At 41.6% G+C, this 72089-nt stretch overlaps 2 non-coding genes across 2 annotated transcripts; both read left to right on the top strand.

Moving 5' to 3' along the window:
• Positions 1-26995: 26995 nt before the first annotated feature.
• LOC120257701 lies at positions 26996-27102 on the top strand. Its single transcript, XR_005535791.1, has one exon. It is a non-coding gene; the product is annotated as a small nucleolar RNA R71 (small nucleolar RNA).
• A 7232-nt stretch (positions 27103-34334) lies between these two features.
• Positions 34335-34441, top strand: LOC120257742. Its single transcript, XR_005535831.1, has one exon. It is a non-coding gene; the product is annotated as a small nucleolar RNA R71 (small nucleolar RNA).
• The last annotated feature ends 37648 nt before the right edge of the window (positions 34442-72089 follow it).

Raw genomic sequence — 72089 nt, forward strand, 5'->3', positions numbered from 1 at the left:
AAGTAACATAAAAAACACATATTAATGTAAAAACCCCGAGAAAAAGTAATGCTCAACATAAGGAATGAACGCTTCGCATTCATATCGCACAAGCACTTATCAAACTCCGCCACACTTAAGCTTTTTCTTGTCCTCAAGAAAACATTAAAACATTATGTGCATTGATGAAGAAAATATTGAAAGTGCTTGGCCTTAGGTTCACCAAGCTATACAAAGAAAGTATTCTACAAGTAAGGAAAAATTTCAACACTAAATACGAAAAAAATCAATGCTCTAGCTAAAAAAACTTGAATCAAAAAAAGGACAACAAACCCGAATTTCGTGTATGTGTGTGAACTCACTCAAAACAACCCAAGGTATACTCCTCAAAGTTCTAAGTACAATGGGACTTATTTATCTACAAAAAGTGACAAAAATTTAAAAAGATGGTAGTAGCTTCACACATACTCTAAGGTAGCCCTTTCCAAAGCGGCCGCTAAGGTGGCTTTCACACTTTCGAGTGGTAGCTCTTTCTATCCCGAGTGGTAGCTTTCACTCATCCTATGAGATAGCTCTTTCTCTCATTAGGGGCATAACTAGTATCCGACTTGTGAGAGTAGCTTCATACTTCATAGGTGGTAGCTCTTTCCACCCAACAAACACAAATAAACAATAAAACTATTTTGTTCCTTCTTTTCATTTTCAAAAAATATATATATATATATATATATTTTTGAGTTTAGCACAAGAAAATAAACCTAACTAGTCCCTTTAACATCGAACATGAGTTTCCAATAGAGTTTCAAAGAGTGAGTAGTGCACTAAGTGTAAATCGGGCAAAAATTCCTAAAAATTCAAGCAAGAACTAGAGTATGAAAACATTCAATGTTAACATTGGGAGTAGTGTTCCAACGGGTTGTGATGCTCGCACGGCCAAGTGCCAAAGCACCTTGGCCGTACCCATGACTAAGTCTCAATTTCCAAGAAGAAAAGACCATCTGCACGCACACACGAGGGGATTCAGTGAAGCTCAAGAAAAACAAAAATAACTCGAGTGTATAAAAGATGAAGCAATGAATACAACTCGATAATGCAAAAATAACATAAACTCATAAGGAAAAAAATCCTTTACGAGTGAACAAGTCTAAAAAAACAAGAAAAATAAGATAAAAGTAAAATGCATGAAAGTAAAAGGAAGGTCAAGTGTCGAAGTCGCTCTAGGTCTCCGCTAACTGTCTTTGAAGTGGAATATAGTGGGTCCTCCGTGCTTTGGGGTCGAGGGATGGAGGTCTTTGGAGGTGACTGGGCGGTGCATCGAAGAGTCCCCTCAGCTGCAGGATGAATGATGAGGCAATGTCTCGCTCTAGGATCTGCTGTAATATGTCAAAACGCGCCATGAACTCTTTGTACTGAGTGGCCTTCGTAGCCCTAATCTCAGCAATCTTTGCTCGAGCTTCACCACCTCTCGTCCGTACCACTCCCCACGGCTCTCGAGCCTTTCAAAAATGATCATGGGCCCCGAGATGGTGGGCCCGACGCACGGGGGTGCTTCCCACTCTGCGGGAGGTTTCCGATCTCCATCGGTGTGGGTTGTAGCTCGGGGCCCCGAGATCCCCGCTAATCTTGAATGGTATGTTCGAACATAGACACCATTTGAATATTTTTGGGTCAACCCCATGAGCCTCATGGTCTCTAACCCAAGTGGTGCTTTGGGATTATCGCTTTCTCGGTTCCACGATTTTTGTCTCGCAAACCCATTCCCACAATGAGTCTGGTAATATATGGACCTGAGAAAATGACACCCAATCGAGGATATTGTCCTTGATGCTTCAAATACTACTGCTAAAATGTGTCCCGAGATGGACCGGTTTGTTCGAACCATGGAGTACAAAGTACGAAACTCTTGCTTGTTGTTGACTCCCGTGCTATCACCACGCCCATTTACTGACCTGCTTATGATGGCGTGAAGATATCTGTAACTAGGTCGAGATAAACATGAAGCCTTAGACACTCCACGGTTCATAATGCCCCTTTCCACATAATAAAGAATACGCCTTAATGGGAGATAAACCCGTCATGTCAATTGGAAGGTTCTCATACTCCTCAGTTTCAATATATTCGTCATCATATAGACCAAGTCTAGTGGAAAACTGTGTGACACTCATACTATGATGCGTCCCAAAAGCTCTAAACTGAATCGCGTCAACACTATCAAAGTGAGCATAAGAGCGGTCGAACTCAAATGAGCATAGCAGGGTCACGAATGTTCAGTAACCTGTGCCAATTTAATACCAATAGTAATTTCTCGACCTCGTCAGCCATATCATCTGCTAGTTGTACCTTCCTGAGTAACTCAATATCTGGAATTCGCGTTTGACCAAACTTAAGCTTCTCTAACCGCTCAAATCGAGCTTGATGCGCCGGTAGTGTGAATCCCACAACTTCCGGTTCAGGGGCAGGCTTTCGAGGCCGCTTAGTAACTGGTTTCTTTGATTTGGTAGCCATGCCTGCATGTATTAGAAAAGGAAAATCCATTAGTTAAATTCAATCTGTAGGAAAAATGTGAAAACACAGTCGTGCGAAAATTTCGCACGCCCGTGCGCTTCCACGGGGCATGGAAACCACACGCTCTTTGTAGCCAATCTCCACGCCACCTCTCTGTTTCACTTCCACATCGTCTTAGAAACAAATTATAATTAGTTTAGCAAGAAAACGATGCGTATTAACCATTTCAATCGCAGATAATGAGTTAGAATCCAAAAAAATCGAAGAAAAGAGGAAATCAATGTTTACGAATGAACTGCACGTAAACACTTCTACAATCCACACAATGCTCTATCAATCGACGCGAAGACGACAGTAGCAAGGGAACAAGAATGTCAGAAAAATGCTCTTTGATTGGTTTAGGGTTATTTGAGGAGAAGGGTGTGACTCTTGTATTAGGAGAGCGGATGGTCTTTTAAAACCTGAGGAGCCACACGGGCCTGCGGGAGTCCTACACGCCCGTGCGCTTGCAAATAACGGGTTCACAGGGGTGGACGCACGCCCCTGTGGCCTTACTAAATGTCCAAGAAAAATTATACACGCCCGTGTGGAATTCCCACACGGGCGTGTACCTTCACAAGCCGAACTCACAGGGGTCAGCCGCACGCCCCTGTGTTTTCTCGGGATGGAGAGAACAACCTGCAGAGTTTCGCACGGGCGTGCGGAAATTACCCACGCCCGTGCGTGGTTCACAAGGTCGCCCACAGGGGTGAGTCCACGCCCTTGTGTATTCTCGGGAAAATCTACCCAACTCTGCAGGAATTCACACGCCCGTGCGGAAATTACCCACGGGCGTGCATCAGTCGCATGGTCGTCCACAGGGGCAGCCGCACGCCCCTGTGCCTTCTCTGGATGAGTTTGCAGTACACATCCATGGGCGTGTGGAATTGCCACACGCCCGTGTGTTTTCTCTGAATGACTTAGACAAACCTGCAGGCTCTGCAAAACTAGTCTGAACATGTTTACACACTCAGAGCCTGCCCTATTGTGCAAGATATACCTGAAAAAAAACACAAAATAGAAGTCAAATGACCAAACTTCGTCAATTCTCAACAAAATATATAAAGAATTCTTTTGAAAAAGACAATAGGATCACAGCACAAGCACTCAAAAATTGAAACACCAACACTTAACAATTTATTCATGCAAACAAACTAAACTAAATGGTACGAGAATAGTAAACACTTGGGTTGCCTCCCAAGAAGCGCTTGTTTAACGTCACTAAGCTTGACGTATCTTTCTTACATCACGGGGGTTCATGGAGGAAAAATACTTCTCTATTATCACTACAAATCTCTCCGCCATGGTATGGTTTCAGCCTATGTCCATTCACCTTGAATGTGCCCTTCTCTGAATGATTAATCTCAATGGCTCCATGAGGTGAAACTTCGGTTACAGTATACGGACCATACCATCTTGATTTAAGTTTCCCCGGGAATAAACGTAGATGGGAATTAAATAGTAGCACCTGATCGCCGACTTTGAAATCTTTTGGGATTTTAATATGCTTGTCATGCCACTTCCGAATTCTTTCCTTATATATCCTCGCATTCTCATATGCCTTCATCCTCCATTCATCTAGCTCATTGAGATGTAGTATTCGTTGCTCTCCAGATTTGCACAAGTCGAAATTCATCAATTTAATTGCCCAATATGCTTTGTGCTCTAACTCCACCGGTAAATGGCAAGATTTTCCATACACCAAATTATAAGGAGTGGTCCCTATTGGTGTTTTGTATGCTATTCTATGAGCCTAAAGCGTGTCGTCCAACCTTTTAGACTAATCTCGTTTACCTTGATCCACTGTTTTGGTCAAGATTCTCTTGAGCTCTCTGTTTGTAACTCCACTTGCCAACTCGTTTGTGGATGGTAAGGTGTCGCGAGGCGATGATGAACTCCATAACGCTTTAACACTTTCTCTAATTGTGTGTTACAAAAGTGTGTTCCCCGATCGCTAATGATAATTCTTGGAGTTCCGAATCGAGCGAATAGCTTCTTAAGAAATTTTACCACAGTTCTTAAATCATTAGTTGGAAGAGCCTGGGCTTCCACCCACTTGGAAACATAATCAACTGCTACCAAAATGTATTGATTGCCATTGGACTTTGGAAATGGTCCCATGAAATCAATTCCCCATACATCAAATACCTCGTAAAATTGCATAGGATTTTGACGCATCTCATCCCTTCGTGACAAGTTTCCAGCTCTTTGACAACTATCACATCGTAAAACGAATTCATGAACATCTTGGAATAAAGTCGGCCAGTAGAACCCAGCAGCTAAAACCTTCTCTGCAGTTTGACTTGACGCATAGTGCGCCCCCACTGGGCCTGAGTGACAATGTGCAATGATGTTCCACCGTTCCTTCCTAGAAACACACCTTCGCACCACCTGATCTGCGCAAATACGGACCATCTACGGATCTTCCCAGAAGAAATTCTTTAGATCATTGAAAAATTTCTTCTTCTGTTGTAAGCATAAGCCCTGCTTCAATACCTTTCCTGACAGATAATTTGCAAAATCCGCAAACCAGGGAGTATCTTCCGATTCTGATTCCTGTACCACATACAAGTATTCTTCAGGGAAGAAATCATTAATTTCCTTGCTTGCCGGTTCTTGCCCCTCACAACCTTCTAATCTCGATAAATGATCGGCAACCACATTCTCCGTCCCCTTTTTATCTTTGATTTCCATATCGAATTCTTGCAATAATAATATCCACCGAATCAATCTCGGCTTTGCATCTGCCTTGTTCATGAGATAACGGAGTGCAGAATGATCTGTGAACACGGTGACATTAGATAGGATGAGATATGACCTGAATTTATCACAAGCAAATACTACTGCTAATAATTCTTTTTCAGTAGTGGTGTAATTCTGTTGTGCACTTGTGAGGGTTTTGCTAGCATAATAAATCAGTTGAAATTGCTTATTTCTTCTCTGCCCCAAAACCGCTCACACTGCATAATCACTCGCATCACACATGACTTCGAATGGCTCATCCCACTTCAGTGTTGTCAGGATTGGTGCTTGCACTAACTTCTCTTTCAATACATTGAATGCATTCAAACAGTCATTCCCGAAGTCAAAAAGGGTATCCTTTTCCAGAAGTTCAGTCAACGATTGAGAGATTTTCAAAAAGTCCTTAATAAACCTTCTGTAAAAACCCGCATGACCCAAGAAACTGCGGATCCCTTTTACATTCGTAGGTGGTGGAAGCTTGTCAATTATCTCAATCTTCGCCTTATCCACCTCCATACCTGCCTGAGATATCTTATGTCCAAGAACGATGCCTTCTTGTACCATAAAGTGACACTTCTCCCAGTTAAGGACGAGATTCGTTTCTTCACATATCACTAATACTCTTTCTAAATTGTTTAAGCAAGCATCAAAAGAGTCCCCAAACACTAAAAAGTCATCCATGAAAACTTCCATAATATCTTCGAGAAAATCATCAAAAATGGTTGTCATGCAACGCTGAAATGTTGCAGGGGCGTTACACAACCCGAAAGGCATTCATCTATAAGCAAAGGTACCATAAGGGCAAGTAAATGTGGTTTTCTCCTGATCTTCTGGGGCTATCGGAATTTGAAAGTATCCAGACATGCCATCAAGGAAACAATAGAAATGATGTCCTGCTAATCTCTCCAACAATTGGTCAATGAAGGGCAAAGGGAAGTGATCTTTCCGAGTGACATCATTTAGTCTTCTATAATCAATTCATACTCGCCAACCAGTCACTGTCCTCGTGGGGATTAACTCATTCTTCTCATTCCTCATTACTGTTATTCCTCCTTTCTTCGGGACAAGTTGGGTCGGACTCACCCACTTGCTGTCGGATATGGGGTAGACGATCCCTGCATCCAAAAGTTTTATTACTTCCGCCTTAACAACCTCCTTCATATTCGGGTTTAATCTTCGCTGAGGTTGGATTACAGATTTATAATCATCCTCCATTAGGATCTTATGAGTGCAAAATGATGGATTTATACCCTTAATGTCAGAAATCTTCCATGCGATAGCCGATTTGTGCTTTTTCAACATGCTAACAAGCTTATCCTTTTGCTCCGCAGATAAGTTCGACGCCACAATTACGGGGAGTTTAGAGTCTTCCTTTAGGAATGCATATTCCAAATGTGCTGGAAGAGTTTTAAGCTCCAGTTCTGGTGGTTCGACAATTGATGGCCACAAGCTACCCTCTTTCAATTTATCAATCTCCTCAAAATCATTCGCCTCATGTTCACATTTACTTTCTTCCTTATCCGCCTTGACATCTATCTCTTTACAGTCTGCAATGGATGTCAACTTGTCTATTCCACCGAATTCCAAATTTGAGATAGTAACGCCAACTGAAAAGAGTTCTTGCCTCTGATCTTGAAAAGAAGACTCAAACCTAGCAAGGATTGCCTCTATACTGTCATCAAATTGGTCATTCATTGACACTGACATGGATTCCTCAAACTGCTTTATCACCCTATCCAACTCGCAGTCTTGCCCTTGAATCCTGGCGATGTACTCTTCAACCGACTCTTCCAAGGGATGTTGAGCTGTACATTGTCCATGATAGGAACAACATGATGTATCATTCCATGCTATTGTTTGAACTTTCTGCTCTACGTGTTCGACCAATCTCATGATCGTGTTAAACTATTCAAACATGTTAATCATTTTCTACAGCAAGAAGAAATATGGAAAGATTAGAGTAATGATGGAATAAGAAGATATGAAATAGAATGTGTAGTGGAATAGCTAAGAAAACAAAGTGCAAAGTATCTCTAAATGCCTAACTCGCCGGCAACGGCGCCAAAAACTTGACAAGTTCCCCTTGCTTATATCCGCAAGTGCACGGGCTTATCGAAGTAATAATCCCGGGTGAGCGGGGTCGAATCCACAGGTAGTAGGGAGTGAAAATACTTAATTTGATTCTTAGCTATGTGGAAGATCAATTGTGATAGGTGTGAAATTGATTCAATTCTCAACAATAAAATAAACAAGTGAAAGAGGAAAAGTAAGAAGATGGTAAGGCAATCGATAAAGATGGGGTACTCGGATAATGCTTCACCTAGGATAATCGCTTCAAGTGCAAGAACTCTCTATTATGCTTCCTAATCAATGCAATGGCGAGTCGTGGAAATCCTTACATACATAGTCCCAAATCTAAGGTCAACTATGTCTAACTCTATACATGTCCCGGAGGAGAAATCGAACAATCTCAACACCTCACACTCGCATAGAGTTGCAATGAACTCTAGGGATTCCAAGTGATAAATCTCTTCCTAAATATAGACCTAACCCTTTGGTCCAGGCTGAAGGTCCCTAGCCACAATTAAGCCCTAGATACTAAGATCCTCTCAACGCTTCACTCCATTGCACGCGCAACTAGGCCCCAGCGGAGGTTTATCCCTTAGACCACTCACTCTATTATGGCCGCAAAGAACTCAAGGAACGAGGTAGAATCTATCACACCGGAGGGGAAAGGGACGCTCCTATACCTCTCGACTCACCCTCTCAACCCTCTCCAACCTAGCTTTGTTTAACGCTCATGGTGTGTCACTCACTCACAAGGTGCATTATGATCCACATTGGCCTATTTCCTTCATACTCGGCCTCACAACCCTACCTGCATAAAAGTAACATAAAAACACACATATTAATGTAAAAACCTGAGAAAAGTAATGCTCAACATAAGGAATGAACACTTCGCATTCATATCGCACAAAGCACTTATCAGCAGGCACTCGTAGCTATGGTTTGGAGAGGGCTTTGGCTAGGTCTTTGGAGTAGTTGTACGGCGTTCCACACCGCATTCCTTCGAAGATAATTATTGGGGGAGCTTCCATTGGCATGTGCCCTAGGCTTGATGAGGTAACCCTTTGAGAAGATGAGACAACTCTATAAGACCATCAATACGGACTATGAAGGGGTTTTACTTATGGATTGCATGATTTTAAATTCGATTTCATTATTGATTGTATCTTGCTCCAGGAGAGCTAAACCCTAGTGGGTGCTTGGGCTTGTAAACCCTAGGATGATTTTGTTTCAATGATCTTTCATTATGTTTCTTTAATTGATGTTTTTAATTGAGTTCCAACAATGAATGCTTGTTGAATTAATTTTCCCTTAGAGTGACACTTGGGTTGAGAATCTATTTTCATAATCATTGTGGATGAGTGATACACCATGAGGGTTAGACAAAGCTAGGTTGGAGAGGATTGAGAGGGTGAGTCGAGAGATAGCAGAATGTCAGATTTCCCTTCCGATGTGATTTATCCTACCTCTACGTTCCAAGAGTTCTTTGTAGTCACAATAGAGTGGAGTGCTAAGAGACAAACTCCATGACACACCTTTTTGCGTGTGTACCGCAAGTGCAGGATTTTGTTTAAGTAATAATACCCCGGTGAGTGGGTAGTCGAATCCACATGGAATAGTGATTAGAAACACAAAGCTTGTTATTTAACTAGACCGAAAATGAATTAATAGTGATGTGAATAAGAATCAATGCAAATAGAAATATGGAAAGAAGGAGGAGGCGCAAATAAAAAATAGGAGAGGCAATCAATGATAAATGGCCTACCCGGACATTCCTCACCCTAGGACTATTGTTTCAAGTGCAAAACCAATCATTATGTTTTCTAACTAATGTATAAAGAGTCATGGAGATCATTGACACAACCGAATATTCGTGTAAACCGCAAGTGCACGGGTGTCGAAGTAATAAATCCCAGGTGAGTGGGTATCGAATGCACAGGTAATAATGAATAGAAACATAACGATTGCTATCTAACTATGATGAGAATAAATCGATGGTATGATGAATGAGATTTATATAAAAAGAGATAAAAGAAATAAGAACAAGAGGCACAATAAAATTGAGAGATAAGGCAATCGATATAAATAGGGTACTCGGATATTATTCCGCCTAGGACAATCGTTTCAAGTGCATAACCAACTATTATTCTTCCTAACTAATGTATTAATAAGTTGTGGAGATCCTAAGATACATTGTCCTAAATCTAAGGTCAACCATGACTAACTCTATAACAAGTCCCGGTGGAGAAATCAGTCAATCTCAACACCTCGTACTATGTACAGTTGCAAGACGCTCTAGGGATTCCAAGTGATAAACCCTATTCCTATATGTAGACCTAACCCTTTGGTCCAGGCGGAAGGTTCCTAGTCACAATTAAGCCCTAGGTGCTAAAATCACTTCAACTCTTGGAATGTGGAGGTAGAGTAAATCAAGTCGAAAGAGAAAGAGGATGCTCCGCTAACCCTCGACTCACCCTCTCAACCCTCTCCAATCTAGCTTTGTCTAACCCTAATGGCGTGTCACCCATCCACAAAGGTTAACAATATAGACTCTCAACCCTAGTGTCACTCTAATGGAGAAATCATTTAACAAGCATTCAAGATTGGAACTCAATTAAAACATCAATAAAGGAAAGCATAATAAAAGGTTTTACAGAAATAATACCATCTTAGGGTTTAGAAATCCATGTACCCACTAGGGGTTTAGCTCTCCATAGAGCTAGTTACAATCAACAATGAAATCAAATATACAAACAAGTAATCCATAGAAAACCCGCTCTATAGTCATGTCGATGGTCTTGTGGAGTGGCCTCATCTCCTCCAACGGTCCCCTTGTCCGGCCTAGGGCACACCTCACTCGGATCGGTATTGACGAAAGCTCCCCAATAACCTTCTTCCAAGTGGAGCGCAGTGTCAAAGCCAGAGAATCACCCTAAAAGCCTAACCAAACCTCTCAAAACCCTAGTCGCTGCCTAATAAATATCTAAAAGTACATATTTTGTATGTATTTGTTTAGTATTACTCTTTACATTTATTTGTTGAATCGATGCCCTTTTGGTTTAAATTGTGTTCTTTTTGTATTTCAGGCCTAATAGAAGCCCTGGGGGACTCGACGATGCAATTGGAAATGAATTCGGCATCAAAACGAGCGTTTCCGAGCCGGGATTATTGTAGCACAGGACTGCAGCGGTTCACTGTAGCAGTTACTATGGCTCATCACGGGCTTCTCGACAGAAAACTAGAAATCCTGAGGGATCGGCATACTACCGGTATGCTGACCCATTTACCCATCAGGATCTGGGTGTTTAAAGGCTAAAAGTGGGGGATCGGCTAGGGTTTGAAAACCACTTCCACACCACCTTGAACTCGGGCTTTTGGAGGGCAAAAAAAGAGGAAATCCAAGCATTCTTTGGCGGGAAAAGCAACATTGAGGAGGATCCACTTCAAGGACTTCATTCCTTGGAGGTTGAAGACAACGGGAAGCCACCCCATAGAGTGGTGTCCTCGGAAGGTTTTCTCCTGGGATTCAAGCGTCATTCGGTCTTCACCTTTTGAGGGAGTGTTCCTCATGTTTCTTTTAGTTTTTTGTATGGATTGTTTGGTTGCTTTGTTGAACATGAACAACTAAACCCCAAGGTCACTGGATGTAGGTGAACCTTGGGGGTGAACTTGTGATGTTTTGGACAATTTGAGTAATTTATGCATGATTAGCTTGTTGTGATTCTTGTTTGGTGTTCTTGATTGTTTTGGTACATTTGATCGAGTGATGTATCAAGGTCTTGGTAGCACTTTGTAGTATGACCATTTCCTTAGTGCTAGACTCCACCAAACTTGGAAGGGATTTTTGTATAAATATATGCCATGACCATGGGGTATTTGTACCCCTCTAATCCTAGGGTTGAAAACTACTAGTGTTTCTACCCTAACTTGTGAAAACCATCATTGTCCTTGAAACCATGTGGGAAGTTGGGTGGAAGGAATTCCATACTCAACACTTGCATCAGGTTAGGGGTCGATTGCCGTGACCATCAGGTTGACCTAAGTTTTGGTTTTCTCGGTCCAACTAACCACATGCTTAACTTTTCGAATATCCTACTCACTTTAGTAACCCCTTTGGGGACCCACATCCGTGATCGTTTTCCAACCTTGAGCATTTCCCGTGTTTTGATTTTCTCATACTTCTTAATATTTTCTCTTGCTTTTCCATTTTTTTGTTTTCTCCTCCTTTCTTTTCTGTTGAATTAGAATCGGTGAGCTAAACAACAAGTAAGAAGTGAGTAAAGTAGCTCCTCGGGCCCCTTGGGAATACTACCCACTCGTGCATGCGCGAGTGGTTTATTACTTGATGACCCCATGCGCGAGTGGTTCACACTTTGTGTTGATCGCCGCCCTCTTGAAAGTTGGGGAAAAGATGGGGAAAGGATGGAGAAAAGAATTATGAAATCGGGCTAAAAAAACGGCTTTAAATAGGCTCGCAATTGGGCATGCACACTGGCCCCACCCCAAATAGAATTCTGATTCCACCCCAGGTGGCTGTGAACATTAACTGCTATCGGCCCGGCCCCAAATAGAATGAGCAATCAAAGTATGAATGAAACTATGTGCCGGGTTTGCCATGCGTGAGGCCTTTCGGGTCTGATCACTACCTGCCAAGGTCGCCCAATAGTTGCTTCTACCCACCTCACTTGGGAAATCAAGCTTAAGACATTGACCGGGCATGGAGTTGATAAACTCATCATTATAGATCCCCAAGTACTTGGCAAAGTCCAAGTGGTGCATAGTACACTTTTTTTCCAAAAGCATGAAAGTGGATGGTGATACATTTCCTATCCCACACGGATTATGCATCTTGTTGTGCCTTAAATGAGCTCAAAATCTCCAAGGTTAATTGGCGGAAGGTTGGCTCATTTATGGCAAAAAGCTTGTCCCAACAATTATGTGATAACCACTCCTTGACTTGATTTGCTATCTCAAGGTTCTCCACAAGCCCCCAATCAATATAGCACAATGTCCCAAATGGCTTTGTCTACAATCTATCATATCTCTCTCGATAATGGGCTAACTTGAAGACGGGTTCATTTGGTGTAGATGAGGGTGCGGTGGTTCTTGGGCGCTTGGAGGTGAGTCTTTTAGTGTGAGGAATCTCTACAATGAAGACAACAATTGTTCAAGCTCATAAAGATACAAGATAAATCAAAATAAAATGCAAAAGATAGAGGAAACAAATGAAAAATCAAATTTTTGAGGTCATATGGCCGTATGGGGCCGTATGGTCACTATTCATGCAGCAAGAGTTTCCCTTATATTCATAGAATCAAAAATTTTTTACATAAGTTTGAATGAAAATTCATCCATGACATTGACAACATCCAAACCAAGCAAAATTCTAAAGAAATCCCACCCGAAATCTCCAAGAATGTCCAAGAAATGAAAAAGATAAAACTAGGGCATTGAAAAAGCATACCGGCAAAATCTTGAGAAAACAAGCTTTGAAACTCAGAGAAAACAACTAGATCAAAGTCTCCAATGGATTGGGAGAAGTTTTAGGTGAAAAACGGAGAAGATTTGGCCAAGAAATGAGGGAGAAAGAAGAGAGAAATTCGGTGGAAAATGGGAGAGTATAGAGAATGGAAGAGAGAGAGAAAAAAGGGGAATATAAAGTCGGTCGGCCCAGTCCCATACTGCCCCCATACGCCTTGGCCAAGAAAAACAACCATCTCAGATGGCCCTGTATGGGGGCCATTTTGGGAGGGCTGTCGAGATGGCACAAAGCATCGAGTTTGGCACTAAGTTTATCTCAGACGGCCTCCATACACCCCAGTAAGGCCATATACCTTTTAAAAACATTCCACACTTTGAAAACCTACTTCAAAATGATGTAAAAATTATATATCATGTTCAAAGACTTCTCCAAAAATGAGTGAAATGAACAAAATGATGATCTAGCACATGAATTAGCACCTAAACATGAGTTTCTCAAGAAGTTACACAAAGACACCACAATTAAGATGATGAGAAGAATATGCCAAGTGCGTGAGAATGAACTTATTCAAACACAAGCAATTCTGAGAAATATGAAAATTAAAATGAACTATGATCTAAAAATATGAAAAATGAAAGAAAACACCCCCGAACGCTTGGGTTGCCTCCCAAGAAGCGCTTGCTTAACGTCACGAGCCTGACGTACCTCATTCCTTACCTCATGGTGGCTCAAAGAGTTGGAATCCACCCCCGGTTTCCCTTAGAGTGTTGTTTCTTCCCGGCAAATTCAGTGATAACATTGAGAAGACCTCGAAATGTTTATGAGTAGAGAGGGGTGAAAAATTTACCTTTCTTCCAGGAGATGTGGGGTAATGAAGCTTGGTACCTTTCTTTTTTTCTCCTATGAATCTCCCTCCACATTTTCTTCACAAATGATTCTTTTTTCTCTTTTTTCGTTAGCCTTAGTGCAGGACACCCTCTTTTTTGGTTGCTTCAAGTTATGAAATTGAGGATGGCAGTGAGGTTCTTCTTGTTCTTCATTCTCCAACTCTCCCAAATACTCATCCAAAGGGTTTATAGAGAGCACCTCCTGCACACAATCAGAAATCAACCTATCAGTTTCATCAATAAAGTAAAGTGTGTCATCATGATCTAAAGAATGTTTCATAACAGCCGGCAAAGTGTACACCACTTCCTCTTCTCTGACTCATAATGTTAGCTTCCCTCATTTCAAATCAATTAAGGCACCTGAGGTGTTGAGGAATGGTCCGCCAAGAATCAGTGGTATCTCCACATCCTCATCTATGTCCATGATGATAAAATCCACATGAAAAACAAATTTGTCCACTCAAACAATCACATCTTCAACAATCCCACGAGGTTTTCTTGTTGATCGATCCACGAATTGTAAGGTCATCCTCGTGGGCCTCAACTCATCCAAGCCAAGTTTCAAATACATGGTGTAAGTCATGACATTTATGCTAGCCCCCAAGTCTGCTAGAGCATTTCCTTGGACTCCACCTTCAAACATACACTGGATAATGAAGCTTCCTGGATCTTTCAAATTTTGTGGGAGTTTCTTTTCTAAAATAGTGGATCAATTCCCCATAAGTGCAACCGTGCCTTCTTCCTCCAAATTTCTCTTATTCGCGAGGAGCTATTTTATAAACTTGGCATATTTCGGCATTTGAGTCAATGCTTCAACTATCGGGATGTTCAAGTGGAGTTGTTTGAAGATGTTGATGAATTTTCTGAAGTGAACATCCTCCTTGTCATGCTTCAATTTGGTTGGATAAGGGATTGGAGGCTTGTACTCGGATGATTTTGACGGTCCTTGTTGTTGGGGCTTGTCATTTCTTCCATGATTTTTGTATTCACTATTTTCTTCAACTAGCTTGGCATCTTCCCTGGAGGCTACCCCACTTTTCTTGACACTTGGGCCAATTTCGACCCTTGTCTCCACTTGCCTCTTGCTCCTAAAGCAATGGCTTTTAAGTGCTCCCTTGGATTGTCTTCCGTTTTGCTTGGAAGGCAACCTAGAGGATGTTCAGGATGTGCCTTCACGAGTTCCCCTACTCGATGCTCAAGAGATTTTACAAAAGCTTGGAGGTTTCTCAAAACAGAACCTATCTCACTAAACTGTTTGCCGTGCTGGGTGAGCTGAGTATTCACCTCGCCAAATTGTGCATCCATGCTACTAGTTAGGCTATTGAACCTATCATTGGTACTGAGCATGAAATTAGCAAGGACCTCTCTAGTAGAAAACTTCTTCTCAAAGGCCGGTTGTTGAAATTGATATCCTTGAGGTGGTGCACCTCTTTGTTGTTGGCCTTGATTCCATGCAAAATTTGGGCGGTTCTTCCACCCCGGATTGTAAGTTGAGCTATACGGGTTCCCTTGATTTCGTTGCCCTCCAATGTAGTCAACATTCTCAATGGACGCAACGGATGAGCTAGCAATTGGACATTGGGCCACATCGTGCCACCACCACAAGTGCTACATATTCATTACTGATTTTGACCTCGAACTACTGCCCATAAGAAGATCAAGCTTTCGCGTCAACACATCAACCTTTGCAGCCAAGGCATTATTGCTACCATCTTCATAAAGCCCGGAAGTCTTTTGTGTAGATCCTCTTGAGGCCCAATGCGATTCTGATAAGTTGCTTGCGTGATAAGATTACAAAGTATTCTATCCTTTGTGTTGAGCATTACTTTTCTCGGGTTTTAACCATAATATATGTGTAGTTATGTTACTTTCATGCAGGTAGGGTTGTGAGGCCGAATATGAAAGAAAGAAGCCAATGTGGGTTGTAAATGCATCAATTTGGAGGAAATCTTGCTAAGGTTTAAACATAAAGACACAGGTCGGGTTCGAGATGCGGGAATGTGGGCCAACCTCCTCGTATTCGAGTTAGTATAACCATTTGGAGGGGCACAAGGGCAATCACATTCAACAATTCCGACATGTGCATATAGAAGAAGTTCTCCACCAAACATGTCTGTTATTGAAGAAGTAAAGCGATCCATGATGTAAATGTGTGCCCGTTTGCGTTACCTTGATGAAAGTATGGATTTGGGAGTATTTCGGGCTGGTATTGTAGTAGAGTACTGTAGAAACTGTAGCAAGAATACTGTACCAGCACTCTTCACAGCCGCCAGAGAAAACAGAAAAATAGAGAATCCACACGGGCATGTGGAAATTCCATACGCCCGTGTGAAAAATCCACAGGGGTGCTCACACGGGCGTGTGGATTGCCCGATTCCAGCCGTTTAAAAGCCAATTTCAGCCCCGATTTCAATATTCTTTTCTCCATTTTTTCCCCAAATTGAGAGAGGGATGTGGCTAGGGTTTTGAGAGGTATTGGCTAGGGCTTTGGAGACGTTCTATGGCTCCGACATTGTGTGCCATTTGGAAGAAGGTTAGTGGGAGAGCTTTCGTCGGCACCAATCCAGCGAGGTGTATCCTAGGCCGGACAAAGTGACCATTGCGACGAGTAGAGGACTCTCCATAAGACCATTGCCACAACTAACGAGGGGGTTTTCTATGGATGCTTTGTTTTTACATTCAATTTCATTGATTGTATCTAGCTACATGGAGAACTAAACCCCTAGTGGGTACTTAGGTATTTGTGAACACTAGGATGTATTCGTTTCATTGAATCTCTTTATTATGCTTGAAATTAATTGATGTTTATTGTGAGTTCCATTCTTGTATGCTTGATTTTATGAATACTCTCCCAGAGTGACACTAGGGTTGAGAGTTTTTCTTGGTAACTCTTGTGAGTGAGTGACACACCATGAGAGTTAGATAAAGATAGATTGGAGAGGGTTGAGAGAGTGAGTCGAGAGGTAGCGTAGCATCCTATTTCCCCTCCGGTATGATCTATCCTACCTCCACGTTCCAAGAGTTCTTTGTGGTCATAGTAGAGTGAATGGGCTAAGGGATGACCTTCCACTGGGGCTTAGTTACGAGTGTGACGGAGTGAAGCGTTGAAGTGATTTTATCATCTAGGGCTTAATTATAGCTAGGCATCTTTCACCTGGACCAAAGGGTTAGGTCTATACATAGGAATAGGATTTATCATTTGGATTCCCTAAAGCTCATTTCAATTCTATACAAGTGCGAAGTCTTGAGATTGTACAATTTCTACTCCGGGACATGTATAGAGTTAGGTATGGTTGACCTTAGATTTGGGACTATGCAATTAAAGATTTCCCCGACTCACTATTACAATAATTAGGAAGCATAATAGAGGTTTTTTGCACTTAAAACGATTGTCATAGGCTAAACAATACCCGGGTACGCCATCTTTATCGATTGCCTTACGTTCTCCTTTACTTGTGCTCTAATTCTTGTTGTTTTTACTCTTGAGAATTGAATCTTGTCACACATATCACTATTCATCTTCCACATTAGTTAAGAAACAATTTAAGTGTCTTTATTCCCTACTCTCTGTGGATACGATACCCACTCAGCTGTGATTATTACTTCGACATCCGTGCACTTGCGGTGTACATGCATATTTGGACGTGTCAGGTTTTTGGCGCCATTGCCGGGGATGCGCAGAATTCCAAGAGACGCGAGTTTTTCTTTAAAAATCTTTGTGGATTCTCTTTTTCTTCATCTCCAATCACCCAAAAACTACTCCTGATCAACTTTTCAGCCCTTTACCATTGTTTTGGAGGATTTTATTTCACATTTCGTGCCGATTTTCTGAATACTATCATATATTTCATCGGTAACCCTTCTTATCCTCTTTTCATCGCGAATCCTGGTTTTCATTGGATTGAGAATCCTGAGTTGTGCTAATTTTCATGATTTAATGTCTTATGCATGTTTGGGAAGCCCTTAGGGGCGGTTTTGATTTGAATTTTTGGAGAATTGATGCACAACCGTGCGGTTTTCACACATCGCAGATCCACACGAGTGTGGGTAATTTCCACAAGCCCATGCGGAATTCTACAATATGTTGTTCCTGAGTATTATTTAATCGTTTCCTCCTTATTTTTTACAGGAATGACACCACACTCAATGAGGCACGAAGGCAAGCTGCCCTAGGGAGCCTTCACCCGAGCTAGCACAGATTGTATTTTTGAATCCTGAGCATCAAGCTTGTTTCGAGCATCTATCAGAGCTTAAGTTGGGCCAATCATGGTTCGTGGACCTAAGTGTGCTAAGTGGGGTCTAGCGGGGTGATGAGTTAATCAGGGAGTTGGAGGCGTTGATGGCCGTAGGAGGCTGGCAGAGGTTATTGTCTATACGAGAGCTAGTTTTCAGGATGCTGACTCTGGAGGTACTAGGGTCTTTTGAGTTTGTGGATGACATACAGTTTAGAGTGTTCAGTCATCAATTTGGTATGAGTATTTCTAAGTTTTCAGTTCGCATGGGCTTATACGATGAGGCATATATAGAAATGGAGGAGTATGGACGTCTACAAACAGATTACTTTGGTACCTTAAGTCCATATCAGGCTTACCAGATTTATGTGGATAGGGGCAGCATGAACCGGGAATATCCAAGGCCACATGTCTGTCTCAGCTGAGCAACAGATATTTATTTGCTGTCATTAGCAGATATATGTATGGGCAAGGTGATAACACTAGTACTCTAAGCCGATAGAGTCTGCTTTTTCTGTATTCCATGGCTAGATCCGTGCCTATTCATCTGGGGCACATTGTGGCGGATTATATGCGGTGCTAGGGCCAAAATGGGAGAGTAGGAGTATTATTTGTTGGTCCCTACATGACTAGACTTATTCTGGGGATGGGTCTCGGTGATGGTCTTCGGGAAACCGATCAGACAGTTATCCCCTCTCCTCTTGGACTCGATACTCTCAGGATTATGGGAGTGGTGCGTAGATATGGGCTCGGAGCTTACATTTTAGCCACTACCACCACTGAGAGGGCCGGTGGCGCTAGGTATGCAGTAGAGGGTTCCGCACCGACGGCGACTGAGACCTTAGGAGGCCCAAGTACTTTTTTAGGAGCCTATTATCGTATTGAGAGGCTCGAGAGCACTGTGAATGTATTACGGTCTGAGATCATCGAGATGCGGTCGATATGGTCAGCACAGTATGTCAATATGATGGCCCATTTTCGACTTTCTTACGACAGCTATTGAGAGGCAGACCCCCAGCTCCACCAGCACCCTTTGATCTAGCACCAGCAGCAGAAGAGGATCCAGAGCGCGACATCGACACTTGATTTTATTTTCCTCATCTTTTATTTCCTCATTTTATTTTGGACTTGTATACTCAAAAAGGACTCTCCTTCTGAGTTTATTTTCATTTTGTATCTCGAGTTGTATTCATTGTCTTATTTTTATATACTCAAGTTATTTTTGTTTTTATTGAGCTTCACTGAACCCCTTGATGTATACATGCAGATGGTCTTGTCATCATGGTAATTGAGACTTTGTCATGGGCACGGCCGAGGTGTTTCGGCACTTGGCCGTGTGAGCTTCATGACCCATTGGAACAACACTCCCAAGGACTTAGCTCTATCAAATGCGACACTAGGAGTTAGGGGAGTATTGTTTCGATTGCTTCTCCCACATCTGAATCTAATTGAGTTACATTATGAATGAGCTTGCATGTGTACATTGGGGATAATGTACAACTTAAGTGTGGGGAAAGTTTCATAGCGCACGCATCTCTTTTGTGCTAATTTTGACTAATATACATGCTCACATAGGCAATGGCGGTTCACCTTAGTTGTATTGATTGTATTCTTGAGTTTAGGAAAATTTTTAACATTGAATGTTTTCATGCTCTAGTTTTTGCTTGAATTTCTAGGATTTTTTGCCCGAGTGACACTTGTTGCACTACTCACCCTTTGAACCCTATTGGAAACTCATGTTTGATGTATAAGGGTCTAGTTTTAGTTGTTTCTTGTGTTAGTTCTTAAGAAAAATGATGAAAAAAATGAAAAGAAAGAACAAAATAGTTTTGTTGTTTAGTTATGCTTGTTGGCTGGAAAGAGCTACCACCTATGATGTATGAAGCTACTCTCATAAGTCGGATACTAGTTATGCCCTAATTAGAGAAAGTGGTATCTCATGGGATGTGTGAAAGTTACCACCCCGGTGGAAAGAGCTACCACCTCGAAAGTGTGAAAGCCACCTTAGCGGCCGCTTTGGAAAGAGCTACCTTAGAGGATGTGTGAAGCTACTAGCCTTTTTGAATTTTTGTTATCTTTTGTAGAAAAATAAGTCCCTTATACATAGAACTTTGAGGAGTATACTTTGGGTCAACTTGAGTGAGTTCACATACTTACATGATTTCGGGTTTGTCGCCTTTTTGATTCAAGTTTTTAGTTACAGCATTGATTTTTCGCATTTAGTGTTGAAATTTCCCGTACTTATAAAATGCACTCTTTGTATGCTTTATTGAACCTAAGGCCAAGCACTTCCAATATTTCCTTCATCTTTTCTTTAATATTTAATTATTGCTTGAGGACAAGCAAAAGCTTAAGTGTGGGGGAGTTTGATAAGTGCTTGTGCGATAAGAATACGAAGTGTTCTTTCCTTGTGTAGAGAATTACTTTTCTTAGGTTTTAACGCTAATATGTGTGTAGTTATGTTACTTTCATGCAGGTAGGGTTGTGAGGCCGAATATTAAAGAAAGAAGCCAATGTGAGTTGTAAATGCACCAATTTGGAGGAAATCTTGCTAAGGTTCAAACGCGAAGACACAATTTGGGTTCGAGATGCGGGAATGTGTGCCAACCTCCTCGTATTCAAGTTAGTATAACCATTTGGAGGGGCACAAGGGCAGTCACATTCAAGCATTTTTATTTGTGCATATAGAACAAGATCTCCACCAACATGTCCGTTATTGAAAAAGCAAAGCAATCCACGACGTAAACGTGTGCATGTTTGCGTTACCTCAATGAAAGCATGGATTCGGGAGTATTTCGGGCTGGTATTGTAGTAGGGTAGTGTGGAAAACTATAGCAAGAATACTATACCACCACTGTTCACAACTGGCCGAGAAAATAGGAAAACAGATAATCCACATGGGCGTGTGGAAATTCCACACTCCCATGTGAAAAATCCACAGGGGCGCTCACACGGGCGTGTGTCGATTCCCGATTCCCGATTCCAACACTTTAAAAGCTGTCAGCCCCGATTTCAACATTCTTTCTCCATATTTTCCCTACTTGAGAGATGGCTGCGGCTAGGGTTTTGAAAGGTATTGGCTAGGTCTTTGGAGAGGTTCTATGGCTCCAACATCATGCGCTACTTGGAAGAAGGTTAGTGGGAGAGTTTTCATCGGCACCGATCTGGCTAGGTGTATCCTAGGCCGGACAAAGGGACCCTTGCGACGAGTAGAGGACTCTCCACAAGACCATCGCTAGAACTAACGAGGGGGTTTTTTATGGATGCTTTGTTTTTACATTCGATTTCATTGATTGTATCTAGCTCCATGGAGAGCTAAACCCCTAGTGGATACTTGGGTATTTGAGAACCCTAGGATGTATTTGTTTCATTGAATCTCTTTATTATGCTTGAAATTAATTGATGTTTATTGTGAGTTCCAATCTTGTATGTTTGATTGTATGAATACTCTCTTAGAGTGACACTAGGGTTGAGAGTTTTTCTTGGTGACTCTTGTGAGTGAGTGACACACCATGAGAATTATACAAAGCTAGATTGGAGAGGGTTGAGAGAATGAGTCAAGAGGTAGCCGGGCGTCCCCTTTCCCCTCCGGTATGATCTATCCTACCTCCACGTTCCAAGAGTTCTTTACGGTCATAGTAGAGTGAATGGGCTAAGGGATGACCTTCCGCTGGGGCTTAGTTACGAGTGCGACGGAGTGAAGCGTTGAAGTGATTTTAGTATCTAGGGCTTAATTATGGATAGGGATCTTTCACCTTGACCAAATTGTTAGGTCTATACATAGGAATAGGATTTATCATTTGGAGTCCCTAAAGCTCATTGCAATTCTATACAAGTGCGAGGTGTTGAGATTGTTCGATTTCTACTACGAGACATGTATAGAGTTAGGCATGGTTGACCTTAGATTTGGGATAATGCAATTAAGGATTTCCACGACTCACTATTACATTAATTTGGAGTCCCCATCTTTATCGATTGCCTTACCTTCTCCTTCACTTGTGCTCTGTTTCTTGTTGTTTTTCTCTTAAGAATTGAATCTTGTCACACATATCACTAGTCATCTTCCACATTAGTTAAGAAACAATTTAAGTGTCTTTATTCCCTACTCTCTGTGGATATGATACCCACTCATCTGGGATTATTACTTCAACACCTATGCACTTGTGGTGTACACGCATATTCGGACGTGTCAGATTCATTGTTTGCAATAGACTCAAGTAATTGCTCAGCCTCATCGGGAAACTTGTTGCTAAGGGAACCACCCGCTGCGGCATCAATGAGTTGGTAAGTGGCATAATTCTGCCATTGTAAATGATTTGTACTCTCATCCATGTGGCAAAACCATGATGGGGGTACCTTCTAAGGAGATCTTGAATCTTTCATAGGCTTCAAACAATGTTTCGGACTCCCCTTGTATAAAGGCTGAAATTTCATGCCTCAACTTTGCCGCTTTGCTTGGCGGAAAATACCTCCCAAGGAATTTCTCAACCATATCCTTCCTTGTTTTTATAGACCTCGGAGACAATGATGTAAGCCATCGATAAGCTCCGTCTCTCAACCTGAATGGAAATAGTCTCAAACCGATAGCATCATCTGATATCCCATTAATCTTGAATGTAGAGCAAATTTGGAGGAACCGGGAATGGTGGTCATGTGCATCTTTATTTGCAAGACCATTAAATTGAACTGAGTTCTGGACCATGCTGATTGTACTTGCTTTAATTTCAAAGTTGTTGGATGCTATGGATGGTGCTTGAAAACTAAACTCATCACCCGTGAATTGGGGTCATTCATACTCAGATAGAGTGTGTCGCTCTTCGGCCATGATTGAAGACTCTTTATACTCAATTTCAATGTTCTGTGTACCCAATCCTTCACCAACTTCTCTCAATCTCCGATGTAAAGTTCTTTCAATCTCACTATCCGGTGTAATCAAGGTCGATGGATTTGAAAGTGTTATGCACAGTACCTTGCAAAATTGCCCTTAGTGTAGCAATTAGCATGAAAACAATGGATTAAATCTCAAAATTACCCAAGCATGGAATTAACAAGTAATCATCTAAAATACATGATAAAACCCCCCAAGTTTCACCAACACCCGGTGGCCTTGGGGTCTAGTGTCTCATCATCCCCTAACAAGCAATATAATCAAGTGAAACACAAAAGAAAAGCATAAGTGACACAACCTAGATGAAATGGTGGAGGAGGAGGTAGAATATATGCCAAATGATGCTTCCCCCGCAAAAGGAATGCCGAATGACGCTACCTCTAGCCGTGGGTCTCCTTTCTTCACAAATCGTGGTAGATCTCTCCTTGAATGGTGTTGCCTTCTTGCCTTAGGAGTCTTGGATGTTGGCCATGATTGATCTCCTAGCTTCTTTGCCCTTCTTCTCCTTCCCAAGGTCACCCAAAGCCTCTCAAGTGGTCTCCCAAAATAAGCCCAACAAAAAGTCCTTTGTTCTGCCCTAAAAGTTAGATTATATACCCCCCACGACATATGGGCCGTATAGGGGTCTCATGGGGTCATATAGAACTCAAAAACCCTAGATTCGTGATTCATACGGGGTGCATACGACCTCCATATGGCCCACTATATTGGGTAGTATCGAAATCTGGGCAGACAACTCCAAATCATTCTGCTGCTACAGTGCATACGGCCCCCATACTGGGTAGTATGTGGGTGGTATGAAATTCCTGTTTTCTTCTCTTTTCGCTTAAATGATATCTTCTTGTTCTCCAAGGCTTTCTTATGCCCTACAAAGCAAATAATAGATGATTCAGTGCAAAACGGGCATCAAACCTCACAAAATACATGCAAAGTGAATACGATATATATATGAAAACACCTACATTTAGACACTTATCATGTGTGCTTCACAACCTGTTGGAACTCAACTCCCAAGGATTTAGCTCCATCAAACACACCACTAGTAGGTCAGGGGAGTATTGTTTCAATTGCCCACTCCCACATATATTTTTGAGTGATATACTCTGTATTATGCTTGCATGCATACATTGAGGTCAATGAACATCTTAAGTGTGGGGGCGAGTTCACATTACACATGTTTTATACCTATGCTTTAATGGTTCACGCTCACATAGCCAATGCCGGTTCACCTTAGTTGCAATGATTGTATTCTTGAGTTTAGGAGAATTTTCGATCATTGAATGTTTTCATGCTCTAGTTTTTACTTGGATTTTTAGGAATTTTTATCCGATTGACACTTGTTGCACTACTCGCTCATTAAACTCTTTTGGAAGCTCAGGTTCGATGTTTAATTAGTGTTATTTCTTGTGTTATTTGTGCTGGAAAAAGAAATTAAAAGTGAAAAATACTTGTTTTAGTTGTGCATTTAGGGTGGAAAGAGCTACCACCTATGAAGTATGAAGCTAAGTCAGATACTAGTTATGCCCTAATGAGAGAAAGATCTATATCATAGGATGAGTGAAAGCTACTACCTCGGTAGAAAGAGCTACCATCTCGAAAGTGTGAAAGCCACCTTAGCGGCCACTTTGGAAAGGGCTACCTTAGAGGATGTGTGAAGCTACTACCACCTCTTTATTTTGTGTTGTTTTGTAGATAAATAAGTCCCTTTATAGATAGAACTTTGATGAGTATAAGTTGGGTCGACTTGAGTGAGTTTGCACACACTTACACGATTTTGTATTTGTTGTCCTTTTTTATTTGAGTTTTTAGCAAGAGAATTGATTTTTCATATTTAGTGATAAAATTTCCCTTGTGTTTGTGTGCCAACGTCCATGCGCTCAAGCATTACATGGTTTGGAGGGGCACAAAGGCAGTCACATTTGCGTATTCTGACTTGTGCAATGTTAGCAAGATCTTCACCAATATGGCATTTTATTGAAGAAGTGATGCAATCTACAGCATAGATGTGTGCCGTTTATGTTGCCTCGATGAAAGTGTGAATTCGGGAGTAACTTTTGGGAGTACTACATCAAGTACTGTAGTAAATCACTATAGTAATTAATCTGTACAAGTTACTGTTCACTGCCCTCCGAAAATTAGTTTTCCATAAATCCACACGGGCGTGTGGAAATTCCACATGACCTTGTAGATGCCCGATTCTAGCCCTTTATAAAGGCGCGACTTGTACTGATTTGGGGATCCATCTTTCATCTTTCCTTCCATATTTTCTCCAACTTTTGGGAGGCATGCGGCTAGGGTTTAGAGGGGCTTTGGCAAGGGTTTTGGAGTGGTTCCACGGCTTCAACACCGTGTTTCTCTTGGAAGATAGTTATTTTGGGAGCTTTCGTCGGCACCTATTCGGTGAGGTGTGCCCTAGGCTTGACAAAGGGACCTTTGGAGAGGACGAGGGTACTCCATAAGACCATTGACATGAATACCGAGGGGTTTTCTTATGGATTACATGTTTTTACTTTCAATTTCATTATTGATTGTATCTTGCTTCATGGAGAGCTAAACCCCTAGTGGGTACTTGGACTTGTAAACCCTAGGATGTTATTGTTTCATTGACCTTTTATTATGCTTTCCTTAATTAATGTCTTTAATTGAGTACCAATCTTGAATGCTTATTGAATGATTTCTCCATTAGAGTGACACTAGGGTTGAGAGTCCATATTGGTACCCGTTATGGATGAGTGACACACTATAAGGGTTACACAATGCTAGATTGGAGAAGGGTTGAAAGTGTGAGTCGAGAGATAGCAGAGCGTCCCCTTTCCCCTTCAGTGTGATTTATCCTACCTTTATGTTCCTAGAGTTCTTTAAGGTCACAATAGAGTGAACTGCTAAGAGACAAACCCCACTGGGAGCTTAATTGCGCGAGCAATAGAGTGAAGCATTGAAGTAACCCTTAGTATCTGGGGCTTAATTGTAACTAGGGGGTCTTCATCTGGACCAAAGGGTTAGATCTGCATATAGGAATAGTGTTTATTAGTTGGAATCCCTAGAGTTTCTTGAAACTGTATACAGTGTGAGGTGTTGGGACTGAGCTATTTCTCTGCCAAGCCATAATATAGAGTTAGTCACGGTTGACCTTAGGTTGGGGACCATGTATTTTATGATTTCAATTACTCATTTAGCATCAGTTAGGAGACATAATAGTAGGCCTTGCGCTTGAATCAATAACCCTAGGGGAGCAATGTTCGAGTGCCTTTTCTCTCATTTTATCATGCATCTCTTTCTTATTTTGTTTAGACTTGTTCATATTGATTTTGTCCACACCATTATTGTTTCATCTTCACTTAGTTAAGTAGCAATCAATGTGTTTCTATTCACTATTTCCTGTGGACACGATAACCCACTCACCTGGGATTTATTACTTCGATAAACCCGTGCACTTACGGGTCACACGCAAGGGGCGTTGTCATTCTCTCGGATTGGTTTTGGTGTTGCTGGGTACTCCCTTGAGGTCTCTCCAATAGAGCCTTCGCAATTTGCCCTACTTGATTTTCTAGATTATGCAATGAAGCGGTGTGGTTGTGAAGTGTAGCTTCAACTGACTGAAATCTTGTATCCGACAATTAAACAAACCTAGTCAAAGCTTTCTCTAGACCGGTCATCCGGGTCTCCATGTTATTGTTGGAAACTTCGTGGCGATGTGGCCATTTGTTGCCCTTGATTATTCCAAGAAAAGTTCGGTTGGCCCCTCCAACCCGGATTCTAGGTATTGCTATATGGATTTCCTAGGCGCTTCATCGCATTACCAACAAAATCAATTTGTTCCACAGATTATGTACCACCAATAGCTATCGGGCAATCGCATGGAGCATAACCTCCTCCACATCCGTTACAATTCGTCATGGCCACTAATCTAGGAGAATTTAGAATGTCTAACTTCTTGGTCAATGACTCAACTTGAGTCACCAACGATGTGACCACATCAATCTCATGGAGACCGGCCACTTTCTTTTTTTTTCTTGCATTCCATTGGTAGTAATTTAAATCTATTTCTTTAATCAATTTTCGTGCTTCTCCGAGGGTCTTGCTACCTAAGGTACCTCCTGCTGCTGCATCAAGTAACTACCTTATGCTAGGGTTCAACCCATTGTAAAAACTTTGAATAATCATCCACTTAGGGAACCCATGTTGAGGACATTTCCACAGGAGCTCCTTGAACATCTCCCATGTCTCAAATAGAGACTCCAATTCTGCTTTCGTGAAGGAGGATATTTCATTCCTAAGCTTTGTAGAGTTTTGACAACACCCCTTGCGTATGTCCCATAAGTGCACGGGTTTGTCAAAGTAATAAAATCCCACGTGAGTGGGTATCGTATCCACAGGGAGTAGGGAGTAAAAATACTTAAATTGTTTCTTAACTAAGCGAAATATGAATAGTGATTTGTGTGACAAAATGTAATGCAAACAAAAGTAAAAAAGATAAGAGATAGAGCAAGTAAAGGAGAGGAAAGACAATCGATATATATGGGGTACTCGGATATTGATCCACCTAGGACAATTGTTTCAAGTGCAAAAACCCTCTATTATGCTTCCTAAATGGGGTTAAACAGCTACAAATGGAATGCAAACAAAAACTAAGGCGAAACGCAAGAATACAATCATTGCAAAAATTCCAACAAATTCAAACAAAAACTAGAGCATGAAGACATTCAGTGGTAAAAATTTTCCTCCTAAACCCAAGAATACAATCATTGCAACTAAGGCGAAACGCCATTGGATATGTGAGCATGTATAACAATCAAGACTAATATAAAAGAGATGTGTGCACTATGAAACTCCCCCACTGCAGTTAAGTTGTACATTGTACCCAATGCACACATGCAAGCTCACTCATGATGTATATAAATCAAGAATAAATATGGGAGAAGCAATCGAAACAATACTCCCCTAACTCCTAGTGTTGCATTTGATGGAGCCAATTTGTTGGGAGTGGTATTCCAATGGGTTGTGAAGCACACACGACCAAGCCGAAGCACCTTGGTCGTGTCTATGACAAGTTCTCAAGTCCCATGATGACAAGACCATCTACACGCATACACGAGGAGGTTCAGTGAAGCTCAATAAAACAAAAATAGCTCAAGTATATAAAGGATAAAGAAATGAATACAACTTAAGACAACAAAACGAAAATATAAACTCAGAAGGAAAGTCCTTTCTGAGTATACAAGCCCAAAAGGAAATGTAAAAAGTAAAGAAATGAAAACCAAAATCAAGTGTCGGTACCGTGCTCAGCTCCTCTTCTGCTACTTGTGAAGATGATGATGCTGGTAGATCAATTGGGGTACACGGTGGATCAACTGGTGCTGGAGTAAATGATGGTGGTGCTGGAGGTATTGGAGATCTGCTCATCAATAGCTACTGTAGGAAGTCAAAACGACCAATCATATCGGTATACTGTGGTGTCTGGATCGCTTGAATCTCGATGATCTCAGACCACAAGACACTCACATTGCTCTCGAGCCTCACGATACGCTCATGGGCTTGGGATAGGATAATCGTGTGCTCTGCGGTATTGATACCCATCGGTGCGGAATCCTCCGCTGCATCCCTGCCTCCTCGGCGCCCTCAGTGGTGGAAGTGGCTAAAATGTAAGCTCCAGGCCCATATCTGTGCACCACTCCCATCATCCTGAGGGTATCGAGTCTAAGCGGACAGGGAATAACTGTCTAATCGGTATCCCAAAGAGCATCACCGAGACCCATCCCCAGAATAAGTCTAGAAATGTAGGGACCAACAAATAATACTCCCACTCTACCGTTCTTGCCTTGGTATCACATGTAATTTGCCACAACATGCCCCAGATGAATGGGCACGGACCTAGCCATAGAATACATATAAAGTAAACTCTGTCTGCTTAGAGTACTAGTGTTATCACCTCGGCCATCCACAGATTTGCTAATTATGGTGAATAAATATCTGTAGCTCAGCCGAGACAAATATGTGGCATTGGATACTCCCGGTTCATGCTGCCACTATCCGCACAAGACCTGGTAAGCCTACTATGGAGCCAAGGTGACAAGGTAATCTTTTGGCAAGTGACTATACTCCTCGGTTTCTGTGTATGTCTCATCAGTACAAGCCCATGGGAACCAAAAATTTTGTAACACTTATGGCAAATTGACGTCCAAATGCTCCAAACTGTATGCCATCAGTGATGTCAAAACTCCCATATTGCTGCGCAAACTCATAAGATGACAGCAACTCTAGTGTCAATGGCCGGAAAAGTGTCTCCCATATAGACAATAATCTTCGCCAGCTTCCCATGGCCGTCAGCGTGTCAAGTTCTGCGCAAACTCATAAGATGACAGCAACTCTAGTGTCAATGGCCGGAAAAGTGTCTCCCATATAGACAATAATCTTCGCCAGCTTCCCATGGCCGTCAGCGTGTCAAGTTCCCTGACTAACTCGTCACCCCGTTGGATCCCAGTCAGAACGTTCAAGTCTATGAACCGGAATTGGCCAAACCTAAGTCTTGATAATAGTGCAAAACGAGCCTGATGCTCGGGATTTCGAGAACTCAATATGTGACAACTCGGGTGAAGGTTTTCTAGGGTGCTTCCCTTCTTACCTCCTCGAGTGTGGTGCTATTCCAGCGATAAATGAGGAAGAAATGATCAAATAAACTCAGAAACAAAATACTACGGAATTCCACACGGGCCTATGGAAATTACCCACACCCGTGTGGATCTGCGGTGTGTGAAAACCGCACGGTTCCACGACAATTTTTCACAAAATATAACCTTAGACCACGTTTAGAAACTTTCTAAATATGCACAAACTCTTATAAAGTGAAAATTGGCACAACTCAAGACTTTTAATTCACTAAAAACAAGAAATGGTAAATAGAAGAGAAATCAAGAGGTTTACTGATGAAATGTGTATGAATACTTGAATTCAGCGTACAAATTTTCTGAAAAACCCTCTAAAACAATGGTGAGAGGTCGGGAAACTGATCAAGAGCGATTTTCATATGGTTGGAAGTGAAGAAGAGTAGAATCCACAAAGATTTTAAAGAAAAACTCGCGTCTCTTGGAATTCTGTGCATCCACAGGGGAGCTTTACAGGGGCAGATGCACACCCTTGTACACTCTCGGGAAAAAACTCACTGCCTCTGAATGCTACCACATGGGCCTGTGGCTTCTTTGTCCAACTAAGAAGAATCTCTAAGTGTTTTGCACGCCCGTGCGGAAATTCTGCATGGGCGTCGACATTCACAGGCCCAACTCACAGGGGTAGCCGCACGCCCCTATGTCTTCTCCGGATGGAGATAACTCGTCTACAAAGATCTACACGGGCGTGCGGAAAATACCCACGCCCGTGCGTTGTTCATAAGTTCGGCTACAGGGGCGAGTCCACGCCCCTGTGTGCTCTTGGGATAAATCGCCAAGTCTCTGCTGGAAAATGCACGCCCATGCGGAAGTTCCCACGGGCGTGCGAAAATCACAAGGTCGCTCACAGAAGCGAATCCACGCCCCTATGCCTTCTCTGGATGAGCTCGCAATACAACTTCATGGGCGTACGAAAATTCCACATGGCCATGCATTTCCTCTAGATGACGTAGTTTTCCTGAACATGTTTACACTTTCAGAGCCTGCCCTTTTTTTATGCAAAATACGCCAACGAAAAACATTAAAAACAAGCTCATGCGACTTAAATTTCACCAAATCCTCATGAAAACACACGATGTGTTTAAAATCCACTAAATAATACACCGCATAAGCATTTAAAGATCAAGACACCAATACTCAAAAAGTTATTCACACAAAAACTAAACTACTTAACTAAGAAAACAGTAAACGCTTGGGTTGCCTCCCAAGAAGCGCTTGTTTTACGTCACTAAGCTTGACGTACCTCTTCCTTACCTCATGGGGGCTCAAAGATGAAGACTGCCCTCTAAAGCCATGGCTTAAAAGCATGACAAGCAAAGTCTCTTGAAGGTAGAGGGGCAGTTATCGCGCTTGGGACCACCTAGAAATGATTCATCCAACTCCTTCCATTCATGGACATCTCCAACAGCCTTGGAACATTTCCGGTGGTGTCTCCTCGCCCTCTTCATCTTCCAAAGCACCTTCTTCAGGATCCCCGGAGTAGATGGTACTTCTACAGTTGAGCCAAGCATCATTATTTCTTCATTGTCCTCCTCTTTGTCGAATAGACTCTTATATGGGTCCGGATTAAACATTTTCTGCATATATTCATCAACAATCTCATCAGTAGTGTCTAGAAAATACAAAGTATCATTGAAATCAAGAGAATGCCGCATGGTTTCAGTAAGGCGGTATGTGAGCTTGTCATCTCCAACTCTCAAAGTTAGCTCCCCGCCGTCCATGTCAATCAATGCCTTGGAAGTGTGGAAGAATGGCCTCCCAAGTATCAAGGGTACATTTGCATCCTCATCGACGTCTAGCACCATAAAATCCATAGGAAATATGTACTTGTCCACCTTGACAAGTGACATGCGTCCGAATATGCGTGTAAACCGCAAGTGCACGTGTGTCGAAGTAATAATTACCCTGGTGAGTGGGTAGTCGAATCCACAGGGAACAGGGCTACTAGTGCTAACTTCTTCTCTGTTTTCTAACTTAATGATAAATGGAAAAGTGTGGTGATCTAATGTGCGAAGAAATAAATACCAGAGACGAATATGCAAGGGTTAAATGGATAGAGATCTCAATTAGTAAAAGTGGGGTATTCGGGCAATGCTCCCCCAAGGATTCAGGTATTAGGTACCGGATAAGCAAAGTGTTTCTATGATGAGTAAGTTAAGTCATGGAAATCCAAATATAATCGGATCTGGCCTCCCAATCACCGATACTAGTCCCCTACGAGGTCCCTGTGGAGAAATCGCTCAATCTCAACACCTCACACCACATATGACCGCAAAGCACTCTAGGGATTCCAAGAGGTGTATCCGATTCCTAAAGATTGATCCAACCCTAATTCCCGGTGAAGGATCCTAACTCCCTACAAGGTCCCGGTGGAGAAATCTCTCAATCTCACACCTCACACCAAATATGGTTGCATAGAGCTTAGGGAACGGAGATAGAATACACCAATCGGAGGGGAAAGGGGATGCTCTCTATCTCATGATTCACCCTCTCAACCCTCTTCAATCGTGAGGTTCTAACCCTAATGGAGACCTCTCTCTCTCACTAAGGTAACAAATCAAGCAAACCAAATAACCAAAAGATCAATAAGGCAAGGAAGCATTAGACAATAAAGATTAAAACTTAATCAAACTCGGATTAAATAGAAACACTAAGCAAATCCACAAAAGAGGAGAATCCTAGGGTTCACAATCCCAAATACCCTCTAGAGTTTTAGCTCTCCATGGAGCAACATACAAAACACACCATCAATGAATGAAAGTACATTAAAACCATAGAAATAAACCCCCTTATATATGAACTGATGGCCTTGATGGAGAGCGTCGACGTCTTGAAGGACCCACTCCGAAGCTAGGTTCACCGGTGGCTTCCTTGATGCTATGACGGAGGAGGAATCGATCAAAGTTGGTAACGAAGCGTCTCCAAAGCCGTAAAGGCCTCCTCTCCAAACCCTAGCCGTATCACCCTTATTTATAGGCCTTAGATCAGAAAGAATAGGGCAAAACAGCTATTTATAGGCCTTAGATCGCGCCTATCATGTGCCCTCACGCACCCGTGTGGGCTGCAGGAAGAACAGTAATTTTCTACAGTAAAATTGCTACAGTACTTTTCACAAAGCCGCGGTCCAAACACTCTTCTCTTGAGGCCACATGTCCAGGCACACGTCCATGTGGTAGGCTATAAAACTTTTCTTCATCGACGTATCTTTGAGAGGTCTTGCAATCTTCACAAAGAGAAGGAACACGAAGATGTGGCTGCCTTTGTGCCCTTCCAACTAGTGAATTGACTTTAATCTTCTTGGAAGTTGGCACACATCTTAATGTTTATGAACTCCTCTTGTCTCTTGGTCCTTGAATTGAACAAGAACTCCCAACATTGTGTCTTTATAGCCTATCTTTGCTTCCTTTTTAATCTTCAAATACACAATATGACACATAAACCATAGTAAAAATGATGCTCAATGCTTGTAAAACATATATAAAAATATGTCTACTCAAGCACTTATCAACAAGCACATCTTCGACAATATCTCTAGGATGTCTCACCGTTCGGTCCGCCAATTACAAAGTCATACGAGTGGGCCTAGGCTCGCCCAAGCATAGCTTCTGAAAGAAAGTGTATGGCATGACATTGATACTGCCCCCTCAGTCCGCCAATGCCATTTCTTCACCTAAATTGCCAATGTTACACAGAATGATGAAGCTTGCTAGGTCTTTCCTCTGGTTCGGCATGTTCTTTTGCAAAACCGCCGAGCAAGAAGCATCTAAGATCACTGAAGCACTCTCCTCTAACTTCCTCTTGTTAGTCAACAAGTCCTTCAAGAATTTTGCGTACTTAGGCATTTGAGACAATGCCTCAATAAAAGGAATGTTGATGTGAAGTTGCTTGAACAAACTCAGGAACTTCTTGTACTATTCATCCACTTGGTCATTCTTCAACCTAGAGGGATAAGGGAATCTTGGCTTGAAAGGTGGGGGTGCCACCTCCTTCTCTTTGCTTGTTCCCTCTTTAACCTCTATGACCTCGGATGCGTATTCATTGGGCATCTTACTTGGAAACCTACGTTCAACCTCACGACCACTTCTCAAAGTGATCGCCTTCACATGCTCTCTAGGATTGGTCTCGGTATTACTTGGCAAGCTTCCTTGTGGTCTCTCCCGAAAGAGACTTAGCAATTTTCCCCCCTTGATTCTCAAGGTTGTGCAAAGAAGCGGTGTGGTTGTGAAATGTATCCTCAACTGATTGAAATCTTGTATTCGATGATTGCACGAATCTAGTCAAGGCCTTATCCAAATCTATCATTCTGGTGTCCAAACCGGAAACTCGGTTCTCCATGTTTGGGGCTTGTTGTTGTTGGAAAACCAGTGGCCCCATGGCCTTTTGTGGAACTTGGTTAATACACGAGAAATTGGGATGATTCTTCCAACCCAGATTGTAGGTGTTGCTACATGGATTTCCATGATTCCTCATTGCATTACCCACAAAATCAACATTCTCAACTGAAGATGCATCACCAATGGAGTTTGGGCAATAGGAGGGAGCATGTCCTCCATCATTCCCAGTGCAAGTAGTCATGACCGCCACTCTATTCGAACTTAAAACATCTAACTTCTTAATCAATTATTCCACTTGAGCAGCCAATGAAGTTACTACATCTATCTCATGGATCCCCGTCACTTTCTTCTTCTCCCTAGTATTCCATTGGTAGCTATTTAATCACATTTCTTCAATTAATTGATGGGCCTGACCTGGGGTCTTGCAGCCTAACTACCTCCTGTCGTAGCATCTAAGAGTTGCCTTGTACTCGGATTCAACCCATTGTAAAAGGTCTGAACAATCATCCACTCCGGGAATCAGTATTGCGGGCACTTTCTAAGGAGCTCCTTAAACCTTTCCCACGTCTCGCATTGAGACTCCAATTCTAACTGTACAAAGGATGGGATCTCATTCCTAAGCTTTGCAGATTTTTCGGGAGGGAAATATCGGACAAGAAAAGCTTCTACCATCTCCTCCCATGTGGTAATTGATGCTCTAGGTAAGAAGTGTAGCCACTGCTTTGCTCTCCCCTTTAAGACAAATTGGAAGGCTCTCAATTTGATGGCATCATCCGTCACCCCGTTTAGCTTGAGCATATCACACACCTCGAGAAAGTTCTCTATATGACTATTTGGATCCTCATCGGCCAAAACATTGAACTGTGGCGATTGCTATAACATGTGGATGAATGCTGGCTTCAACTCAAAGTTCTGAGCTATAATCGGGGGACGAACAATACTCGATTGTGTCCCCAATACTGAAGGTTTGGCATAATCGGATAATGTCCTCTGTTGCTCATTTTGTTCCGCCATATTATCCGACCCTTCAACTTCCAAATCAGCTTGATTAAACTGTTCTCATACAGTTTCTTTCCCTTTACATCTAAGTGTACGTTCAAGCTCAGGGTCTCCTTCAATTAATGTCGAAGGGTTCCCTCAGGTCATGAACCTGGAGCTGCACAAAAAGAAACAAAACAAATCAGAATGATGATAGAATAGAAGATGTGAAATAGAATGAATAAATGAATAGCTAAGAAAAAAAGTGCAAAGTATCTCCAAATGCCTATTCAACAGCAATGGTGCCAAAAACTTGACAACGCCCCTTGCGTGTGTCCCACAAGTGCATGGGTTTGTCGAAGTAATAAAATCCCAAGTGAGTGGGTATCGTATCCACATTTAGTAGGGAGTAAAAAATACTTAAATTGTTTTTTAACTAGCGAAGTATGAATAGTGAGTTATGTGACAAGGTGTAATGCAAACAAAAGTAAGAGAGACAAGAGAGAGAGAGAGCAAGTAAAGGAGAGATAAGGCAATCGATATAAATGGGGTACTCGGATATTGATCCGCCTAGGACAATCGTTTCAAGTGCAAAAACCCTCTAATATGCATCCTAACTAATGTATTAATGAGTCGTGGAGATCCTTTAATACATGGTCCCAAATCTAAGGTCAACCATGCCTAACCCTATACATGTCCTGGAGGAGAAATTGAACAATCTCTCAACCTCGCACTCATATAGAATTGCAATAATTTCTAGGGATTCCAAGTGATAAATCCTCTTCCTATATTTAGAATTAGCCCTTTGGTCTAGGTAGAAAGTCCCTAGTCACAATTAAGCCCTAGATCCTAAAATCACTTGAACGCTTCACTCCATTGCACTCAAAACTAAGCCCCAGCGGAAGGTCATCCCTTAGCCCATACACTCTACTATGACCACAAAGAAATCGAGGAATTGGAGGTAGAATAAATCACACTGGAGGGGAAAGGGGACTCTCCGCTACCTCTCGACTCACCCTCTTAACCCTCTCCAATCTAGCTTTGTCTAACTCTCTTTGTGTGTCACTCACTCACAAGGGTTACCAACATGAACTCTCAACCCTAGTGTCACTCTAAGGGAGTATTCATACAATCAATGCATTCAAGATTGGAACTCAATAAAAACATCAATTAATGGAAGCATAATAAAAAGGTTCAAAGAAACAATTACATCCTAGGGTTCATAATCCAAGTACCCACTAGGGGTTTATCTCTCCATGGAGCTAATTACAATCAATGAAATCGAATATTAAAACAAAGAATCCATAGAAAACCCCCTCGATAGTCGTGACGATGGTCTTGTGGATAGTTCTCTACTCGTCCAAAGGTCCCTTTTTCCGGCCTAGGATACACCTCGCCGGATCAGGGCCGACAAAAGCTCTCCCACTAACCTTCTTCCAAACGGAGTGCGATGTCGAAGCCGTAGAACCTTTCCTAATCCCTAGCAAATACCTCCCAAAACCCTAGCAGTAGCCCTCTCTCAAGTTGGGTAAATGATGGAGAAAGGAATTCCAAAATCGGGGCTGAAATCGGCCCTAAATAGGGCTAGAATCGGGTATCCACACACCCATGTGAATATTTCAGACAACCCATGTGGAATTAACGCACGAGCATGTGGAATTTCCACACGCCCGTGTGGCTTCTCTAGATAACTCCTTCTTCGGCCGGTCTTGAACAGTACCTTCTATAGTATTTTGTTACATTATTGTTGCAATGCCTCGCTATAGTACCGGCCCTAAACACTCCCGAAACAATGCTTTCGTCGAGGTAATGTAAACAAGCACACGTTTACATCGTAGATCGCTATGCTTCTTCAATGAACAGACGCTTTGGTGGACATCTTGTTACACATGCACAAGCCAGAATACTTAGAATGTGACTCACCCTATGCCCCTCCAAATCATTGTGATAGCTTGAATACAAGGAGGTTGGCACACATTCTAGCATCTTGAACCCGACTTATGTCTTCGCATTTGAACCTTGTCAAGATTTCCTCTAAATGGTGCACTCACGATTTACATTGGCCTCATTTCTCTAAGATTCGGCGTCACAACTCTATATGTATAAAGTAACATAAATACACACATATTAGCGTTAAAACCCGATAAAAATAATGCTCATCATAAGGAAAGAACACTTCATATTCTTATCACACAAGCACTTATTAACTAGTATCCGACTTATGAGAGTAGCTTCATACTTCATAGGTAGTACCTCTTTCCACTACAAATGCACAACTAAAACAAGTATTTTTTTTTAGCACAAATAACACAACAAATAGCACTAATTAGTCCCTTAAATGTTGAACCTGAGTTTCCAAAAGAGTTTAATGAACGAGTAGTGTAACAAGTGTCAATCAAGCAAAACTTCCTAATATCCAAGTAAAAACTAGAGCATCAAAACATCCAATGATGAAAATTCTCCTAAACTCAAGAATACAATCATTGCAACTAAGGTGAACCGCCATTTGTTATGTGAGCAGGCACGATTAAAGCATAGGTATAAAACATGTGTAATGTGAACTACCCCCCACACTTAAGATGTATATTGCCCTCAATGTACGTATGCAAGCACAATACAAAGTATATCACTCAAAAATATATGTGGGAGTGGGCAATTAAAACAATACTCCCCTGAACTCCTAGTGGTACGTTTGATGGAGCTAGATCCTTGAGAGTTGAGTTCCAATGGGTTGTGAAGCACACATGGCCAAGTATAAAACACATTACCCGTGTCCTTAATTTCCATACCGACAAGATCATCTGAATGCATACACAAGGGGGTTGAGTGGAGCTCAATAAACAAAAACAACTATAGTATATAAAGATAAGGCAATGGAATACAACTCGAAACAAAAATAAATGATAAACTCAGAAGGAAGATCCTTTCTGATAGATAAAAAACCAATATAAAATATTAAACTAAAATATGAAAAATAAAAAACTAAAAGAAAAGTAAAGACACATCAAGCACCGGTGCCTACTACTGGTGCATCTACAGCCACTGCTGGTGAAGAAGATGCTAGTGATGCAAAATAAATGTAGATTGGGTGAAGAAAAGAAAAAGAGAATCTTACAAACGAAATGAGAATGAAAGACTAGAAAATGGCCGGAAAACTCAAGATAAAACAGTCTAAATCAACTATGCGAAGTTGGGAGAGTGCAACGATGTATTCTCTAAATGTTTTGGAGTCAAAGGATGAAGAAACACAAATAAGTTTTAAAGAAAAACCTGTGTTCTGTACATCCACACGAGCGTGTGGAAATTACCCACGCCCGTGTGACTCCACATGGGAGCTTCATAGGGGCAGACACATGCTCCGGGTGCTCTCAGGTTGGCCTCTGTACACATCCACATGGGCGTGTGGAAATTCCCCATGCCCGTGTGCCCGATCCACAGGGACATCCACAAGCTCCTGTGTCTTTTCAATCTAACCGAGAAAAAATTCTAAGTGTTTCCCACACCTGTACAGAAATTCCACACGGGTGTGTATACCTTCACAGGGCTACTCACAGGGGCATTCACACGCCCCTATGTCTTCTTTGGATAAAGCTCTGAATGTCGGCAGAGAAACACATGCCTTTGTGAAATTTCCACACGGGCGTGTGACCATCACAACCTCGTTCATAGAGGCAAATGCACGCCCCTGTGTCTTCTTGGAATAAGCTCTGAACGAAAACACACGCCTGCGTGGAATTTCCACAGGCGTGTGTCTTCTATAGTTAACTTAGAAAAATCTGCCGGCTTTACAAAATATTCCTGAACATGTATACATACTCAGCACCTGCTAACACGACCGAATATGAGTGTAAACCGCAAGTGCACGAGTGTCAAAGTAATAATACCGCGGTGAGAGGGTAGTCGAATCCGCAGGGAATAGTACTTAGAACCACCAAGATTGCTATTTATCTAGAATGAAAATATGTTGAAAGTGATGTGAAAACAAACTCAATGCAAATGAAAATAAGAAAAGATAAAGGAGGTGCAAGTAAAAGATAGGGGAGACAATCGACGATAAATGGGGTGCCGTGATATTGTTTTGCCTAGGACAATTGTTTGAAGTGCAAAACCCCCTATTATGCTTTCTAACTAATGCATTAATGAGTCGTGGAGATCCTTTGATACATGGTACTAAATCTAAAGTCAACCATGCCTAGCTCTATACATGTCCCGGGGGAGAAATTTAATAACCTCTCAACCTTGCACTCATATAGAATTGCAATGAGTTCGAGAGATTCCAAGTGATAAACCCTATTCCTTTGTATAGATCTAACCCTTTGGTCCAGGTGGAAGTCCCTAACCACAATTGAGCCCTAGGTGCTAAAATCACTTCAACGCTTCACTCCGTTGCACTCGCAATTAAGCCCCAGTGGAAGGTCATCCCTTAGCCCATTCACTCTACTCACCCTCTCAACCCTCTCCAATCTAGCTTTGTCTAACTCTCGTGATGTGTCACTCACTCACAAGAGTTATCAACATGAACTCTCAACCCTAGTGTCACTCTAGGGGAGTATTCAAACAATCAAGTCTACAAGATTGGAACTCACAATAAACATCAATTAATTGAAAGCATAATAAAGATATTCAATGAAACGAATACATCCTAGGGTTCACAAATACCCAAGTACTCACTAGGGGTTTAGCTCTCCATGGAGCAAAATACAATAGATAATGAAATCAAAAGTAAAGAGATGCAATCCATGAATGAAAACCCACTTATGTTCATGTTGAAGGACTTGTGGATCGGCCGCTAGATGCAAACGTTTATGCCGTAGATCGCGTTGCTTCTTCAATAAACGTTTTTATTAGTGAAGATCTTGCTATCAATGTAGAAATCGGGATACGCAAATGTGACTGCCCTTGTGCCCCTCTAAATCATTGTAATTGATTGAATACATGGAGGTTGGCACCCATTCACGGATCTTTGAGAATAACTTGTGTCTTCGTGTTTGTTCCTTCCAAGATTTCATCAAATAGTGCATTCACGATCTACTTTTGGCTTCTTTTCCTAAAATATAGCTTCACAACCCTACCTGCTCAAAAGAACACAAATAAACATGTATTAGTGCTTAAATCTGATAAAAGTAATGCTCATTGTAAGGAAAGAACACTTCGCATTCTTAACACACAAGCACTTATCACCTGCTTCTACAATGCAAAATGAACCAGAGAATAATGAAACACATGCTCAAATGACCAAGATACTCCGCCACACACATTTATGCACATGATAGTACCAACCAATCCACAAGATAATCATAGCAATAGCATATAAAAGATCTAGACACCAACACTCAATCCTTATTCATGCAAATACTAAACTAACACTTAGAAAAATAGTAAAGACTTGGGTTGCCTCCCAAGAAGCACTTGTTTAACGTCACTTATCTTGACGTATCTTGTCTTACTTCACGGGGGCTCATAGATGAAGGTTTCCATCTTACCCATAACTTGAAAGCACGATGAACATAGTCATTTCAAGGTAGAGGGAGAGTTGTCGAGCTTGTTACCACTCAAGGGTTCATCACCCTTGTTCCATTCATGCACATCACCAATAGCCTTGGGGCATTTCTTGTGGTGTCTCCTTGCCCGCTTCATCTTCCAGAGCACTTTCTTCATGATTCCTGGTGTAGATGGTACCTTTTCCCATAAACCAAGTATCAGAACTTCTTCATCCTCCACTCCTTCGTCTAGCAACTCATCCTACGGGTCTGGATTCAACATTTCCTGAACATATTCATCAATAAGTTCATTGGTAGTGTCAAGAAAATAAAGAGTATCATCAAAGTTAAGAGAATATCGAATGCCTTCAACAAGGTGGTAGGTCAACTTGTCGTCGCCAACCCTTAGTGTCAACTCCCCACCATCCATGTCGATAAGTGCCTTGGAAGTGCACAAGAATGGCCTCCCAATGAAGTCTACAGGAAATATGTATTTGTCAACCTTGACAAGCATATCTTCAATGATACCCCTCGGATGTTTCAACATTCTGTCCGCCAATTGTAATGTCATCCAAGTAGGGCCTACGCTCTCCCAAGCCTAACTTCTGAAAGAAAGAGTATGGCATGACGTTGATACTAGCCCCTGAATCTGCCAATGCTATCTCTTCACCCAAGTTACTGACACGTCCGAATATGCGTGTGTACCGCAAGTGCACTAGTGTCGAAGTAATAAAATACCCGGTGAGTTGGGTAGTCGAATCCACAGGGAACAGGGCTACTAGTACAAACTTCTTCTCTGCTTTCTAGCCTAATGATAAATGGAAAAGTGTGGTGATCTAATGTGCGAAGAAATGAATACCGGAGATGAATATGCAAGGGTAAAATAGAGGGAGAATCTTGACAAGGTCCCGTTGTGTATATCCCACAAGTGCATGGGTTTGTCAAAGTAATAATCCCGAATCAGTGGGTATCGAATCCACAGGAAATACGGAATAAAAATACTTAATTTGATTCTTAGCTATGTGAAAGATCAAGGATGATAAGGGTGATAATGATTCAATTCTCAGCAATAAAAAAACAATTAAGAGAGCAAAAGTAAAGAAGGGGGTAAGGCAATCGATAAAGATGGGGTACCCGGATAATGCTCCGCCTAGGATAATTGTTTCAAGTGCAAGAACGCTCTATTATGCTTCCTAATCAATGCAATTGTGAGTCTTGGAAATCCTTAATTACATAGTCAAAAATCTAAGGTCAACTATGCCTAACTCTATACATATCCCGGAGGAGAGATTAGATAACCTCTCAACCTCGTACTCGCATAGAGTTGCAATGAGCTCAAGGGATTCCAAGTGATAAATCTCTTCCTAATTATAGACCTAACCCTTTGGTCCAGGTGGAAGATCCCGAACCATGATTAAGCCCTAGATACTAAGATCACCTCAACGCTTCACTCCGTTGCACGCGCAACTAAGCCCCAGCGGAAGTTCATCCCTTAGACCATTCACTCTATTATGGCCACAAAGAACTCGAGGAACGGACGCTCCTGTATCTCTTGACTCACCCTCTCAACCCTCTCCAACTTAGCTTTGTCTAACGCTCGTGGTGTGTCACTCACTCACAAGGTTACCAACAAAAACTCTCAACCCTAGTGTCACTCTAGGGGAAATGTTCATACAATCAAGCATTCAAGGTTGGAACTCACAATAAACATCAATTAATTGAAAGCATAATAAAGAGATTCAATTAAACGAATACATCCTAGGTTCACAAATACTCAAGTACCCTCTAGGGGTTTAGCTCTCCATGGAGCTAAGTACAATCAAAGAAATAGAATGTAAAAGCAATGAATCTATAAATAAACCCCCTCGATAGTCGTGTCGATGGTCTTGTGGAAAGTCCTCTACTCGTCGTCCAATGATTCCCTAGTCCGGTATAGGATACGCCTTGACGGAAGCTCCCCTACCAACCTTCTTCCTAAGGAATAACGATGTCGGATCCGTAGAACCTCTCCAAAACCTTGGCCAATATCCCTCAAAACCCTAGCCGAAGCCCTCTCTCATGTTGGGGAAAAGTTGGAGAAAAGAATACTAAAATCGGGGCTGATTCGGCTTTAAATAGGGCTGGAATCGGGCGACTACACGGGCGTGGATGCTTAACGCGCCCGTGCAAAATTTCCACACGGGTGTGGATAACTTCCACATGCCCGTGTGGATTCTCTTAACTTCTGTTTTCTCGGCTGGCTGTGAACAGTGCTGCTATAGTACTTGCTACCATGTTGCTATAGTGCTCTGCTACAGTTCCTGCCTGAATAGCTTCCCAAATCCATACTTTCATCCGAGTAACGCAAACAGGCACACGTTCACATCGTGGATCACTTGCTTGTTTAATGATAAGCAAGTTGGTGGAGCTCTTGTTCTATGTGCATAAGTCGGAATGCTCGAGTGTGACTGCCTTTGTGCCCCTCCAAATGGATGTGCCAACTAGAATACGAGGAGGTTGGCACACACTCTAGCATCTCACACCCGACCTATGTCTTCACGTTTGAACCTTAGAAAGATTTCCTCCAAAAATCAGTGCATTGTGCTCCACATTGGCTTCTTTCCTTCATACTCGGCCTCACAACCCTACCTGCATGAAAGTAATATAAAAACACACATATTAGTGTAAAAACCCGAGAAACGTAATGCTCAACATAAGGAATGAACGCTTCGCATTCATATCGCACAAGCACTTATCAAATCTCAATCAATAAAGATGATGAACTCGGGCAATGCTCCTCCTAGGATCTAACATGAAGTTTAAGATTCGCTAAATGCTTCTAAACCGAGTCTAATGAGTCGAGGTAATCCAAGAACAACCGGTCCTCGACTCCAAGCAACCGGTACTAGTCCCCTACAATGTCCCGGTAGAGAAATCGCTAAACCTCAACACCTCACACCCCATATGACCGCAATAAGCTTTAAGGATACCTAAGAGTGAAACTGATTACCAAAGATAGATCCAACCGTAATTCTTGGCGAAGGATCCCTAACCCCCTACAAGGTCCCAGTTGAGAAATCTCTCAATCTCACACCTCACACCAAATATGGTTGCATATTGTCTAGGGAATACGGAGATAGGAAACACTCAATCGGAAGGGAAAGGGTACGCTCCACTATCTCATGACTCACCCTCTCAACCCTTTTTAACCTTGAAGTTATAACTCTAATGTTGACCTCTCACATCAAAGTAACAAATCAAGTAATGTAAATAAATCACAAAGATCAATAACACTTGCAAGCAATGCAATCATAAGGTTAAAACTCAAATCAACTCGGATTAACTAGAAACATAAAGCAAATCATTACAAAAGAATAGATCCTATAGTTCACATGCCCAAGTACTTACTAGGGTTTAGCCCTCCATGGGGCAAGTTACAAGACAATGATTAATACAATGAAAAGTAACAAAAACGATAGAGAAAACCACCTTGAATTCGTGATGATATGGCTTGGTGGGTAGTTCAACGTCTTGAAGGATTCCTCTCCGAAGCTAGGTTGCTGGTGGCTTCCCAAGTGCTATGACATCGAAGGAAACTATCAAAGTTAGTAAAGAACACCCTCCATATCGGCAAAGACCTCCTCTCTAAACCCTAGCCGTCTCACTCCTCAAGAGCGGCACAAAAGATGAGAAAGAATAGGGCAAAACGGCTATTTATAAGCCTTAGACCGCATCTATCACGTGCCCCCACGCGCCCTATGTGGATTTTCCATGCACCGGCGTGGGCTATAGGAATTTCAGCGTGAGCGCGTGGAATTTCCACACATGAGCGTAAACAATAATTTTGCTACAGTACTACTACAGTAAAGTTGGTGCAATGCTTTTCCTGCATTACTTTACTACAGTATATTCATAAACGCGATCCAAACATTTCTCTTGAGGCAGCATAATCGGGCACATGATTATGTGGTATTCTATAAGACTTTTCTTCATCGACGCCTCTTGAAAGATCTTGAAATCCTCACAAAGAGTAGGAATGTGAAGATGTGACTGCCTTTGTGCCCTTCCAAATGGTAAATTGACTTCCGTATCTATGGAAGTTGGCACACATCTCCTCATTCACAAACTCCTCTTGTGCTTTTGTCCTTGATTTGCACAAGAACTCTCAACATAGTGCCTTAATAGCCTATCTTTGCTTCCTTTTGCATTTCCAATAGATTCACAACCTATATGCATAAAATAACACCCAATACATGATATAAGCCATAAACCACATATAAAATGATGCTCAATGCATGTAAAACATGTATAAAAACATGTTCACTCAAGCACTTATTAGTTACCAATGTTGCACGGAATGATGAAGCTTTCAGGGTCTTTCTTCTTCTTCAGCATGTTCTGTTGCAACACCCACGAACAAGAGGCATCTAAGATCACTGATGCACTCTCTTCCAACTTCCTCTTGTTGGTCAAAAGATCCTTCAAAAACTTTGCATACCAAGGCATTTGAGACAATGCCTCCACAAAAAGAATGTTGATGTGTAACTGCTTGAATAGACATAAGAACTTCTTGTATTGCTTGTCATTTTTGTCGTTCTTAAATCTTGAAGTGTAAAGGATTCTTGGCTTGTAAGGTAGGGGTGCCATCTCTTTCTCCTTGTTGGCTCTCTCCTCAACCTCCACAACCTCGGGTGCTTCAACATTGGTCTTCTCACTCGGAAGCCCACCCTTAACCTCAGGACCTCTTCTCAAAGTGATCGCCTTCACATGTTCACTCGGGTTAGTCTCAATGTTACTATGTAAGCTCCCTTGTGGTCTCTCTGATAGAGACTTCGTGATTTACCCCACTTGATTCTCTAGATTGTGTTATGAAGCCGTGTGGTTGTGATGTATAGCTTCGACCGACTAAAACCGTGTATCCGATAATTGAACAAATCTGGTCAAAGCTTTCTCTAGATCGGTGATCTGAGTCTCCAAGCCTAAAACTTGATTCTCCATGTTCGGGGCTTTGTTATTGTTGAAAACCCAGTGGTGCTATGGTCTTTTGCTACCCTTGTTTACTCCATGAGAAATTACGGTGGTTTCTCCACCCTTGACTGTAGGTGTTGCTATAAGGATTGCCTTGTACTTTTCCCAAATTACCCACAAAATGAAGATTTCTCATTGCGAAGCTTTGCCGACTTTCCCAAAAGGAAGTATTTTGCAAGGAAGGCTTCGACCATTTTGTTCCATGTTGTGATCGAAGCTCTTGGCAATGAATGGAGCCAATGTTTGGCTCTTCCTTTTAGAGAAAATGGGAAAGCCCTTAATCTTATAGCATCATCTGTAACACCTTTGATTTTCACCATGTCATAAACTTCCAAGAAGTTTTCAATGTGATTGTTTGGGTCCTCATCGGCCAAACCATTAAACTGCTCTAACTACTTTATCATTTGGAAATTACCCACACCCGTGTGTAAAGCACAAGGCCAAAAACAGGGGCAGAGACACACTTCTGTGTCTTCTCGGGATAGAGCTCTGAACATCTACAAAGAAACACACGCCTATGTGGAAATTCCACACGGGCGTATGACTGTCACAAGGTCATTGATAGGGGCAGACATACGCTCTTGTGTCTTCTCAGGATGAGCTCTGAATGAAAACACAAGCCTGTGTATAATTTCCACAATGCTGTGTGTCTTCTTTGGATGACATAGAAAAAATCACAGACCTTGGAAAAAATTTCTGAATATTTACACCTGTTCAAAACCAGCCTATATTATGTAAAAGTAACCAAAGAATCATGAAACACATGGTCAAACCACCAAGAACTTCACTAAACACAATTATGCATATGAAAACATCAATGATCAACAAGAAAAACACATCAATTTGCATGTAAAAATTAAAACACCAAAACTCACAGCCTTATTCATGCAAGTACTAAACTAAAAGTTTGAAAAATAGTAAAGACTTGGGTTGCCTCCCAAGAAGCGCTTGATTAACGTCACTTAGCTTGACGTACCTCTTCTTACCTCACAGGGGATCATGGAGAAACAATACTTCCTTATCATCTTTACTTACCTCCTAACCAAAATAAAGTTTTAGTCGATGTCTGTTCACCTTGAATGTACTTTTCTCCGGATGACAATTTCAATAGCATCATTGGGTAACACACCAGTTATAGTATAAGGCCCAAACCAACTGTACTTAAGCTTCCCTAGAAATAACATCAGGTGAGAGTTGAACAACAAGACTTGATCGCTGACTTTGAACTCCTTCGTGTTTTTTATATGCTTATCATGCCACTTCCGAATTCTCTCCATTTAAATCCTTGCATTCTCATATACCTTCATTCTCCATTCATCTAACTCATTGAGATGAAGCATTCTTTGTTCCCCCACCTTACTCAAGTCAAAATTCATGGCCTCGATGGCCCAATAAGCTTTGTGCTCTAACTCCATGACCAAATGACATGATTTACCATATACGAAGTTATAAGGGGTGGTCCCTATTAGAGTTTTATAGCCATTCGGTGAGTCCAAAGTGTGTCATCCAAGCATTCCGACCAATCCCATTTTCCTTGTTATATGGATTTTGTCGAAAATTCTCTTAAGCTCTCTATTTATCACTTCCACCTGACCACTTGTCTACGGGTGGTAGGGGGTAGCAAAGCGATGATGTACTCCATAGCGCTTCAACACTTTCTCAAGTTGAGTGTTACAAAAATGAGTCCCTCGATCACTAATGATAATTCGTGGGGTCCAAAATCGAGTGAACAACCTCCTCAGAAAATTTGACCACGGGTCTAGCATCATTAGTAGGTAAAGCTTGAGCCTCCACCCATTTAAAGACATAGTCAACCACAACCAGAATTTATTGATTACCGTTAGACTTTGGAAACAAGTCCATAAAGTCAATACCCCATACATCAAACAACTCACATAATTGAATTGGATTTCTGAGCCATTTTCATCCTACCGTGATAGATTTCCGGCCCTTTGACAACTATCGCATCGAAGAACAAAATGATGTGCATCCTTGAATAAAGTCGGCCGATAAAATCTGGCAGCTAAAGCCTTTTTCAGCCGTTCTACTTGAAGCATAATGCCCCCAACTTGCCCGGAGTGACAATGTGCAAGGATATTCCACGCTTCTTCACTTGATACACATCTTCGAACTACATGATCTGCACAAATCTTGAATAGGTATGGATCATCCCAAAAGTAATTTCTCAAATCACTGAAGAACTTTTTTGTCTGGAATGTGAGGCCTTGCTTAAGTACTTTCCCTAACAAATAGTTTGCAAAATCTGCGAATCATGGAGTGCCCTCAGATTCTGAACTCTAAACTGCATACAAGTGTTACTTGGGAAAGTAATCATTAATCTCTTTGCAAGCCAGCTATTGAACTTCACACTCCTCTAATCTAGACAAATGGTCTGTAACCATATTTTTGGTTCCTCTCTTGTCTTTTATCTTCATATCAAACTCTTGTAATAATAGGATCCAATGAATCAGCCTCGGTTTTGCATCAGCCCTGTTCATAAGATAGCAGAGTGCCAAGTGATCGGAAAATACAGTGACCCTAGACAAGATGAGGTGTGGTCTGAAATTGTCGAAAGTAGAAACCACTACTAACAACTCTTTTTTGGTGGTTATATAGTTCTCTTGAGCACTTATGAGAGTCTTGCCAGCATAATAGATTGGTCAGAACTGCTTATCTTTCCTTTGACCGAAAACTGCTCCAACAGCATAATGACTTGCATCGCACATGAGCTCAAAGGGCTCGTTCCAATATGGTACGGTCAAAATTGGTGCTTGCACTAATTTCTCCTTCAACAAAGTTGAAAGCTGACAACGCCCCTTGTGTATGTCCCGCAAGTGCACGGTTTTGTCAAAGTAATAAAATCCCAGGTGAGTGGGTATCATATCCACAGGAAATATGGAGTAAAAATACTTAAGTTGTTTCTTAACTAAGTGAAATATGAATAGTGATTTGTGTGGTAAGATGTAATGCAAACAAAAATAAAAGAGACAAGAGATAGAGCACAAGTAAACGAGAGGTAAGGCAATCGATGTAAATGGAGTACTCGGATATTGATCCACCTAGGACAATCATTTAAAGTGCAAAAACCCTCTATTATGCTTCCTCACTAATGCATTATTGAGTCATGGAGATCCTTTAATACATGGTCCCAAATCTATGGTCAACCATACCTAACCCTATACATGTCCTGGAGAAGAAATTGAACAATCTCTCAACCTCGCACTCATATAGAATTGCTATGAGTTCTAGGGATTCCATGTGATAAATCCTCTTCCTATATGTAGACCTAACCCTTTGGTCCAAGCGGAAGGTCCCTAGCCACAATTAAGTTCTAGATGCTAAAATCACTTCAACGCTTCACTCCATGGCACTAGCAACTTAGCCCCAGCGGAAGGTCATCCCTAAGCCCACTCACTCTACTATGACCGCAAAGAAATCGAGGAATTGGAGGTTGAATAAATCACACCGAGAGGGGAAAGAGGGCTGATTGATTGCCCGTAAGTGTACGGGATCAGCCAAGTAATACCCTGTGAGTGACATAGGGGTCGTAGTATTCCACGTGGTCAAGGAAGTATTATTACACACTCTTCATTTGTTATCTAGCCTACAATTCTTAGTATGAAGAACAAATGAAATAAAATAAAATAAACTAACTAATCTATGACCGGGTAAGTAGCACACAGATGTAAACAAACAAGAGAGTATCAAGCATGAGAAGGGAGTATTTGGACAAGGAATCCATTTAGGGTTGTCATTAAGTCCCGAACTAGGATGAGTTAAAGATGCATTGATGATAATTGAGACCTAGAGACCTTGTGAGTAGATTAGCCCCAATCTCTTCGTGACTAACCCCTTATCCCATATGAGTGTCAATTGGAATCTCTTCCCGATTAACAAACATATGATCATATTAAGTTCTTGGAGTTCTCTAATAGGAGTAAACCTACTATCCTTCGGCTTAAACTTAGCAATGGAGGGCTACCAACACCCGATCTCCCAGTGTGTAGGCACAAGTATCCCCTTTCAATATCTCCTAGATCTAGTACACGTTAGTAGGTCACATCTACGCATACAAATCATATTAGAATTATGGATCTCTCCATATATGTAATTCTAGGCATGAAAGCATGAAAAGATTGAATCTCAAACAACCATCAAATTCAATGAAGAACAACATTCCAAGTTCATACACAAGATTAACCCTAGGGTTCATTCAAATCCAAACACCAAAATAAGTTAATCCCTCATGACAAGGGATACTTATAGAACATACAAGGAAAAAAAAGACAATAAAGAAGCAAGAAAAATCCCTCTACGGTCTTGATCTCCTTGGATCGATGAAGCCTTGAATGGTGATGCAATGGTGGCTTAAAACTTCACTCCAACTCCTTCTCCTATGCTCCTCTCCCTCTTGGTGATGATGTGTGCTCATTTCCCACAAGGATCGTCACCGGAAGATGGTCAGAAGGTCTCAAGGATGTTTGGTGGTGGCGGCCTAAGAGGCAAAGAAGAAGTCTCCCCTCAAAAAGTCCTCCAAGATCCCCTTATATATCTCCACAATCCCCCTCAAATTGACCTCAATCCCAGGTGGTATCCCCGACTCAATGAGGACCTCATTAAGCCCCTCATTGGCATTGTTTGGGGGAGGCAAACTACACAAATGCTCTCGGTTTTTATAGCTACAGTGATCATCCAGGGCTAGATCCCGAGTACCATTGAGGTCGTATGCCATAATTCATTTCCTGTCTTGAAAATTCTCCAGGTGCTACAGTGCATCTACAGTGTTGATTCTATAGTACCACTGCTAAGTACTTCAGCTATAGTATTTGCTACAGTGAATACGCTACAGTCATGCCCTGGTTTTCTTCTATTTTTTGCCCAAATTATATCTTCGTGTCCTTCATGGCATTTTCGTGCCCTTCAAAGCAAATAAGATACGATTAAGCACAAAGCGGGCATTAATTATTATAAAAATACATGCTAGAGGTAACAAATACATATACAAAAATACATACATTTAGACACTTATCAAGGACGCTCCGCTACCTCTCAACTCACCCTCTCAACCCTCTCCAATCTAGCTTTGTCTAACTCTCGTGGTGTGTCACTCACTCACAAGGGTTACCAACAAGAACTCTCAACCTTAGTGTCACTATAAGGGAGTATTCATACAATCAATGCATTCAAGATTGGAACTCAATAAAAACATCAATTAATGAAAGCATAATAACAAGGTTCACTGAAGCGAATACATCCTAGGGTTCACAATCCAAGTACCCACTAGGGGGTTTAGATCTCCATGGAGCTAATTACAATCAATGAAATCAAATGTAAAAGCAATGAATCCATAGAAAACCCCCTCGATAGTCATGACGATGATCTTGTGGAGAGTCCTCTACTCATCCAAAGGTCCCTTTGTCCGCCCTAGGATACACCTTGCCGGATTGGTGCCGACGAAAGCTCTCCCACTAACCTTCTTCCAAATGGAGCAGGATGTTGAAGCCGTTGAACCTCTCCCAATCCATAGCCAATACCTCTCAAAACCTTAGCCACAGTCCTCTCTCAAGTTGGGAAAAAGATGGAGAAAAGAATTATGAAATCGGGGCTAAAATCGGCCTTAAATAGGGCTAGAATCGGGAATCCACACGCCCATGTGAATATTTCACACGGCCCTGTGGAATTAACGCACGGCTGTGTGGAATTTCCACACGCTCGTATGGCTTCTCTGGATAACTTCTTCTTCGGCCGGCCGTGAACAGTACCTGCTACAGTGCTTTCCTACACTGACCCGCTACAGTAGAGTGCTTTGCTACAGTGCTTTGCTACAACGCCTCTGTGCCCCTCCAAATCATTATGCTTGCTTGATTACAAGGAGGTTGGCACACATTCTAGCATCTTGAACCTGACTTATGTCTTCGCGTTTGAACCTTCTCAAGATATCCTCCAAATGGTGCACTCACGATCTACATTGGTTTCCTTCTCTAAGATTCGGCTTCACAACCCTATATGCATGAAAGTAACATAAATACACACATATTAGCTTTAAAACCCGATAAAAGTAATGCACATTATAAGGAAAGAACACTTCGTATTCTTATCACAAAACCACTTATCAAAAGCTATCAGACAGTCATTCCCAAAATCAAAGGGGACATCCTTTTCAAGGAGTTTAGTCAATGGTTGGGAGATCTTCGAAAAGTCCTTGATGAGCCTTCTATAAAAACCCACATGTCCCAAGAAACTACGAACGCCTTTTACATTTGTAGGTGAAGGAAGCTTTTATATGGCTTCAATCTTTGCCTTATCCACCTCAATCCTCACTTGGGAAATCTTATGTCCAAGGACAATGTCTTCTTTGACCATAAAATGACACTTCTCCCAATTAAGAACAAGATTTGTCTCTTCACCTCTCAATAACACTCTCTCTAAATTCCTTAAACAAATGTCAAAGGAATCTCTGAACACCGAAAAATCATCCATGAACACCTCCATGATGGTCTCTAAGAGATCATTGAAGATGACGGTCATGCAATATTGGAATGTCGCCGGCGCGTTACAAAACCAAAAAGCTATTCTTCTTTAAGCAAAAGTACCGTAAAGGCACATAAATGTTTTCTCTTGATCCTCTAGAGCTATAGGAATTTGAAAGTACCCTAACATACCATCAAGGAAGCAATAAAACTAATGCCCTACCAACCGCTCCAACATCTGATCAATAAACGGCAATGGAAATGGTCCTTTCGAGTTGCATCATTCAGCCTCTTAAAGTCAATGCAGATGCGCCAGTCCGTAGCTATCCTGGTTGGAATTAGTTTATTCTTTTCATTTCTCACAATCGTCATTCCTCCCTTCTTTGAGACTACTTGAGTTGGGCTCACCCACGTACTGTCTGAGATGAGACAAATGATTCTGGCATCTAGAAGTTTTACCACCTCTGTCTTGACAATTTCCTTCATGTTTGGGTTCAATCTTCTCTGAGGTTGAATCACTGACTTGTAATTGTCCTCCATTAGGATTTTATGAGTGCAAAATGAGGGATTGATACCTTTTATATCATATATCTTCCAAGCAATGGAAGATTTATGTTTTTTTAACATGCTTAAAAGCTTGTCCTTTTGATCTGAAGAGAGATTCAAAGCCACAATTACCGGGAGGTTTGATTCTTCCATTAGAAAGGCAAATTCCAAATGTGCTGGTAAAGTTTTAAGCTCTAACGTGGGTGGTTCCTCAATTAATAGTCACAATCTTCTTTGCTTCAATCTGTCAATTTCCTCAAATTTGTCCGACCCTTGTTTGAGATCACTCTCTACATCTTCTATTCGTGTATGTACATCTTAATGCTAGAGAAAATTTGGAAGTGTCAACTTTAGGACATGAACTATTCATGACATCAATTAGGGCCTTTGAGGTTATGATGAAAGGTTTTCCTAAAATGAGAGGGACATCAACGTTCTCATCTACATTGAGGATCAGAAAGTCTATTGGGAAATATAAACTTTTCCACCTTTACCAAAACATCTTTAATAATTCCTCTTGGTTGACGGATGGACCTATCGGCCAATTGTAGTGTTATTGTTGTGTTTGGTTCCCTAAGCTGTAGCTTTTGGAAAATTTTGTTGGGCATAATGTTAATACTCACCCCTAGATCGCCAAAAGCTTTCTCATCTACAATCCCTTCAATAGTACAAGGAATGATGAATCTCCTGGGATCGTTTTTCTTTCTTTAGGAACTTGTCGGTGATTAAGGCTGAGTACTCTTCACTAAGTGTCATAGAGGACACTTCCCCAAGATTTCTTTGTTTGTGAGCAGCTCCTTTAGAACTATTGCATACCTTGGCATTTGAGAAAGAGGCTCAACAAATGGAACATTTATGTTCAAGGTTTTGAAGACATGAAGGAACTTCTTGTACTACTTTTCTTCTAGGTCTTTCCTCGCCTTTACACGATAAGGGAGTTTGGGTTGGTACTTGTGTAACTCAATGACACACCCTTACGTGTGACCCACAAGTACACTGGTTTGTCAAAGTAATAATACCCCGGTGAGTGGGTAGTTGAATCCACGGGGAATACTGATTAGAAACACAAAGATTGCTATTTAACTAAAGTGAAGATGAATCAATAGTGGTGCGAGCAAAATCAATATGAAAGGAACTAAAGAAAATAAGAAAGAGAGGCACAATAATATAAGGGGAAAGACAACTAATAGAAAATGGTGCACTCGGACATTACTCCTCCTAGGATTATTGCTTCAAGTGCAAGACCAATTATTATGTCTCCTAACTAATGTTCAATGAGTCATGGAAATCTTAAAATACACTGTTCCAAACATAAGGTAAACTGTGACTAACTCTACACTATGCTCTGGTAGAGAAATCAATCAGTCTCAACACCTCACAGTGTGAACAGTTGCAAGATGCTCAAATGATTCAAAGTGATAAACCCTATTCCCTAATATAGGTCTAACCCTTTGGTCCAAGTGAAAGACCCATAGTCACAACTAAGGATTACTTCAATGCTTCACTATGTTGCTCACGCAACTAAGCCCTAGATGAGTTCCTCTCTTAGAACTTCACTCTATTGTGACCGCAAAGAACTCTTAGAAAATGGAGGTAGGATTAATCACAATGAAGGGGAAAGGGGATGCTCCGCTACCTCTCGACTCACCCTCTCGATCCTCTCCAATCTTGCTTTGTCTAACCCTCATGGTGTGTCACTCACTCACAAGGACTACCAATATAGACTCTCAACCCTAGTATCACTCTAAGGGAGAAATCATTCAATGAGCATTCAAAATTTGAACTCAATTAAAGACATCAATTAAGGAAAACATAACAAAAGGTCAATGAAATAATAACATCCTAGGGTTTACAATCCCAGGTACCCACTTGGGGATTAGCTCTCCATGGAGCAAGATACAATCAATAATGAAATTCAAAGTAAAAACATGTAATCCATAAGTAAAACCCCCTCGGTATTCGTGTCGATGGTCTTGTGGAGTAGCCTCGTCCTCTTCAAAGGTTCCCTTGTCAAGCCTACGGCACACCTCGCTGGATCGGTGCCGATGAAAGCTCCCCTAATAACTCTCTTCCAAAGGAACGTGGCATCATTTAGTCTTCTATAATCAACACAAACTCGCCATCCTGTAATTGTCCTGGCCGGAATCAACTAATTTTTTTCATTGATTACCACCGTCATTCCTCCTTTTTTCGGAACCACTTGAGTTGGGCTGACCCATGAACTATCGGATATGGGATGAATACTTCCTGCATCTAGTAGCTTCATTACTTCTGCTTTGACAACTTCCTTCATGTTTGGATTTAGTCTTCACTGTGGTTGGATTACAAACTTGTAATCATCTTCCATTAAGATTTTATGGTTGCAAAAGGATGGATTTATGCCCTTGATATCTGAAATCTTCCATACAATAGCCGACTTATACTTTTTTAGCATACTAACAAGCTTGTCCTTTTGCTCCACCGACAAATTCGAGGCAATAATCAACGAAAGTTTAGATTCTTCCATCAAGAAAGCATACTCCAAGTGTGCTGGTAAGGTCTTGAGCTCTAAGGTTGGTGGTTCATCAATTGATGGACGTAACCTACTCTCCTTCAACCTATCAATTTCCTCAAACTCGTTCGTTCCCTACTCAACTTCATTCTTCCCATCTCGCAACTGTGAATGTACTTCTGTTTGGTAATCAACAATTGTCACTATATTCAAACTACAAATCTTCCCTACTGAGAATGACACCGCTACTGAGAAAAGTTCCTACCTTTGTTCATGATAAAATGAGTCGAACTGATCGAGAACTGCCTCCAAACTTTCTTCTAAATGATCACTCGATGATGCCAATGCGGACCTCTTCAACTAATCTAGCACACTATGTAATTCGTAGTCCTACTTCTGAATTCTGGCGATGAACTCTTTAACTGATTCTTCCACAATATGTTGAATGGTATCTGGCTCTTGCAAAAAGTAACACGATGTGTCCGATACTGCAAATGCTTGAACCTTCTCCTTTACATTTTCATCCATTCCGGTGATGGTGTTGATTAATTCGGGTATGTAAATCATTCTTCTGAAATCAAAGAAAAAGAGAACAAATTAGAACGATGATAAAAAAGAAAATGTGAAATAGAATGGATAAAGGAATAGCTAAGGAAACAAAAGTGCAAAGTATCTCTAAACGCCTTTTCCTCCGCAACGGCGACAAAAACATTACAATGCTCCCCACAAGTGCACGGAGTTGTGGAAGTAATAAATCCCAGGTGAGTGGGGTATCGTATCCACAGGGAAATGGGAATAAAAATACTTAATTTGCTTTTAACTATATGAAAGATGAATAGTGATATGTGTGACAAGATTCAATTCTCAAAAGTAAAGCAACCTGAAAGAGAGCAAAAGTAAAGGAGAAGGTAAGGCAATCGATAAAGATGGGGTACCCGGGTATCCATCCACTAGGAAAATCGTTTCAAGTGCAAGAACTCTCTATTATGCTTCTTAACTAATGCAATGGTGAGTCAGGGACATCCTTTTAATGCATGGTCCTAAATCTAGAGTTAACCAAGCCTAATCCTCTACATGACCCGGAGGAGAAGTTGAACAACCTCGAACTCGTAGAAGGATTGCATTAAGCTCTAGGGATTCCAAAGTGATAAATCTCTTCCTAATTGTAGACCTACCCTTCGGTCCAGAAGAAAGGTCCCTAACCACAATTAAGCCCTAGATGCTAAAATCACCTCAACGCTTCACTCTGTTGCACTCGCAACTAAGCCCCAGCGGAGGGTCATCCCTTAGCTCATTCACACTATTATAGCTGCAAAAGAACTCGAGGAACGGAGGTAGAATCTATCACACCGGAGGGGAAAGGGGACGCTGCTGTACCTCTCGACTCACCCTCTCAACCCTCTCCAATCAAGCTTTGTCTAACTCTCGTGGTGTGTCACTCACTCACAAGGTTTACCACATGAACTCTCAGCCTTAGTGTCACTCTAAGGGAGTATTCAAACAATCAAACATTCAAGATTGGAACTCACAATAACATCAATTAATTAAAAGCATAATAAAGAGATTCAATGAAACTAATACGCCTTGTCCGGTATAAGATACGCCTCGCCAAATCAATCCGACGGAGGCTCCCTTACCAACCTTCTTCCAAAGAGATGATAATGTCGGAGCTGTAGAATCTCTCCAAATCCCTAGCCAATACCTCTCAAAACCCTAGCCGCAACCCTCTCTCAAGTTAGAAAAAGATGGAGAAAAGAATCGTGAAATCGGGGCTAAAATCAGCCTTAAATATGGTTGGAATCGGGATTCCACACACCCCTGTGGATATTCCACACGGGCCAGTGGAATTACCGCATGGGCATGTGGAATTTCCACATGCCCGTGTGGCTCCTCTGGTTTTGCTCCTTCTTCAGCCGGCTATGAACAGTACCTTGCTACAGAGACGGCCCGAAATATTCCTGAATCTATGCTTTCATCGAGGTAATGTAAACAGGGACACGTTCAGCATCGTAGATCATCTTTGGTCTTTTCAATAAACGGTCACGTTGATGGAGATCTTGCTAAGTATGCACAAGCCGGAATATTGGGATGTAACTATCTTCGTGCCCCTCCGAATCATTGCCTTAGCTCGAATACATGGATGTTGGCATACATTCTAGCATCCTAAACCTGACTCATGTCTCCGCATTTGAGCCTTCTCAAGATCTTATCGCACAGGCACTTTATCAAACACCCCCACACTTAAGCTTTTGCTTGTCTTCAAGGAAAAATTAAAACATTGTATGCAAAGATGAAGTGACTGTTGGAAGTGCTTGGCCTTAGGTTCACCAAAGCATTCAAAGACAACATTCTAAAAGTAAAGGAAATTTCAGCACTAAATACGAAAGGATCAATGCTCTAGCTAAAAACTTGAATAAAAAAGGACAACAAACCCGAAGTCATGTAAGTGTGTGAACTCACTCAAGTCAACCCAAAGTATACTTCTCAAAGTTCTAGGTATAAGGAACTTATTTATCTACAAAGAATACCAAACATTTCAAAAAGGGTAGTAGCTTCACACATCCTCTAAGGTAGCCCTTTCCAAAGCGGTCGCTAAGGTGGCTTTCACACTTTCGAGGTGGTAGCTCTTTCTACCGGGGTGGTAGCTTTCACACATCCCATGAGATAGCTCTTACTCTCATTAGGGCATAGCTACTATCCGACTTATGAGAGTAGCTTCATACATCAAGGGTGGTAGCTCTTTCCACCAAACAAGCAAAATTAAACGATAAAAACACTTTGTTCTTTCTTTCTTTTCCATTTTCCATTTTTTTAGTGAAACAACACAAGAAACAAAACTAAATTGGTCCCTCTAACCTTAGACTTGAGTTTCAAAAAGAGTTTAAAGAGTGAGAAGTGCACAAAATGGTATTCGGGCAAAAAATTCCTAAAAATTCAAGCAAGAACTAGAGAATGAGAACATTCAATGTTAAAAAAATTTCTTAAACTCAAAAATACTGTCATTGCAACTAAGGTGAACCACCATTGGCTATGTGAGCATATATATCAACCAAAATAGTGTAAAAGATATGTGCACTATGAAACTCCCCCCCTCCCCACATTTAAGTTGTATAATGACCTCAATGTACACATGCAAGCTTACTTATAATGTATATCAATCAAGAATAAAATGTGGGAGAAGCAATCGAAACAATACTCCCCTGACTCCTAGTGTTGCATTTGGGTTATGTTCCAATGGGTTGGGAGGCAACACGGCCAAGTGCCGAAGCATCTTGGCCGTGTCTATGACAAGTTCTCAATTCCCATGATGACAAAACCATCTGCACGCATACACGAGGGGGTTCAGTAGAGTTCAATAAAAAAAAACAAAATTTGAGTATATATAAGATAAAGCAAGAAATACAACTCGAGACAACAAAATGAAAATAAGCTCAGAAGGAAAGTCCTTTCAGAGGATAACATGTCCAAAAGAAAATGCAAATAGAAGTAAAATAAAAGCAAGTCAAGTGTCGGCGCCATGCTCTGGCTCCTCTGTTGCTGGTGCTAGATCAAAAGGTGCTGGTGTGTCCAATAATGGTGATGCAGGGGGCGTCTGGGAGGTGCGCTGTCGCAGTATAAAAGGTGTGGTAGCATCTTGCAGAAGGATCTGCTGTAAAACATCGAAACACGCCATGAACTCTATGAACTGTATGGCTTGTGTTGTGCGCACCTCTGCTATCTCCGATCGTGCCTCAGCGATCTCTGCCCGTATCACCCCCACGGCACTCTTGAGCCTCTCAAAGCGATCATGGGCTCGAGATTGTGAGAACATATGTACCGGGGTGGGTCCTCTGTCGGAGGGACCGCCTCTGTCTGATCTTTCTCTTTTTGTGACTCTAAAGTTGGCTGAGACCCATCCGTTGCGGCTTCCTTTGACCCAGTTGGTATATTTAGCACAAAAACATCCCTTGGATGTTTCATGATCATACCCATAAGCCTCATTATTTCCAAACCGAGGGGTGCTGAATTATCGTTTTCTCAGCACCTCTAATCGTATCTCGTAGACCAATCCAAAGAATGAGTCTAGTGATGTATGGACCTGAGAAAATGACACCAAGACTGGGGTAATGTCCCTGATGCCTCAAATACTCCGCTACAATGTATCCCAGATGAATCGGCTCCTTTCACACAGTGGAGTATAAATATCAAAGTTCCTGCTTGCTAAGGACTCCCATGATGTCGCTGTGACCGTTCATTGATCTACTCAAGATGGCGTGAAGGTATCTGTAACTAGGTCTAGAAACACACGTGGCCTTGGACACTCTTGGCTCGTATCGCCCCCGTCTACATAGTATTCAGTAATCCTTCTGGGGGTTAAATTTCCACAATAGTTAGTCGACATCTCATCATACTCTTCTGTTTTAATGAACTCCTCATCATATAACCCAAGTCTAACAGAAAACTGTGTGAGGCTCATGTTATGATGCTGCCCAAAGGCTCTGAACTGAATGGTACCGACACTATCAAAATCAGCTTACGAGCGGTCAAACTCAAATGAAGCGAGCACCTCCAATGTGAGTGGGCGAATGGCGGGATTATGAATAGTCAAAAGCTTACGCCAACCATCCACCGATAGCATTTCCTCAACCTTATCTGCCATGTCATCTGCTAATTGAACCTCCCTTATTGAGCTCACGTCAGGGATCCGTGTTTGACTAAATTTAAGCTTCACTAGTCGCTCAAATTGAGTTTTATATTCGGGAAGAGTGAATTCCATGCTTTCTGGTTCAGGAGTAGGCTCCCTAGGACGCTTACCCACTGCCTTCTTTAATTTGGGGGCCATACCTTCATGTTTTGGAAAATATCTTAATTAGTTTCGACCAAAATATATTTTTGCAGGAGTTCACATGGTCGTGTGGAAAATCCACACGTCCGTGTGGATTCACGGGGCGTGAAAAACTGCACGACCCCTTTTCCAAAAGCTATGAATGCGTCGCCCTCTCGCTCTCAAAGCTCATGAAAATATATCAAAGATCATTTTAGCCTGGAACCGAGGCGCATTTTCTAGTTTAATCGAAATCAAATCGAATAGAATCAAAATAATGGCATCCTCAAGATGAAATAGAAGTTTTACCGATGAGTTGAACAAAAAACAAAAATCTCTGAAATCGGCGAGAAACTCAAGTTATCGACGAAAAATCATAGCTGGGAGGTCAGGAGAAGTGCTGGGGAATGTTCTCTACTCAGTTGGAAGTGTGCTAATGAGAGAGGCTTATAACAAGAGGTGCAGCTTTATGACGCCTACACATCCACACGGGCGTGCCTTTGCATGAGAGACTCGCAGGGGTGGATACACGCCCCTGTGCGCTCTCGGGAAAACATTCATCCACTCTGAATGCACCCGCATTGGCGTGTGGAAATTACCCATGCCCGTGCTCCCGACCCACAGGGGCATCCGCACTCTCCTGTGCGCTCTCGGGATGGAGAAAGGATCGTCTGTAGAAATCCACACGGGCATGTGGAAAATACCCACGCCCGTGTGTTGGTCACAAGGTTGCCCACAGGGGCGAATACATGCCCCTGTGTGCTCTCAGGAAAAATTACAGGTTTCTATAGAACAATGCACGCCTGTGCAAAATTTCTGTACGATTGTGCGATAATTGCAAGGTCGTTCACAGGGGCGAGTTTACGCCCCTGTGCCTTCTCTGAATGAGCTCGCACTACAACCGTTTTCTCTAGATGACTTGACAAACTCTACAGGCTCTACAGAAATTTCCTGAACATGTTTACACATTCAGAGCCTGCTCTTTTATACAATAATTACCAGCGAAAAATAATGGAAACAAGCTCAAACGAATAAATCTTCGCTAAATCCTTATGAAAACACACGATGATACAGAAATCCACCAAAATGAAAATAGCACAAGCATCTAAACATGAAGACACCAACACTTAACAAGTTATTCATGCAAAACTAAACTATAGATAGGGAAAACAGTAAACACTTGGGTTGCCTCCCAAGAAGTGCTTGTTTAACGTCTCTAAGCTTGACGTACCTTTTCTCTCCTCACGGGGGTTCATGAAGGAAAGAATACTTCTTTGTCGAGCGTTACTCACCTCTCCTCCATGATATGGTTTCAGCCTGTGTCCGTTTACCATAAGCGTACCCTTCTTCGGATGGGTAATCTCTAGAGCCCCATGAGGTGAAATTTCGGTCACCATGTAGGGGCCAAACCATCTGTACATGAGCTTCGCCGGAAATAAACGTAGACGAGAATTGAATAGCAACACCTGATCTCCCACCTTGAACTCTTTCTTATTTTTAATATGCTTGTCATGCCATTTCCAAATTCTTTCCTTATAAATCCTTGCATTCTCATATGCTTTCATCCTCCACTCATCCAGCTTATTAAGATGTAGCATTCTCTGTTCCCCCGACTTGTGCAAGTCAAGATTCATAGCCTTGATTGCCCAGTATGCCCTATGCTTCAACTCCACAGGCAAGTGACAAGACTTTCCATAAACCAGATTATAGGGCAGTGGTCCCTATTGGTGTCTTGTACGCTGTTTGATGAGCCCAGAGTGTGTCGTCTAACCTTTCCGACCAATCCCGCTTCCCTTGTCCCACAGATTTGGTTAAAATCCTCTTAAGTTCTCTGTTTATGACTTCTACATGACCATTAGTTTGTGGGTGATAAGTGGTAGCAAGATGATGATGCACACCATAGCGCTTCAACACTTTAGCAAGTTAAATGTTGTAGAAGTGAGTCCCTCGATCGCTTATGATAATTCTTGGAGTTCCAAACCGAGAAAACAACTTCTTCACAAATTTGACCACTGTTCTAGCATCATTGGTTGGAAGGGCTTGAGCTTCTACCCATTTCGAGACATAATCAACCGCCACTAAGATCTATTGATTTCCATTAGACCTCGGGAATGGTCCCATGCAATCAATACCCCACACATGGAACACCTCGCAAAATTGCATTGGATTTTGAGGCATTTCATCTCTTCGCGATAGATTCCCAGCCCTCTGACAGCTGTCATATCGAGAACAAACTGATGAGTATCTTGGAATAATGTTGGCCAATAGAATCTGGCGGCAAGAACTTTCTAAGTAGTCCTGCTCTTAGCATAATGCCTCCCAACGGGACCCGAATGATAATGTACAATGATGCTCCAACCTTCCTCCCTAGATACACATCGTCGAACCACATAGTCGGCGCAAATACGGAACAAATAAGGATCATCCCAAAAGTAATTCTTTAAATCACTGAAAAACATTTTCTTCTACTGATAACTGAGACCTTGCTTCATTACCTTCCCCGACAAATAGTTTGCAAAATCTGTGAACCATGGAGTACCCTCTGATTCTGACTCCTGTATCGCATACAAATGTTCTTCAGGGAAAAAATCGTTTATCTCCTTGCTCACCGGTTCTTGCCCCTCACACCCTTCTAATATTGAAAGGTGACCTGCAACAACATTTTCAATTCGCCTCTTGTCTTTTATTTCCATATCGAACTCCTGTAACAATAAAATCCACCGAATCAACCCTGGCTTTACGTCAGCTTTATTCATGAGATAGCAGAGTGCTGAATGATCCGTAAATACTGTCACTCTTTATAAAATGAGATATGGCCTGAACTTGTCAAAAGCAGATACCACTACCAATAATTACTTTTCGGTAGTTGTATAGTTCTCCTGTGCGCTTGTGAGGGTCTTGCTAGCATAATAGATTGGACGGAATTGCTTGTCTTTCCTCTGTCCTAAAACCGCTCCTATAGCATAATCACTTGCATCACACATGAGCTCAAAGGGTTCATTCCAATCCGATATTGTCAGAATTGGTTCTTGCACTAATCTTTCCTGCAACAACTTAAATGCACTTAAACAATCATCCCCAAAGTTGAAAGGAGCATCTTTTTCTAGGAGGTTGGTCAATGGTTGTGCGATCTTCGAGAAGTCCTTGATAAACATTCTGTAAAACACTGCATGCCCCAAGAAGCTGTGGTTCCCCTTTACATTTGAAGGTGGAGGAAGCTTCTCGATTACCTCAATCTTTGTCTTATCCACCTCCATCCCTGCTTTTGAAATCTTATGTCCAAGGACAATGCCTTCTCCATGAAATGACACTTCTCCCAATTGAGGACGAGGTTTGTTTCTTCACATCTCACAAGAACTTTCTCCAAATTTTTCAAACAACTGTTGAAAGAGTTTCCAAATACCGAAAAATTATCCATAAATACCTCTATAATGTCCTCCAGCAAATCATCAAAAATGGCTATCATACAACGTTGGAATGTGGCTAGTGCATTGCACAATTAGAAAGGCATTCTTCGGTAAGCAAAAGTACCATAAGAACAAGTAAAAGTGGTCTTTTCCTGATCTTCTGGAGCTATAGGGATTTGAAAATATTCTGACATAAAATCAAGGAAACAATAAAATTGATGCCCTGCTAAACGTTCCAACATTTGATCTATAAATGGTAACGGAAAATGATCTTTGGGAGTGGCATCATTTAGTCTTCTATAATCAATACAAACTCGCCATGATGTAACTGTCCTGGTCGGAATCAACTCATTCTTTTCATTGATTACCACCGTCATGCCTCCTTTTTTTGGATCCACTTGAGTTGGGCTCACCCATGCACTATCGGATATGGGATAAATAATTCTTGCATCTAGTTGCTTCATTACTTCTGCTTTGACAACTTCCTTTATGTTTGGATTTAGTCTTCGCTGTGGTCAGATTACAGACTTGTAATCATCTTCCATTAAGATTTTATGGGTGCAAAAGGATGGATTTATGCCCTTGATATATGAAATCTTCCATGCAATAGCCAACTTATGCTTTTTTAGCATACTAACAAACGTATCCTTTTGCTCCACCAACAAATTCAAGGCTATAATCACCGGAAGTTTAGATTCTTCCATCAAGAAAGCATACTCCAAGCGTACTGGTAAGGTCTTGAGCTCTAAGGTTGGTAGTTCATCAATTGACGGGATGTAACCTACTCTCCTTCAACCTGTCAATTTCTTCATAGTCGTTCGTTCCCTACTCAACTTCATTCTTCCCATCTCCCCACTGTGAATGTACTTCTGTAGGGTAATTAACAAACTGTCGCTGTATTCAAACCATAAATCTCCCCTACTGAGAATGATACCCCTACTGAGAAAAGTTCCTACCTTTGTTCATGATAAAACGAGTCGAAACTTATCGAGAACTGCCTCAAAATTTTCTTCCAAATGATCACTTGATGATAATGCGGACCTCTCAAACTGATCCAGCACACTATGTAATTCGCAGTCCTGCTTCTTAATTCTGGCAATGTACTCTTCAACTTATTCTTCCATGACATGTTGAATGGTATCTGGCTCTTGCAAAAAGTAACATGAAGTGTTCTGTACTACAAATGCTTGAACATTCTCCTTTATATTTTCAACCATTCCGGTGATGGTGTCGATTAATTTGGGTATGAAAATCATTCTTCTGAAATCAAAGAAAAGGAGAACAAATTAGAACGATGATAGAAAAGAAGATGTGAAATAGAATGGATAAAGGAATAGCTAAGGAAACAAAAGTGCAAAGTATCTCTAAACGCCTTTTCCTCGGCAACGGCGCCAAAAACTTGACAATGCTCCCGGCAAGTGCACGGAGTTGTGGAAGTAATAAATCCCAGGTGAGTGGGTTATCGTATTCACAGGGAAAAGGGAATAAAAATACTTAATTTGCTTCTTAACTATATGAAAGATAAATAGTGATATGTGTGACAAGATTCAATTCACAAAAGTAAATCAACCCGAAAGAGAGCAAAAGTAAAGGAGAAGGTAAGGCAATCGATAAAGATGGGGTACCCGGGTATCGATCCGCCTAGGAAAATCGTTTCAAGTGCAAGAACTCTATATTATGCTTCTTAACTAATGCAATGGTGAGTCAGGGACATCCTTTTAATGCATGGTCCCGAATCTAGGGTTAACCAAGCCTAATCCTATACATGTCCCGGAAGAGAGATTGAACAACCTCTCAACCTCACATTCGTAGAAGGATTGTATTAAGCTCTGGGGCTTCCAAGTGATAAATCTCTTCCTAATTGTAGACCAAACCCTTTGGTCCAGAAGAAAGGTCCCTAACCACAATTAAACCCTAGATGCTAAAATCACCTCAACGCTTCACTCCATTGCACTCGCAACTAAGCCCTAGCGGAGGGTCATCCCTTAGCTCATTCGCTCTATTATGGCCGCAAAGAACTCGAGGAACGGAGGTAGAATCTATCACACCGGAGGGGAAAGGGGACACTCCCGTACCTCTCGACTCAACCTCTCAACCCTCTCCAATCAAGCTTTGTCTAACTCTCGTGGTGTGTTACTCACTTACAAGGGTTAGCAAATGAACTCTCAACCTTAGTGTCACTCTAAGGGAGAATTAAAACAATCAAACATTCAAGATTGGAACTCACAATAATATCAATTAATTGAAAGCATAATAAAGAGATTCAATGAAACTAATACATCCTAGGGTTCACAAATACCAAAGTACCCACTAGGGGTTTAGCTCTCCATGGTGCACAATACAAATGATTATGAAATCAAATGTAAAAGAAAGCAATCCATAGGAAACCCCCTCGATAGTCATGGCGATGGTCTTGTGGAGAGTTCTCTACTCATCGCAAGATCCCCTTGTCAGGTATAAGATACGCCTCGCCAAATCAATCCGACGGAGGCTCCCCTACCAACCTTCTTCCAAAGAGATGACGATGTTAGAGCCGTAGAACCTCTCCAAATCCGTAGACAATACCTCTCAAAACCCTAACCGCAGCCCTCTCTCAAGTTAAGGAAAAGATGGAGAAAAGAATCCTGAAACCGAGGCTGAAATCGGCCTTAATTAGGGTTGGAATTAGGATTCCACACACCCCTGTGGATATTCCACACGTGCCTGTGGAATGAATGCACGGGCGTGTGGAATTTCCAAACGCCTGTTTGGCTCATTTATTTTGCTCCTTCTTCGGCCGGCTGTGAACAGTACCTGCTACAGAGACGGCCCGAAATACTCCCGAATCCATGCTTTCATCGAGGTAACGTAAATGGGCACACGTTCATGTCGTAGATCGTTTCGGTTCTTTAATAAACGGTCACGTTGGTGGAGATTGACATGCCTGACACACGTCCGAATATGCGTGTAAACCGCAAGTGCACGTTGGTGGAGATCTTGCTAAGTATGCACAAGACGGAATACTGGGATATAACTGCCTTCATGCCCCTCCGAATCATTGCCTTAGCTCGAATACATGGAGGTTGTCATACATTCTAGCATTCTAAACCTGACTCATGTCTCTGCGTTTGAGCCTTCTCATGATCTCCTCCAAATAATGCGTAAAATGATCTATAATGGCTTCTTTCACAAATAATCAGCCTCACAACCCAACCTAAATAAAAGTACATAAATACACACGTATTAGCGCTAAAACCCGACAAAAGTAATACCCGTCATAAGGGAAGAACGCTTCGCATTCTTATTGTACAAGCACTTATCAAGTAACCTGCTATAGTACTCTGCCAAAAAACACTCCCGAATCCACACTTTTCATCGAGGCAAAATAAACAGGCACACATTTATACCGTAGATTGTGCCACTTCTTCAATAAGGGATAACATTGATGAAGATTTTGCTAGCAATGCATAAGTCAGAATACATAAATGTGACTGCCTTTGTGCCCCTCCAAACCATGTAATAGCTTGAGCGCATGGAGATTGGCACACATTCACGTTTTTTCGAGTACAACTTCTGTCTTCACGTTTGTTCACTCTAAGATTCAATCAACAAGGTGCAATCGCAATTTACTTTGGCTTTCCTTCCTCTACATTTGGCTCCACAACCCCATATGCACAAAAGAACTCAAAAACACATGTATTAGCGATAAAATCTGAGAAAAGAAATACTTATTGCAATAGAAAGAATACTTCGTATTACTAATACACAAACACTTATCACATAATTCCTCCCTTTTACTCTCCTTTTTTCTCAATGTAAAATATGGTCTCCAAATCATTAATCTTAGACTACATAGCTTATGACTGAGGGTTCAATAGGTTCAACATCGGACCTCTCCAAAATAGGGCTTGAAATTTGCTTGCCACTTCTTAGGGTAACGGTCTTTAAAGATTCCTTGTGGTTGAATTCCATGTTACTAGGAAGAGAACCCGGGAGTCTCTCCTCAATTAGCTTCGACATTCAGGCCATATGATGTTCCAGATTCCTTACTATGGCATTGGTGTTTCTGATCATTTCTTCATGCCCTGAGATATGGATTTCTTTGTCCTTGATATAACGGGTTAACAAAGCTATTATCTCATTAGAAGGTCCCGGTGGAGAAGGAGTTGATCGAACACTCTGTTGAGGAGGCCTAGGGTATTATGGCACTTGCCCCTGTTTGGGTTAACTCCAGGAAAATTTTTGCTGATTGCTCCAACATGCAATGTATGTACTATTGTATGGGTTATTTTGATAGTGTCTATTTGGCGCAAGAAAGTCAACTTGCTCTACTTGTCCTGTACCTATATCCAAAGAGAAAGAACCACTATAATCATTGTGAGACCCCTAACTATCACAAAGAGGTCTTGAAGCTTGAGAGAGGGACTGCATGTTGTCCAACCTCCTTGTGATGGCTTCAACCTATGCTACTAGAGTAGTAATAGTATCTACCTGATAAATAGTGGCAGCCTTTACCAGTTTCTTCCTTACAAAATTCCATTAATAGCCATTACTTGTCATTTCCTAGACAAAACTATAAGCAACACTCGGTTGTTTGCTATATAGGGACCCTCTTGAGGCTACATCAAGCATCTGCTTAGTAGCACAGTTCAGCCAGTTGTAAAAGATTTGGATTTGCATCCATTCCACTATTCCATGTTGTGGCATTTTCTCAAAATCTCCTTATACTTCTCCCAAGTGTCATACAAGGATTCTGACTGCAACCACAGGAAAGAGGAGATATCACTCCTCAACTCGGTAATCTTCATAGGAGGGAAATATCCAATGAGAAAGGCCTCGACCATCTACTTCCATGTTGAAATAAACCCATGTGGCAAGGAATTTAGCCATTGATTTTCCCTTCCTAACATCGAGAATATATGAGTCTAAGGTGAACAACATCCTCAGACACGTTGTTTGCCTTGAAAGTATCGCAGATTTCTAAGAAATTTTTCAAGTGCTTATACGGATCTTTGACAACGCCCCTTGCGTATGTCCCGCAATTGCACGGGTTTGTCGAAGTAATAAATCCCAGATAAGTGGGTATCATATCCACATGGAGCAGAAAATAATAACACTTAAATTGTTTCTTAACTAAGCGAAAAGTGAATAATAGTTATGTGACAAGATGTAATGTAACAAAAGTAAAAGAGACAAGAAAAGGAACATAAATAAAGGAGAGGTAAGGCAATAGATATAAATGGAGTACTCGGATATTGATCCACCTAGGACAATCGTTTCAAGTGCAAAAACCGTTTATTATGCTTCTTAACTAATGCATTAATGAGTCGTGGAGATCCTTTAATACATGGTCCCAAATCTAAGGTCAACCATGCCTAACCCTATACATGTCCCGGAGGAGAAATTGAACAATCTCTCAACCTCGCACTCGTATAGAATTGCAATGAGTTCTAAGGATTGCAAGTGATAAATCTTCTTCCTATATGTAGACCTAACCCTTTGGTCTAGGTGGAAGGTCCCTAGCCACAATTAACCACTAGATACTAAAATCACTTCAACGCTTCACTCTATTGCACTCGCAACTAAGCCCCAGCTGAAGGTCATCCCTTAGCCCATTCACTCTACTATGACCAGAAAGAACTCAAGGAAACGGAGGTAGGATAAATCACACCGGAGGTGAAAGAGGGACGCTCAGCTACCTCTCGACTTACCCTCTCAACCCTCTCTAATCTAGCTTTGTCTAACTCTCATGGTGTATCACTCACTCACAAGTGTTACCATGGTGAACTCTCAACCCTAGTGTCACTCTAATAAGTGCTTGTGTGATATGAATGCGAAGCATTCTTTCCTTATGTTAAGCATTACCTTTCTCAAGTTTTTACACAAATATGTGTGTTTTTATGTTACTTTTATGCAGGTAGGGTTGTGAGGCCGAATATGAAGGAAAGAAATGAATGTGGATCATAATGCACTGATTTTGGAGGAAATCTTGCTAAGGTTCAAACTCAAAGACATAGGTCGGGTGTGAGATTGAAGAGTGTGTGCCAACCTCCTCGTATTTGACTTAGCACAACCATTTGGAGGGGCACAAGGGCAGTCACACTCAAGCATTCCGACTTATCCACATAGAACAAGATCTCCATCAACTTATCTGTCATTGAAGAAGCAAAACGATCCACGATGTGAACGTGTGCACATTTATGTTACCTCGATGAAAGTATGGATTCAGAAAGTATTTCAGGCCGGATACGGTAGCAGAGCAAGATAGAAACATTGTAGCAAAGTACTGTAGAAGTACTGCTCACAGCCGACCGAGAAAACTGCAGAACAGAGAATCCACACGGCCGTGTCGAAATTCCACACGCACGTGTTAAAAATCCATAGGGGCGTGTGGATCCCCGATTCTAGCCCTATTTAAAGCCGATTCAGCCCCGATTTCAGCATTATTTTCTCGATCTTTTCTTCAACTTGAGAGAGGGCTTCAGCTAGGGTTTTGAAAGGTATTGGCAAGGGTTTTGGAGAGGTTCTACGGCTCCGACATCGCGCATCATTCGGAAGAAGGTTATTGGGAGAGCTTTTGTCGGCACCGATCCGGCAAATTTTATCCTAGGCCGGAAGAAGGACCCTTTGCAACGAGTAGAGGACTCTCCACAAGACCATCGACACGACTATCATGGGGGATTTCTATGGATTCATTGCTTTTACATTCTATTTCTTTGATTGTAATTAGCTCCATGGAGAGCTAAACTCCTAGTGGGTACTAGGGTATTTGTGAACCCTAGGATATATTCATTTCATTGAATCTCTTTATTATGCTTTCAATTAATCGGTGTTTATTGTGAGTTCCAACCTTGAATGCTTGATTGTTTGAATACTCCCCTAGAGTGACACTAGGGTTGAGAGTTCTTGTTGGTAGCCTTGTGAGTGAGAGACACACCACGAGTGTTAGACAAAGCTAGGTTGGAGAGGGTTGAGAGGGTGAGTCGAGAGGTACAGGAGCGTCCCATTTCCCCTCCAATGTGTTAGATTCTACCTCCGTTTCTCGAGTTCTTTGCGGCCATAATAGAGTGAATGGTCTAATGGATGACCTTCCGCTGGTGCTTAGTTGCGGGTGCAATGGAGTGAAGCGTAGAAGTTATCTTAGTATCTAGGGCTTAATTGTGGTTAGGGACCTTCCACCTGGACCAATGGGCTAGGTCCATAATTAGGAAGTGATTTATCACTTGGAATCTTTAGAGCTCATTGCAATTCTATGCGAGTGCGAGGTTGAGAGGTTATCTAATCTCTCCTCCGGGACATGTATAGAGTTAGGCATGGTTGACCTTAGATTTGGGACTATGTAATTAAGGATTTCCACTACTCACTATTGCATTAATTAGGAAGCATAATAGAGGGTTTTGCACTTGAAATGATTGTCCTAGGTAGAGCAATATCCGGGTACCCCATCTTTATCGATTGCCTTACCTTCTCCTTACTTGTGCTCTCTTACTTGTTGTTTTTTTACTTTTGAGAATTGAATCATTGTCACATATATCACTATTCATCTTTCACATAGCTAAGAAGTGAATTAAATGTTTTTATTCCCTACTCCCTATGGATACGATACCCGCTCATCCGGGATTATTACTTCGACAAACCCGTACACTTGCGGGATATACGCAAGGGGATCTTGTCATACTCTAAGCGAGCATTCAATCAATCAAGCATTCAAGATTAGAACTCAAATAAGACATCAATTAATGAAAGCATAATGACAAGGTTTAATGAAACAACTACATCCTAGGGTTCAAAAATCCAAGTACTCATGAGGGAATTTAGCTTTCCATGGAGCTAGTTACAATCAATGAAATCGAAAGTAAAAACAAGTAATCCATAGAAAATCCCCTCGATAGTCATGACGATTGACACATCCGTATATGCTTGTAAACCGCAAGTGCACAGGTGTCGAAGTAATAATCCCAGATGAGTGGGTATCGTATCCAAAGAGAGTAGAGAATGAAGACACTTAAGTTGTTTCTTAACTAATGTGGAAGATAAATAGTTATAAGTGTGGCAAAATATGAAATAATGATAATAAAAACAACAAGATAGAGGGCACAAGTAAAGGAGAAGGTATAGCAATCGATAAAGATGGGGTACCTGAATATTGATCCACCTAGGACAATCGTTTGAAGTGCAAGAATCCTCTATTATACTTCCTCATTGATGCAACAATGAGTCATGGAAATCCATATCTACATGATCCCAAATCTAAGGTCAACCATGCCTAACTATATACATGTCCCAAAGGAGAGATTGAATAACCTCTCATCCTCGCACTCGCATTGATTTGCAATGAGCACTAGGGATTCCAAGTGATAAACCCAATTCCTATGTATAAACCTAACCCTTTGGTCTAGGTGCAAGATCCCTAGCCACAATTAAGCCCTAGGTGCTAAAATCACATCAACACTTCACTCCGTTGCACTCGCAACTAAGCCCCAGCAGAAGGTCATCCCTTAGCATATTCACTCTACTATGGCCGTAAAGAACTATTGGAACATGGAGGTAGGATAGATCACACCGGAAGGGAAAGGGGATGCTCCGCAACCTCTCGACTCATCCTCTCAACCCTCTCTAATCTAGCTTTGTCTAACTCTCATGGTGTGTCACTCACTCACAAGAGTTACCAAGAAGAACTTTCAACCCTAGTATCACTCTAGGGGAGTATTCATACAATCAAGTCTCTAAGATTGGAACTCACAATAAACATCAATTAATTGAAAGCATAATAAAGAGGTTCAATGAAACAAATACATCATAGGGTTCACAAAAACCCAATTACCCACTAGGGTTTTAGCTGTCCATGGAGCTAGATACAATCAATAAAATCTAATGTAAAAATAAAGCATCCGTAGAAAGCCCCCTAGTTAGTCATGGTGATGGTCTTGTGGAGAGTCCTCTACTCATCGCAAGGGTCCCGTTGTCGGGCCTAGGATACACCTCGTCGGATCGGTGCCGACGAAAACTCTCCCACTAACCTTCTTCCAAACGGCATGCGATGTCGGAGCCATAGAACCTCTCCAAAGCCCTAGCCAATACCTCTCAAAATCCTAGCTGCCGCCATCTCT

Source organism: Dioscorea cayenensis, chromosome 3, assembly GCF_009730915.1.
Source record: "Dioscorea cayenensis subsp. rotundata cultivar TDr96_F1 chromosome 3, TDr96_F1_v2_PseudoChromosome.rev07_lg8_w22 25.fasta, whole genome shotgun sequence".
In the NCBI taxonomy this organism is placed as follows: Eukaryota; Viridiplantae; Streptophyta; class Magnoliopsida; order Dioscoreales; family Dioscoreaceae; genus Dioscorea; species Dioscorea cayenensis.